At 44.5% G+C, this 71064-nt stretch overlaps 4 protein-coding genes and 1 long non-coding RNA gene across 24 annotated transcripts in view; 2 read left to right on the forward strand and 3 right to left on the reverse strand.

Moving 5' to 3' along the window:
- Positions 1 to 4415: 4415 nt before the first annotated feature.
- Positions 4416 to 4808, reverse strand: LOC139833727 (uncharacterized). Its single transcript, XM_071824074.1, has one exon. It carries the CDS (start codon positions 4806 to 4808, stop codon positions 4416 to 4418), a length of 393 nt encoding a protein of 130 aa, XP_071680175.1.
- A 25900-nt stretch (positions 4809 to 30708) lies between these two features.
- LOC127318592 (uncharacterized) lies at positions 30709 to 35578 on the reverse strand. Of its 12 annotated transcripts, none has more exons than XR_007862004.2 (13): positions 34955 to 35578; positions 34676 to 34774; positions 34406 to 34528; positions 34102 to 34206; positions 33928 to 33961; positions 33758 to 33811; positions 33476 to 33576; positions 32859 to 32947; positions 32396 to 32721; positions 32064 to 32105; positions 31499 to 31565; positions 31308 to 31416; positions 30709 to 31203 (listed from the first exon to the last, which is right to left on the reverse strand). XR_007862004.2 is itself a non-coding variant. In XM_071823253.1 (12 exons), exons 4-8 carry the CDS (start codon positions 34164 to 34166, stop codon positions 32639 to 32641), a joined length of 372 nt encoding a protein of 123 aa, XP_071679354.1. In that variant the 5' UTR covers positions 34167 to 34206; positions 34406 to 34528; positions 34676 to 34774; positions 34955 to 35578; the 3' UTR covers positions 30709 to 31203; positions 31308 to 31416; positions 31499 to 31565; positions 32035 to 32105; positions 32585 to 32638. The 12 variants fall into 12 exon arrangements, 5 of the variants coding, with proteins under 5 accessions (XP_071679354.1, XP_071679353.1, XP_071679355.1 ...); XR_007862000.2 differs by having other exon boundaries at positions 32035 to 32105; XR_007862011.2 differs by lacking the exon at positions 32396 to 32721 and having other exon boundaries at positions 30709 to 31234; positions 32035 to 32105.
- Positions 35579 to 36937: 1359 nt separating this feature from the next.
- Positions 36938 to 41793, forward strand: LOC127318672 (uncharacterized). Of its 6 annotated transcripts, none has more exons than XR_011749741.1 (4): positions 36938 to 37345; positions 37441 to 37975; positions 38629 to 38863; positions 39712 to 41793. It is a non-coding gene; the product is annotated as an uncharacterized lncRNA (long non-coding RNA). The 6 variants fall into 6 exon arrangements; XR_011749742.1 differs by having other exon boundaries at positions 37447 to 37975; XR_011749739.1 differs by lacking the exon at positions 36938 to 37345 and having other exon boundaries at positions 37352 to 37975.
- A 2132-nt stretch (positions 41794 to 43925) lies between these two features.
- LOC127318724 (pentatricopeptide repeat-containing protein At2g13420, mitochondrial) lies at positions 43926 to 50667 on the reverse strand. Of its 4 annotated transcripts, none has more exons than XR_007862093.1 (3): positions 50019 to 50667; positions 46763 to 47999; positions 43926 to 46610 (listed from the first exon to the last, which is right to left on the reverse strand). XR_007862093.1 is itself a non-coding variant. In XM_051349203.1 (2 exons), exons 1-2 carry the CDS (start codon positions 50616 to 50618, stop codon positions 47034 to 47036), a joined length of 1566 nt encoding a protein of 521 aa, XP_051205163.1. In that variant the 5' UTR covers positions 50619 to 50667; the 3' UTR covers positions 43926 to 47033. The 4 variants fall into 4 exon arrangements, 1 of the variants encoding a protein (XP_051205163.1); XR_007862092.1 differs by having other exon boundaries at positions 43926 to 46649; XR_007862094.1 differs by having other exon boundaries at positions 43926 to 45214; positions 45405 to 47999.
- A 17920-nt stretch (positions 50668 to 68587) lies between these two features.
- Positions 68588 to 71064, forward strand: part of LOC127318695 (protein FAR1-RELATED SEQUENCE 5-like) — a 4627-nt gene continuing 2150 nt past the window's right edge. Inside the window, exons 1-5 of the mRNA XM_071824075.1 lie at positions 68588 to 68685; positions 69099 to 69363; positions 69468 to 70158; positions 70256 to 70732; positions 70830 to 71064. The exon at positions 70830 to 71064 is cut by the window's right edge and continues 94 nt beyond it. Of these exons, the coding sequence (XP_071680176.1) occupies positions 68588 to 68685; positions 69099 to 69363; positions 69468 to 70158; positions 70256 to 70732; positions 70830 to 71064 (1766 nt within the window). The remainder of the gene's footprint in view (positions 68686 to 69098; positions 69364 to 69467; positions 70159 to 70255; positions 70733 to 70829) is intronic.

The following is a 71064-nucleotide window of genomic DNA, read 5'->3' on the forward strand; positions in this document are numbered from 1 at the left end:
TGACTAGGAAATTTGAGATGTCCATGATGGGAGAGTTGAAGTTCTTCCTAGGCTTCCAAGTGAGGCAACTTGCAAAAGGCACCTTCATCTCTCAAGAAAAGTATGTGAAGGACATGCTCAAGAAGTTCAACATGACCAATGCAAGTCCAATGAAGACACCCATGCCCGTAAAGGGGCAACTTGGCTCATGTGACGGTGAGAAGGATGTGGATATAAAGGTATACCACTCCATGATAGGATCCTTGCTCTACCTTTGTGCCTCTAGGCCGGATATCATGCTAAGTGTAGGGATATGTGCTCGTTTTCAATCTGCTCCTAAGGAGAGCCATTTGATGGCGGTCAAACGGATTCTAAGATACCTTGTTCTCACTCCTACTCTCGGGCTATGGTATCCAAAGGGGTCAACCTTTGAACTCATTGGCTACTCGGATTCCGATTGGGCCGGTGATAAGGTTGACCGGAAGTCTACCTCCGGGGCTTGCCAATTTATTGGCCGGTCAATGGTGAGTTGGTCATCCAAGAAACAAAACTCCACCGCTTTATCCACCGCCGAAGCCGAATACATATCCGCGGCATCTTGTTGCGCTCAATTGTTATGGATGAAGCAAACCTTGAAAGACTATGGTGTGTCTCTTGGTACGGTGCCTCTTCTATGTGACAATGAAAGTGCAATAAAGATCGCTAATAACCCGGTTCAACATTGTCGCACCAAACACATTGACATTCGCCATCACTTCCTACGTGACCATGTTGCCAATGGGGACATTGCTCTCACTCATGTGGGGACAACATACCAATTGGCGAATATTTTCACTAAGCCTTTGGATGAAGCCCGGTTTGTAAACTTGAGAGGAGAACTTGGTATTCTTGATCCTAAAAACTTAGATTGAATAACTTCTTGCACTATATTCTTGCATTTATCTAACTATCTAGCTTAGAGGCACATCACATATGGGGATAGTCATCTTACCATGTCTTGGTATGATGCATACCTATGTGTGCAACATAAATAGACCCAATGTCATTATATGGACCCAAGCATGTCTCTTCGAGGTCTCATGACATTTGCGCTTTCACATAGGGGGAGTAATCCCCCGCCCCTCATTAAGCCTCAATTGCAACTTGATTTGACTATATAAGGCTAAATGATCTTATTGCAAAAATCACTTCAAAAATGACTTATGATTCTTGATATATATTTCGAATCATGCCCATTGTTGCTATATACATCTTGTTTGGATTTTCACTCCAATGGGTATGCCTAGAGAACTTTGTGTTTCCAACCCCATGTCTATGCTCATCTCATCATCATCTATCTATCTATATGTACATGTCATCATCTGAGCATTCATACACATTTACACAAAGAATAGGGGCAAAATGAGGCAAAACAAGACAAAACTGGGCAAAATAACCCTGGCCGGTCTCTGGCCCGGTTGGACCGGCCTCTGCGCCGGGCCAGCCGGCGCCAGGCCCGGTCGACCGGGCGGCAAACCGGCCGTGCGGCTGGTTATGTTGGGAGGAGGTTACCCCTTGGGGGTCTTCTTCCTCACTTCCCCCCCTCCACCATACACACCATTGCCGCCGCCTCCACCATCCCCACCTCTTCCTAGGGCCTTCCCACCACTAGAAACCTCTCAAACTTCACCAAATCATAGATCGGGCCCTTTGCATCATCTCCACCAATGGATTTGGTCCCTCTCAAGCTACTTTGGGAGATCTTGGGGATTTGGCTCTCAAGCCCTACCTAGGTGTTCTTCTTGTTCCCTTGAGCAAGGAGGACCATGTCTTCGGGTAAATTGTTCTTCCTTTCCCTCTTCCTCTAAGTTTCCCTCACACATTGCATCTTTCTTGAATTTTTTTTGAGAAACCTAGGGTTAGGGTTAGGGTTTGTAAGTCCTCATGCCATTAGAGTGTCTCACAGCACTATGCACATATTCCACTCTATTGCTATAGTCTATGTTCAAGTTTATGAGTTTTTGCATGATTTTGTGGTAGAAAATCTGGGCAACACCTCACAATTCGACAAACCCGGTCGTAGGCCCGGTCAACCGGCCTCTCAACCGGCTGGTCCGGCGCGTGGCCCGGTCAACCGGATGGGAAACCGGCCAGCCCGATCTCTCGTCCGGTTGGACCGGACCATACGCCGGGTCGCCCAGCTTTCGCACAACTTCGTCAAAACACTTGAATATATACTATGCTTTTTGGCTTCCCTATTTACTGATGACATGTACACTTACCCCACTGCTATCGTCGCTCTATTTGCTCATTCACAGATAGTTGGAGTGGTGAAGAACGTGGCAATCTTGCCAAGAGAGGAAGGCCTACGGTGCCTCCAGCACGCCGTTCTAGCAGCCGCAAGCCTTCTAAAGCACCTCAGACTACTGGCACTGGCAGCTCAGGGCACAAGCAAGACAGTTGGCGCTAAGAGGAAAGATAAACATGCTGACCAAGATGAGGATGAAATAGTGCCAGATTACAATGTGGGCACAACACATATTGGTGATTGGCAAAGTGTGAGGAAGGAAAATCCGTATCGCTTTATGCAACGGACTTACACTGGTGGGGACAGGTTCTTCTGGACCAAGACTCAAGCAAGCCTATGGGAAGATTTCTACAACACTAGAGAGTGTATGAAGAATGGTGCCATTGTGATGCCCAAGGCCATCAACACTGACGAGCTCGCCTTGCATGAAGCCACCAAGTACCGCTTTGTGGTTGATACCTTGAAGGGTTTGGGACTGTATGATATTGTGTGCCTGAAGCCTGATGATGACCAAAGAGAAGGCACCTATTGTCCCCTTCTTGTCCGTCAATTCCATTGCACCGTATTCTTCCATGATGATGAGGATCGCACTGTGACTTGGATGACTGGCAAAGAGAAGTACTCATGCACCTATACTCAGTTCTGTGACGCCATGGGTTTTGGTGGTGTCCTTGCTCAAGGGTTCAAGATTCATTCTCGGCCTAAGCTCGCTAATGGTGACATTTCCTTTTGCTATCACCCGAACCCTACAGCTGGGCCTCCCACTATCTCTGGGATGTATTACTCTTATCTTGTACTTGCCAAGATGTTCCGTGAGAGTCTCATCAGCAAGTCAGGTGACACCAGTGAAGTCAAGAACTACCACATGAATCTGATGTACTATTGCCATCCTGACAACATAAGGAAAAGTGATGGCTGTGATCTCATTCACTGTGAGCTGAAGCGTTCTGTTCTGGGCCGCATGACTCCCAACTATGCTCAGTACGTTCAGCGGCTCATCAACAAGATAGTACTTCCTCCCAACAACACGCTAGATCAAAGGATCACAATGGAACCATTCAAGTTCCCCACTCAGGACACTCGTCCGGAAGTGAGTGAGCTATTCCTTCGTGGGATAGGCTCCGGAGAATAGGGTGAGCCTTCGTGGCGCGGGGAATCCTTCGTGGGACCTCCACTCCTCCAAACGTGACGTAATTCTTGCAAAGGAAGGGAACACGGGAATAAACCCTCGTCTCCGCGTGTTATCGGTTATCTCTAACCGAACTCTTTACTTGTGATTTAACTGCCTGTGAGAGCCTTCGTGCTCGAGTTAGTTGTCTCCTCATATAGGTTGTTTCACCTAGTTTGCATTAGGCTCACCTTTATATTCCGCAAAGCCTAATATTGCAAAGAAAGAATTAAAATCTGTAGAAACCTATTCACCCCCCCTCTAGGTTTACCATCTCTGATCTTTCAAGCAGCAAATTCTTGGGGCACATGCTCTACCTCAGCTAGTGGCCCTTGATAATCAAATGGATGATCATCCTGCACAGGTGCGTCGCGCTCGCTCTCAATGATCATGTTGTGGATGATCACACATGCGTTCATCACCTCCCACATCTGTGCCTCAGACCAGGTGAGAGTAGGTACCTGACATGGCGAAACGCTGGTGAAGCACCCCAAAAGCACGCTGAACATTCTTGCGTGATGCTTCCTGGCATGTTGCAAAATAGGCTTCCATCTCGTTTGATGGAGAGGGAATTGTCTTCACAAATGTAGCATACGTCGGGTAGATACCATCAGCTAGATAGTACCACTTGTTGTATGCGTGATCGTTTACCTCAAAGTTCACGGCAGGAGCTTGTCCCTCAGCTAGCCTGGCAAACACCGGAGAGCGCTGCAGCACGTTGATATCATTGTTTGTTCCTGCCATGCCAAAAAATGCATGCCAAATCCAAAGCTCCTGGTCTACCACCGCCTCAATAATGACACTGCACTCACCAGTATGGCCCTTGTAGATCCCCTGCCAAGCAAAAAGGGCAATGCTTCCAGCCCAATGCATACAGTCAATGCTTCCGAGCATCCCAGGAAACCCTCTTGCTGCATTCTTCTGCAGGATCTGAGCTGTATCATGCTCTTGGTGCTCTCAAATAGTCTTTACCAAACACCGCTATGACGGCTCGGCAAAACTTGTAGAGAGTCTCTGTGCATGTCGACTCAGGTAGTCATTGGTTGTATCTGGAGGAGCTCCGTATGCAAGACAGCGCATTGCAGCAGTGCACTTCTGAATTGAGATGAAGCCCCACAAACCTGTGCAATCTTTCTTGGCCATGAAGTACGTGTCGTACTCCCTGGCACCGTGGACAATCTTCAAGAACAGGTCCTTGTTCATCCTAAACCGGCGCCGAAATTCCTTTGGCGAATGAGTTGCATCGTCGTTGAAGTAGTCGGCGTCAAGCAGCATTGCGCCGGCTTCACGATGTCGGTTGATGTTCCTTCTCTTGCCTGGCTTTGAGCTGTCGCGCCGAGGCACGACGAAGAAAGGCTGCTGAACGTGCAGCATGTTGATACGTCTCCGACGTATCGATAATTTCTTGTGTTCCATGCCACATTATTGATGATATCTACATGTTTTATGCACACTTTATGTCATATTCGTGCATTTTCTGGAACTAACCTATTAACAAGATGCCGAAGTGCCGATTCTTTGTTTTCTGCTGTTTTTGGTTTCAGAAATCCTAGTAAAGAAATATTCTCGGAATTGGACGAAATCAACGCCCAGGGTCCTATTTTGCCACGAAGCTTCCAGAAGACCGAAGAGGAGACGAAGTGGGGCCACGAGGTGGCCACACCATAGGGCGGCGCGGCCTGGCCCTTGGCCGCGCCGACCTGTAGTGTGGGGCCCTCGTGTGGCCCCCTGACCTGCCCTTCCGCCTACTTAAAGCCTCCGTCGCGAAACCCCCGGTCACAGACGAGAGCCACGATACGGAAAACCTTCCAGAGACGCCGCCGCCGCCAATCCCATCTCGGGGGATTCAGGAGATCGCCTCCGGCACCCTGCCGGAGAGGGGAATCATCTCCCGGAGGACTCTACGCCGCCATGGTCGCCTCCGGAGTGATGAGTGAGTAGTCTACCCCTGGACTATGGGTCCATAGCAGTAGCTAGATGGTTGTCTTCTCCCCATTGTGCTTAATTGTCGGGTCTTGTGAGCTGCCGAACATGATCAAGATCATCTATCTGTAATTCTATATGTTGCGTTTGTTGGGATCCAATGAATAGAGAATACTTGTTATGTTGATTATCAAAGTTATGTCTATGTGTTGTTTATGATCTTGCATGCTCTCCGTTACTAGTAGATGCTCTGGCCAAGTAGATGCTTGTAACTCCAAGAGAGAGTATTTATGCTCGATAGTGGGTTCATGTCTCCGTGAATCTGGGGAAGTGACAGAAATCTCTAAGATTATGGATGTGCTGTTGCCACTAGGGATAAAACATTGGTGCTATGTTCGAGGATGTAGTCACTGATTACATTACGCGCAATACTTAATGCAATTGTCTGTTGTTAGCAACTTAATACTGGAGGGGGTTCGGATGATAACCTGAAGGTGGACTTTTTAGGCATAGATGCATGCTGGATAGCGGTCTATGTACTTTGTCGTAATGCCCAATTAAATCTCACTATACTCATCATAATATGTATGTGCATGGTCATGCCCTCTTTATTTGTCAATTGCCCAACTGTAATTTGTTCACCCAACATGATGTTTATCTTATGGGAGAGACACCTCTAGTGAACTGTGGACCCCGGTCCAATTCTCTATACTGAAATACAATCTACTGCAATACTGTTTTACTGTTTTCTGCAAACAATCATCATCCACACTATACTTCTAATCCTTTGTTACAGCAAGCCGGTGAGATTGACAACCTCGCTGTTTCGTTGGGGCAAAGTACTTGGTTTGTGTTGTGCAGGTTCCACGTTGGCGCCGGAATCCCTGGTGTTGCGCCGCACTACATCCCGCCGCCATCAACCTTCAACGTGCTTCTTGACTCCTACTGGTTCGATTAAACCTTGGTTTCTTACTGAGGGAAACTTGCCGCTGTGCGCATCACACCTTCCTCTTGGGGTTCCCAACGGACGTGTCAACCACACGCATCAAGCAAATTTCTGGCGCCGTTGCCGGGGAGATCAAGACACGCTGCAAGGGGAGTCTCCACTTCCCAATCTCTTTACTTTGTTTTTGTTGGGGGGATAACCCCCGGTATGCCAAAGGCATGCCAAACCGGATGGTTTGAGCCATCGAGATACCGGTTTAATGTTCTTACCGGAAGCCTAGTAGGAATCCGGGAGAGCAAAGCTAAGCCGGTATCCCCAAAGGGAGTATCTTAGGAACCCGGTATAGAAGATACCGGAAAGGAGAGCCTGTCGGCAGGACTGGTCAAAGATTCTCTTCAGAGCAAGAAGACAAGGATGAGCTAAGCAAAGTAACTTTATTCAGAGCCCTGGCGCCAAAGAGAGAGGTGACGGAGAAAGAAGCCGGAGGACGTCAGCTTCTATGATAAAAGAAGGCCCCGGTGTCATCTATGATTAAAGTAGCTTTGTACAGTAACTCTGTAAAGTAGTTTGTCCAGTCAAAGATGCCATTAGGGTTTCTTGCTCTGTAAGCCACCCTCTCCCCTATATAAGGAGAGGGGGCAGCCCTCCTTGCGGGGAAGAGACGTTAGATTAGGAGACGCGTGTATGCAGCAAGGCAGAGTCTGTAATTTGTGTGAATCTATGAACATGGTGATCTAGAGGGAGTTCTTCCTTGTGTCTTTCTTCTTCAACCTCTGGCCCTGGCCAAGTTCTTGAGGAAACCATCCGGAATCTCTTCCCACCTGATCGCAAACCCTCCCCCGAATCCTCTTGCGTCCATTCGGCCCCAATCTAAGCCATCCTATGGCATCTGTCTGTTCACCACGACGACAGTTGGCGCCCACCGTGGGGCATGAAGTGGCGCTTGATGGAGTTCACATTCGGGCGGGCGTCCTCGAGATCTCCGGCGAGCGTACGGTGTCCGCGTTGGTGCAGCGCATCTACGCCATGGACTTCATCAACGACAACGCGGGCTGCTTCGCCAACAGCGGCGTCTTCCCCAAGAACGGCCGCATCATCGAGTTCGGCAGCCACCGCGTCTATTTCGGCACCGTCCCCGTGCGCCAGCGCCTCTCGCCGGTGCTGGTGGCACAGGACCCGCCAAGATGGCTCTGTGCTGGCCGCGCCGCCGGCAGCGTCGAGGTAATGATGACCGGTGTCGCTGGTGCAGGAAAGGAGGTTGCGGCTGAAGGTGCCGGTCGCGCGGTTTCGACCCGTGCGGCTAAGCCACCGCTGGAGCGCGGCGCAGGCGCAGCGGGAGCATCATCCGCGCCACCGGAGACACCGCTCCAGGCAGCGATGAACGTCCTCGCCACCCCCATCGCGCAGAACATCGATCCGGCAGCGGCTCAGGCGGAGCTGGAGGCGCAGCGCCAGAAGATGCTGGAGAGCGGCAAGGACATCGTCAGGGCGCAGCGCGAGCTGAACCTAACCGTACGTGAGTATAACGCTGCCCATGGCTTTGCTTCTGTTAGCGCGCATGCTGCTAGGATGCCGGAAAACCGGCTAAAAGCTCGCAACCTAGATCAAGATTTGCGCAAAGAGATTCTTACCGGCAAGAGCGCCTCTGCATCTGTTAGCATCGTGGAAAAGCCTAAGTATAGCAGCCCGGATAAAACTATAAAAGCTGCTAAGGCTGCAGTAGAGCTGTGCGAGTCGCTTTCTGGAGAGGCTTTGCTAAAGCAGCAAGAGCGTGTTAGAGAGCTGCTGGAAACCATAGAGCAGCAAAATGCTGAGCAGCTGGCTAAGCTGAACAAGGCAGCGGCCTCAAAATCCGCGCGTTCAACAAAGAATGCCGGTAGCAAGTCCCATGGGCAGGCTTCGTCCCCCCATCCGGATAGAAGAAGAGAAAAAGATGTGAATGCGCAGCAGATGACTGTGTACGATCCGGTTCTTGCCGGAAAGCAACAAGCCGGGCAACAAGATGCCGGTAGAAAAAGCCAAGGGGCAGAGCGAGGCTACGCCAGAGGCTATGCCGGAAACAATCATGCCGGTAGATATGAGACCGGGCAAAACTATCGAGCTGCAAGGGCAGCGTACGATGAGGAGGAAATGGATCCCCCAAGGTACCGGCAGGCAAGGGCCGCGGTGCCGGAATGTTACGATGAAGCCGATTCTACAAGACCGGTAGCATACCGGAACCCATTGGGAGAACGCCTGGGAGAGAGATACTTACCGGAACGGGATGCGAGGCACCGTCTGGATAGAGTGTACTTATCAGAAATGATCGAGGAGGAAGGTCCTCCAGGTCCAAAGTGCTTTGGCCCAAGGATCATGAAAGAAAAACCACCAGTTCGCAACTTTATGTTGCCCCGTGACACAAAGACGTATGACGGCACCACAAAGCCGGAAGATTGGCTCGCGGATTACGTGACCGCGGTATACGTTGGCAAAGTGCGGTGGAGGAACCGTAGCAGGAGGAGGAAACCGGCGTTGGGCCGTAAGGATCATACCATCGTTTTTGGTTGGACCGGCAAGAATTTGGCTAAACAACTTGCCGGCAGGAAGCATAAATGGCTGGCTGGACTTTGAGGAGGCCTTTGTGAGCAATTTCAGCAGCACCTATCAGAGGCCAAACAGGCCGCAGCAACTTGCTCTGTGCGTGCAGCGTCCGAATGAAACAGACCGGGATTATCTGGCCCGGTGGAACACCACAAGGAACTCCTGTGAAGGGGTAATCGAGGCACAAGCCATTGCTTGGTTTAGCAGTGGATGCAGAAGAGGTTCACCGTTGTGGCAAAAGTTGCAGCGCAACATGCCGACAACGTTGGCAGAGATGATACGTGTGGCGGATAGCTATGCGTTGGGAGACCCAACGCAGCCGGCAAGGCAACCGGGCCGGAACAGCTGCGCCACGAACAACACCGGGACAACCGGAATAACAAAAGAAGAGAAGATTTTCCGGATCGAAGGTACGGTCCGCAGCAAGTTGCTGCCGTGCAGAAAACTTTGAGGCCAGCGACAACGAGAGGCAAAAAACCGGATCGCAGCCATGGGCGGGTCCTAAGAAACAATGGGTGGAAAAGAAACCCTGGGTCCGTAAGAAAACTGGCAAGAACCCGCAAATACACCATGGAAGCTGCCATGGATCAACCTTGCCGGTGGCACACGCCGAATCCGGCACACCCGTCAAACCATCTGACGAAGGATTGTACCTGGACCAAGTACTTGATGCAAAAAGGAACAGCAAAAGATGCGCGGCCACCACAAGACATGCCGCAGCAGCAACAACAGCTACCGCCACCACCACCACTTACCGGGGCAAACGCCTTACCGGTGCAGCCAAACCGGCAGCAGTACCAGCAAGTTAACCGGGTGGAGCAAAATGATAACCAGCCACCTCCACCGGCACCTTTAGGCCGGAATGTTTACGAAGATCCGCAGATCTGTGCTGTGTTGTCTTTGTCACTGAGCCAACAGACCGGCAAAGTGTACACCGGCGCTCCATGGAGGTCAATGCTGTGATGCCGGCAGTTCCCAAGTACATGATGTGGTCCAATCAGGAAATTACCTGGTCATCCAAGGATCACCCTAAGATCATGCCGAATCCGGGTGGATATGCTCTTGTTGTGGACCCAATCATGAAAGGGCCGCAAACTCGAGTGAAGTTCAGCAAGGTGCTGATAGACAATGGCAGTAGCATCAACATCATGTACAAGCACACCATGCATACGCTGGGCATAACAGAAAACATGCTTCAGCCAACGCGCACAACGTTCCACGGGATTGTTCCTGGCTTGTCCTGTGCCCCGATAGGAAAAGTTCGGGTGGACGTGGCATTTGGAGGACGTGACAATTGCCGGGTGGAAAATCTGGAGTTTGAGGTGGTGGATCTAGACAGTCCCTACCATGCATTGCTGGGGAGACCGGCATTGGCAGCCTTCATGGCCACAACTCATACGGCTTACCTCAAGATGAAGATGCCGGCACCTCGTGGACCATTGACTGTGGTGGGAAACTATAAGATCTCACTGGAAACTGCATCTGCCGGATCGAACCTAGCGGAGTCGCTGGTGATCGCGGAGGAAAAGAAAAGAATGCAAACAGCTGTTGCGCTGGCTCAGTCCTCACAAATGAGCTTAGCGGCGATGAGTGAAAACATGGGTTCGCCGGCGTTCAAGCCAACCAATGAAACAAAGGACATTGTGCTGGATCCGGCTTACCCAGAGCGCACCGTCCGTATCGGTGCCGGCCTTGACCAAGCATAGGAAAGCGCGCTCGTCAGCTTCCTCCGTGAGAATCGGAATATCTTTGCCTGGTCAACTGATGATTTGGTAGGTGTTCCGAGGGAGCTGGCTGAGCACTCTCTAAACGTCCGGAAAGATGCCAAGCCGGTGCGGCAACCACTGCGCCGATTCGCTGAAGACAGAAGAAAGATCATAGGAGAAGAGGTAACCAAACTGCTCGTTGCCGGATTCATTGTGGAGGTCACGCACATAGAGTGGCTGGCCAATCCGGTGATGGTTGAAAAGAAGAAAGATGAAAACCTGGAGGCAAAAGCTCCGAAGGTGTGGCGCATGTGCATCGACTACACCAACCTGAACAAGGCTTGCCCAAGAGATCCTTTTCCTTTGCCACGAATCGATCAAGTGATTGATTCAACTGCTGGGTGTGAGTTGTTGTCCTTCCTGGATGCCTATTCCGGTTTCCACCAAATTCCCTTGAAAAAGGAAGATCAAATAAAAACTGCGTTCATTACCCCGCACGGGGCTTATTGCTATGTCACTATGCCTTTTGGTTTGCGCAACGCTGGTGCAACGTACCAGCGCTGTATGCAAAAATGCTTGTTTGATCAAATTGGAAAAAACGTGCAAGTCTATGTGGATGACATCGTGATAAAAACTAAGGTAAAGAACACCTTAATCGATGACATCCGGCAAACATTCGATAACCTAAGACGGTTCCGGATGAAACTCAATCCGGCAAAATGTACCTTCGGTGTACCCGCCGGCAAGCTGCTCGGTTTCCTGGTATCAAGCCGGGGCATAGAGGTTAATCCGGTAAAGATCCGGGCAATAGAAAGAATGGCTATCCCTCGAGAGTTAAAAGATGTGCAAAAGTTTACCGGAAGCTTGGCATCGCTAAGCCGGTTTGTAAGCAGATTGGGAGAAAAAGCTCTGCCACTCTATGCTCTCATGAAAAAATCCGACACGTTCGTCTGGACCCCTCAGGCAGACGCAGCGTTTAAGGAGCTAAAAACAATGCTAGCCACAGCACCCATACTGGCTTCACCTCTAGAAAGGGAGCCTATGTTGTTATACATAGCAGCAACAAACCGGGTTGTGAGTGTAGTGGTTGTGGTTGAAAGAGAAGAGGAAGAGAAAACCGTCCAGAGGCCGGTATACTACCTGAGCGAGGTGCTCTCCCTATCAAAACAAAACTACCCTCACTTCCAAAAAATGACTTATGGCGTGTACATGGCCGCCACAAAACTCAAGCACTATTTTGAGGAACACCCCATGAAGATGGTGAGTGAAGCACCAATTTCCGACATTATGAGCAACAAAGATGCCAGCGGCCGGATTGCAAAATGGGCGATCCAGATATCACCATACGTGCCGGTGTATGAAAGAAGAGATGCCATAAAATCACAGGCTTTGGCTGATTTCCTTGTGGATTGGGCGGAGATGCAATACAAACCGCCAGATCAGAGGATAGAGTACTGGAAGATGCACTTTGATGGATCTAAGCTCAAGGAAGGTCTAGGTGCCGGTGTGGTGCTTACTTCACCAAAAGGAGACCACCTCCGGTACGTTTTGCAAGTACATTTCAGGGCATCGAACAATGTCGCTGAATATGAAGCTTTGATCCATGGGCTTAAGGTCGCAAAAGAAATCGGTGCACACCGGATCATTTGCTATGGCGATTCAGACCTTGTGGTACAGCAGTGCTCCGGAGATTGGGATGCAAAAGATGCAAACATGGCCTTGTACCGGTTTCACGTGCAAAAGATTGCCGGATTCTTCTAAGGGTGTGAGTTTCACCATGTGCCGCGAGCAGAAAATGAAGCCGCAGATGCTTTGTCCAAGCTGGGCTCATCTAGGCAAGAAATCCCTCCCGGAATAGCTTTGGCTCACCTAAGAGTGCCATCGATCAAACCGAGCCCGGAATCAGAATCAATTTTTGTACCGGAGTCACACGTAGTACCCATGGATATTGATGAAGGGAACCCGGGGACTGCTCCGGCAAGCTCGGGGACTGCTCCGGCAAGCTCGGGGACTGCTGTACCCATACCGGAAGAAATGATGCTGGTGGATAGCATGGAGATAGATGCACCGGTGTTTTTGGTTCGAGAGATACCGTCATGGGTTAAACCTATTAAGGAATTCCTGATCAGCGGCACCTTGCCGGCTGATGAAAATGAATCAAGGAGGATACAAAGAAGGTCCAAAGCTTACACATTCATCAATGGTGAGGTGTACAAGAGAAGCGTTACCGGTGTCCTTCAAAGATGTGTGGAACCGGAGGAAGGAAAAGAAATGCTTGAGGAAATTCACCAAGGAGAATGTGGGCATCATGCTTCATCAAGGGCGCTAGTGGCAAAAGTATTCCGGCATGGGTTTTATTGGCCCACTGCTTTGGAGGACGCTGAGGATTTGGTAAGAAAATGCAACGGCTGCCAGAGGTACGCCAAGCAAAACCATACCCCAGCATCCGGTTTAAAGACAATACCATTAACATGGCCATTCGCCGTTTGGTGCCTTGACATGGTTGGACCATTCAAAACTGCAAGAAGCAGCATGACCCACATCTTGGTCATGGTGGATAAGTTCACCAAATGGCTAGAGGTAAAACCTATCGCAAAGTGTGACGGGCATACAGCTGTGAAATTCTTGAAAGATGTCATTTTGAGGTATGGATACCCGCACAGCATCATCACTGATAACGGAACCAACTTTGCTCAAGGTGAGTTCAAAAGGTTCTGTGAAGAAAAGAACATCCGGTTGGATTTGTGCTCAGTGGCACACCCACAAGGCAATGGCCAAGTGGAAAGAATGAATGCCTTGGTGCTTTCCGGTATCAAGCCTAGACTCATTGATGCGGTGGAAAAGTCACCGGGATGTTGGCTCGATGAGCTACCATCAGTACTGTGGAGTATAAGAACAACCCCAAACCGGTCTACCGGATACACTCCCTTCTTCATGGTTTATGGAGCAGAAGCGGTGATACCAACCGATATCATTCATGATTCACCAAGGGTACAACTCTATACTGAGCAAGAGGTCAAAGAGGCCAGAGAAAACGATGTGGACTTGCTAGAAGAAGCAAGAGAGCTGGCTTTGGCAAGAACAGCCATTTACCAGCAAAACCTAAGACGCTATCATAACCGGAAGGTTAACCCAAGAGTTTTCCGGGAAGGAGATCTTGTACTTCGCCTGGTGCAGCGCACTGAAGGCCGGCATAAGCTCTTGCCACCATGGGAAGGTCCCTTCATTGTAAGCAAGGTGCTTCACAATGATGCATACTACTTGATCGATGCACAGGAGTGGAAGAAAGGAAAGGCGGACAGGTCCGGAGAGGAGAGCAAGCGTCCATGGAACGTAGCTCTGTTGCGTCCTTTCTACTCTTGAAGTGGTGGTGTAAGAAGTTCCTTTTTGTACCTTATATGCTATGAATAAAAGATGCCGTAACCTTGAATGAATCTCGGGGACTACCCCCACTTAAGTTGCATGTAACTTGTTTATTTTTTCAGTTTACCGGTTGCTTATTGAATGTTTTTTCTTTCCGGTTAAGTAGTGTGCTAAATCCTACCGGAGTCTTCGACTCTGCTGCTGTCCGCAAACCGGCTTCATGGCAAGCAAGATAAACCGGTAGGAGATAAGCACATGAACTACGAAAAGAGAGAGCAGGAAAGAACAATCCGGAAAATATAACTAACCCCGGTTAAACCGGTTTTTTGCAAAATTTCAAAGTTATTTCTAAGTTCAAGAAGATGCTTGTTTGGTGAAAGAACCTTGTGCTCATACGCCAAAGAACGCCCAGAGAAGGCAGGCAGAGCCAAGGCAAAAGAACCAAGTATGCATCAAATTGGATGCGGAAGCAATTGAGAAATCTTTGCGGTGCAGGATAAAAGCAGAACCAAAAGCAATTATGCTAAGACAAACTCATAAATACTTAGCTACCGGTATAACTTACCGGCAGGAAATGTTGTAGCACAACCACAGGCAAACTTAAAGTCTTACATCATAGACCCCGGCATTCCGGGGCAGAATTTAACAAACATTGTTTCAAAGATAAGCAGGACCAACAAACAGATAGCAGGCAAACACTTCAAAGAGAATAATCACGCAGCAGGGGCTTCCGGAGGAGCAGCGCCGGCATTAGCATCGTCCAGGACCTCTTCTTCGGCTTCACCCTCCTCCTCGTCGAGATAGTCCGTGACGCCAGGAGGGGGAGGGATGAAGGTGCGCATGTCGGCATACTCCGCGATGCGGTACGCGCGATCCTGCAGCTTAGCGGCGAGGATCGGGTCCAGATCCGTTTCTGCGTCTTCGCGCACGCCGGTAAGGGCGTCCAGATCGAGCTCCGGGTACCAGGAGCAGGCGACGCGGAGGGCAGAGTCCGCTCCAGCGCGGGCAGCAGAGCACTGCCACTCGCGGATCCTCTTGCCGGCACCCTTGAGGCGATCGCTGATGAGGGAGAAGGTGTCCGGCACCTCCTCGCCAGGCCATAAAGTCCTGTATAGCTGGGTAGCTACATCAGGGATGTCCGAAAGATTGCGGTCTATGCAGCGCATATGGGACACCCGCGCGTTAAGCGCGACCAGATGGTCCTTGGGCGTCCATGGCACAGTAAGATCCGCTTGGCCTTTGTCCTTGCGTTGCGCGTCGACCTTCTTGACAGCGTACCTCTGCGAGTCCGGAAAGAGGCCTATGCAAAGAAAGAAAAAGTTTAAGGAAAAGAGTCCGGAAGAAAAAGAGACCGGAAGGAAAAGAGTCCGGAAGAAAAAGAGACCGGAAGGAAAAGAGTCCGGAAGAAAACGAGACCGGAATGAAAGATAACGGAAAGAGAATGGGGTCGAAGGAAAAAAGGCTCGTATGCAGTAGTCAAAGTGTAAAAGAAAAGAACTTACGGAGGGCGAGTGTGTCGGTCTGCAGGATCAGCTGATCGCACTCCTTATGCTCCTCCTCCAGCCGCGCGGCCTTCTCCTCGGCACCCTTCCGGGCCTTGGCCATCTCCTCCAGCTCTGCCCGCAACACCACAGTGGCATTGCAGGCATTCTCCAGAGCCTCGTCCAACTTGGCTGCTGCGGTCACTTCAGCGGCCTTGAGGGCCTTGGCGTGGTCAAGCCCCAGCTGAATCAGCTGAGACTTGAGCTCCTGGTAGCTGGTCTTGAGGGCGTTCAGCTCCTCCTGGTGCTGCCGGCTGAGCTGGTCCTTCTCCCCTGTAACCGGAAAAAAGAGTGTTAACAAGGTTACACTAGTAAAAATGAAAAGAAACCAAGTTCAAAGGAGAAAGGAAAAAATAGTACGTTGGGCCGCGGTGAGCTGCTCCTTCAGAGCATCGATGGAAGCTTCCGGGATCACTGTTGAACAGAAATTGTAAATATCACAAGGAAAAAAGGTTTCCGGTAGCAAAGATGCCGGTGGAACAAAAAACTTACCTTGGCACTTGTCATGTGCCTCAGCGAGCTCCCGGTGCTCCCATAAAAGCTCCTCGAAGAGGGCCTTCCGAGCGTCAGCGGTGACCTGTTCAAGAAAAAGAAGAAATGAGTTAAGTTTTGCGCTAAGAACAAAGTTCTTAACCCGAAACTCGGGAACTGGCAGTGCCGGTTTTGCGCGTTTCTAAGGTAAATTGTGTGTTAAGAAGAAGGTGTCCAACTCGAAACTCGGGGACTGGCAGTGCCGGTTTCACGCTATATTCTTAAGTTAAGTTTTGTGCTAAGAGCTGCGCTCTCACCACAAAACTCGGGGACTGGGAAGATAGACAAGAGCCGGAAACATTGAAACCGGCATGAAACTAAGGAAAAGATAAAACAGAGCCGGAAACGAAGAAACCGGCAAAGATTGAAAGTTAGTAGAACATACCGTCAGATTGTTCGTGGAATCGTACCACGCGCTGTCAAGCTCTTTTACGGCGTTCCGGAGCCGCATGAAGTGCTCCTCAGAACACCGATCCCCGACAGGATCAGGTGCCGGCAGCCGGTCCTTGCCCATTCCGCGGGTCGCCGGAGTGATGTCCGCGGCGTTCCACTTTTGAGCATAGGGCAGGAGGTGCCCCAGGTCCCGGCCTTGGCGCTGGAACTCCGTGATGCGGCCGAGGAGGCCGGTGGCCTTCATACTGGCACTTTTGGCGGCCTTGGAGACGTGCAGCACCAAGGGCTGCTGGCCGCCCGAAGGGGCACTGGAGGCCGTCGCCTTCCCCTTAATGAGCTTGGAAGGCTTGGGCGGCGGCGCGGTAGAGGAGGCCCCGGAGGTCTTGGCCGGCGGCGCGCTAGGAGCGGCCTTGGAGGGCTGGGCGCGAGGAGCCTCTGGCGGAGGCATGAGGATGGTGCGTGGAGAAGGGGGAGCGCTAGGAGCGTCACCCGTGTTGGAGCCTTCCGGCGCGGAAGATTCCGGCGCGGAAGTTGTCTTTTCAAGGACGGGAGGAGCAGAAGGCTCCGCCCGCCCGGCAGCTTCTTCTTCTCCGGCGCCGATGTTGCTGGCGCCGGTGTCTTGGTGTTCCGGGAGGAAGGAAAGATCCTCCTCCGTGCGGTGATCTGACAGTGAAGGGGCCGCACGCCCCGAATTTGTTGTGCCCCCCGAAAGGGAGGCAGAGGTGTTGCCGGCACCAGATGGTACCGGGCTTGAACGAGGAGGAGGGGTTGAGGTCCTTGCGGATCCCTCAGAGCCCGATGGCCTTGGGCCAAGCTTGAGAGCGGGGCTGAGAAAAAGAAAAGACCAATGGTTGAGAAAAAGCAACCGGAAAAAGAACTTAGCAAAAAGGAGGCAAGCCGGAAAATAAAATTACCCGGAAGCGGTTGGCATCGCTTTGCGCCCGTAGCGGCGCACGCCCACTTCCTTCTCCCCCACGGGCTCCGTCCGGAAGCGCTTGGAGGGAGGAGCATGGCTGGAGCCGGCAGTAGATGCCGGCTGCTTGTTCTTTTGGCCCTGGGCCATGAGTTTGTCCACAAACTCAGAGCCGGCCTCGGCACGCAGGGGCGGCACGCGCTCGTGGATCTGTGAGTTGGATATGGCTAAGAAGCAATTCGCAAGAAAGCAATAGTGGCAAAGTATAGGAAGCCGGAAAAGAAAGTACCTCGATCACAACCAGGTCCTCGGGGTTTCCGGTGGGCTCCGGCGGGTCCCGGCCAAGGCGCGCAGCCGGAGTCTTCCCCATCTTCAGATCCTTCCAAAAAATGTAGGGATCCGGGTCGAAGGAGTCAAAGGCGCGCTTCCGGAGAGTTCTTCGCGGCTCTGCCCGGATGAGAGGGAAGCGGTCCCTGGCCTGAAACAAGATAAAAAGGAAGGTTAACAAAAGCAGAAGTTACCGGCAGAAGACAACCCTAAATTGCGCAATCTCTTACTTCTTGAGTCGGAGGGTTAGAGGAACTGAGGGGAAGGAGGCCCCATTCCCACGCAAAAGGCATAGCAGTTTGACAAATCTGCTTAGCCTTGCGAACAACGTCTTTCTTGCTGAGAGCACGGCCTGTGATCTTGGTAGGATCGCCTGGGCCATACATCTCGCTCATCCTATGTGCGCGGCGCTTAAGAGGAAGCACCCGGCGCGATATGAAAGTCCGGATGATATCATCAGAACAGATGTTGGTCTCCTTCTTCAAAGAGGCCAAGAAGCGCACTACCCGGTTGGTTTCGGCGTGTTCCGTCCTCGGGTTGTAGCTCCAGTTGGTTCTGCTGGGGGGCCCCTCTTGGTATGGAGGAAGATTGATGCGATCGGCGCGGCCGGTGTTCTTCACATAGAAGAAAGTTCCTTGCCAGGCGCGGCAAGACTCGAGGCCGGAAAACTTAAGAAAAGTGCTCCCTTGGCGGGAGCCGACGATGCAGGAGCCGCACTGCACGGGCGGCTTGGGCTTAGGGATTTCCTTGCCCTGGACGGAGTTGATCCGCAGGTTGAAGAAACGGGCAAACGTCTCACGAGTGGGACGAATGCCGATGTAAGCCTCCATGAAGGTGGCATAGCAAGAAAGATAGAAAATGGCGTTGCCAGGAAGGTGGTGAGGCTGGAGTTCGTAGAAATCTAGGAACTCCCGGAAAAAAGTAGAGGCAGGAAGGCCGAAGCCACGCTCAAAGTGAGCAAGAAAAACAACATACTCGTCGTCTTCCGGATCCGGTTCGATCTCGTCATCCGGAATCCGGCAGGTAACTCCTTCCGGAATCCTCCGAGACCGGTACAACCAATCGATCTCAAACTCAGTAACGTTGGAGCCCATCCAGGCTCCGCGGGTGGTTGGGGAAGGCTCCTCGCCGGAAGATTGGCTGGAGCTGCTAGAGGCTTGGCCAGAGCTACTGGCTTCTTGGCTACCGGAAGCTTGGCTAAAGCTACCGGATTCTAAGTGGCCGCCGGACTCTTGGAGGCTACCGGATTCCTGCTGATTGCCGGAATCGGTCTCCATTGGATCTGAGGCCGTAGATTCACCGGGAGAAGGTCTACGGCGCTTGAGAGAAAGGGAAGAAGAAGATGCGGAGGAAGATTCCTCGTCAGACATTGCGAAGGTAGGCGGAGAAACAGAAATTCCAAACTTGAACCCCGCGTGAAGATCTACGAGTAAGAAGAAAACCAAAGAAAAAGAGCAAATAAGAACACCAAAGGCTCAAGATCTGGAAGGCAAGCGAACGGCGAGTAAAGTGAAATTGATACCAACCTTGAGCGGCGCGGTCGCTGAGGGGAGTGTTTGCTGGCGGTGAAGCGGCTCTGCGGTCGCTGGTGAGCACCACCGACGGCGAGGCAGAGAAGCTCGCGAGGAAGCGCGAATGCGGCGGGCGCGACGGAGTTGCTGCCGAAAATCTCCGCACAGCGAAGTCCGGCGAAGGCGCGGCGTGAGTTCGCCGGGCGCCGGAGCTTGAACGAGCGACGGCGGACGGAGAACGGCGGTGGCGCAAAGGCGTGGAGCTCTGTGCGCGAAGGAGGAGAATGCGAAGAAGATGAAGAGGAACGGGCAGTTGTGTTTATATAAGAGAGAGAAAGTGGGCAGGGAACCGCTGGGCCGCGGCGGTTCGCCTCGCGGCCCGCGACGGTTCGCGCCTTGGGCCGCCACGTGGCGAACGGATACACGCGAGAAATGGAGGCCACACGGAGGCGCACACGGGATCCCGAAGAGGTAGTGGGATCCGCAGCGGTGCATTAAATGCGCGCGCGGGAGTCGAAGCGATGTGACAACGGGCACTGGCGCGTCAGTTACAGTGCGCATGTCTCTGACAGGCGTGGGGCCCGAAATATTCTCGACTTCGCCGAGGAAGGAGTAAAGACACGTGGTGCCGGAAAAAAGAGATGCCGGAACGAGCCTTGCAAAGAGAAGAAAAGGAACAAGGGTAAAGGTGCCGGAACTAAGCTCAAGACAGGAGTGATTAAACCGGTATCTTAAAAAGATGAAAACCTGGCATGGTCTGTAGGATAGAATCCTCCAGGCTATACCAGCTTCGGGGACTAATGTTGGGGGGATAACCCCCGGTATGCCAAAGGCATGCCAAACCGGATGGTTTGAGCCATCGAGATACCGGTTTAATGTTCTTACCGGAAGCCTAGTAGGAATCCGGGAGAGCAAAGCTAAGCCGGTATCCCCAAAGGGGTATGCCGGAACCCGGTATAGAAGATACCGGAAAGGAGAGCCTGTCGGCAGGACTGGTCAAAGATTCTCTTCAGAGCAAGAAGACAAGGATGAGCTAAGCAAAGTAACTTTATTTAGAGCCCTGGCGCCAAAGAGAGAGGTGACGGAGAAAGAAGCCGGAGGACGTCAGCTTCTATGATAAAAGATGGCCCCGGTGTCATCTATGATTAAAGTAGCTTTGTACAGTAACTCTGTAAAGTAGTTTGTCCAGTCAAAGATGCCATTAGGGTTTCTTGCTCTGTAAGCCACCCTCTCCCCTATATAAGGAGAGGGGGCAGCCCTCCTTGCGGGGAAGAGACGTTAGATTAGGAGACGCGTGTATGCAGCAAGGCAGAGCCTGTAATTTGTGTGAATCTATGAACATGGTGATCTAGAGGGAGTTCTTCCTTGTGTCTTTCTTCTTCAACCTCTGGCCCTGGCCAAGTTCTTGAGGAAACCATCCGGAATCTCTTCCCACCTGATCGCAAACCCTCCCCCGAATCCTCTTGCGTCCATTCGGCCCCAATCTAAGCCATCCTATGGCATCTGTCTGTTCACCACGACGACAGTTTTTGTCTTGCTTAGTTTTATTTACTACTTTGTTTGCTGCACTAAATCAAAATACAAAAAAATTAGTTGCTAGTTTTACTTTATTTGCTATCTCGTTTGCTATATCAAAAACACAAAAAAATTAGTTACTTGCATTTACTTTATCTAGTTTGCTTTATTTACTACTGCTAAAGTGGCCACCCCTGAAAATACTAAGTTGTGTGACTTCACAACCAAAAATAATAATGATTTCTTATGCACACCTATTGCTCCACCTGCTACTACAGCAGAATTCTTTGAAATTAAACCTGCTTTACTGAATCTTGTTATGAGAGAGCAATTTTCTGGTGTTAGTTCTGATGATGCTGCCGCCCATCTTAATAATTTTGTTGAACTATGTGAAATGCAAAAATATAAAGATGTAGATGGTGACATTATAAAATTAAAATTGTTCCCTTTCTCATTAAGAGGAAGAGCTAAAGATTGGTTGCTATCTCTGCCTAAGAATAGTATTGATTCCTGGACTAAATGCAAGGATGCTTTTATTGGTAGATATTATCCCCCTGCTAAAATTATATCTTTGAGGAGTAGCATAATGAATTTTAAACAATTAGATACTGAGCATGTTGCACAAGCATGGGAAAGAATGAAATCTTTGGTTAAAAATTGCCCAACCCATGGACTGACTACTTGGATGATCATCCAAACCTTCTATGCAGGACTAAATTTTTCTTCGCGGAATTTATTGGATTCAGCTGCTGGAGGTACCTTTATGTCCATCACTTTGGGGGCGGCTACAAAGCTTCTTGATGATATGATGATTAATTACTCTGAATGGCACACGGAAAGAGCTCCACAAGGTAAGAAGGTAAATTCTGTCAAAGAAACCTCTTCCTTGAGTGATAAGATTGATGCTATTATGTCTATGCTTGTGAATGATAGGACAAATGTCGATCCTAATAATGTTCCGTTAGCTTCATTGGTTGCACAAGAAGAACATGTTGATGTCAACTTCATTAAAAATAATAATTTCAACAACAATGCTTACCGGAACAATTCTAGTAACAACTATAGGCCATATCCTTATAATAATGGCAACGGCTATGGTAATTCTTATGGGAATTCTTACAACAATAATAGGAACACACCCCCTGGACTTGAAGCCATGCTTAAAGAATTTATTAGTACACAAACTGCTTTTAACAAATCTGTTGAAGAAAAGCTTGGGAAAATTGATATACTTGCTTCTAAAGTCGATAGTCTTGCTGCTGATGTTGATCTTTTGAAATCGAAAGTTATGCCTAATAGGGATATTGAAAATAAAATTGTTACTACAGCAAATGCCATCCAAGTTAGAATTAATGAGAATATAAGATTAATGGCTGAATTGCGTGCTAGGTGGGATAGAGAAGAAAATGAAAAACTAGCTAAAGAGAAAAATGTAGCTAAAGTTTGGACTATTACCACCACAAGCAATGTTGATTCTTCACATGTTGCTGCACCTCCTACTATTAATGGTAAAATAATTGGTGTTAGCAATGTTTCCACTTCTAATGCAAAGCGCGAGAAACTGCCTGAAACTGCTAAAATCATTGAAACTGCTCGTGATAAAACTGCTGAAATTTTTTCCAACATTGGGGATGATGATCCCATTGCTTTAGATTATAATGGTTTGAATTTTGATGATTGCCACATCTCTGAAGTTATAAAGTTCTTACAAAAACTTGCTAAAAGTCTTAATGCTAGTGCTATAAATTTGGCTTTCACGCAACATATTACAAATGCTCTCATAAAAGCTAGAGAAGAGAAACTAGAATGCGAAGCCTCTATTCCTAGAAAGCTAGAGGATGGTTGGGAGCCCATCATTAAGATGAAGGTTAAATATTTTGATTGTAATGCCTTATGTGATCTTGGTGCAAGTATTTCCGTTATGCCTAAGAAAATTTATAATATGCTTGACTTGCCACCGCTGAAAAATTGTTATTTGGATGTTAATCTTGCTGATCATTCTACAAAGAAACCTTTGGGGAAAGTTGATAATGTTCGCATTACCATTAACAATAACCTTGTCCCCGTTGATTTTGTTGTCTTGGATATTGAATGCAATGCATCTTGTCCCATTATATTGGGAAGACCTTTTCTTCGAACTGTTGGTGCTATCATTGATATGAAGGAAGGTAATATTAAATATCAATTTCCTCTCAAGAAAGGTATGGAACACTTCCCTAGAAAGAGAATGAAGTTACCTTTTGATTCTATTATTAGAACAAATTATGATGTTGACACTTCGTCTCTTGATAATACTTGATACACACTTTCTGCGCCTAGCTGAAAGGCGTTAAAGAAAAGCGCTTATGGGAGACAACCCATGTTTTTACCTACAGTACTTTGTTTTTATTTTGTGTCTTGGAAGTTGTTTACTACTGTAGCAACCTCTCCTTATCTTATTTTTGTGTTTTGTTGTGCCAAGTAAAGTCGTTGATAGTAAAGTTCATAATAGATTTGGATTACTGCGCAGAAACAGATTTCTTTGCTGTCACGAATCTGGGCTGTTTTCTCTGTAGGTAACTCAGAAAATTATGCCAATTTACGTGAGTAATCCTCAGATATGTACGCAACGTTCATTCAATTTGAGCATTTTCATTTTAGCAAGTCTGGTGCCTCGATAAAATTCGTCAATATGAACTGTTCTGTTTTGACAGATTCTGCCTTTTATTTCGCATTGCCTCTTTTGCTATGTTGGATGAATTTCTTTGATCCATTAATGTCCAGTAGCTTTATGCAATGTCCAGAAGTGTTAAGAATGATTGTGTCACCTCTTAACATGTTAATTTTTATTGTCCACTAACCCTCTAATGAGTTGTTCTAAGTTTGGTGTGGAGGAAGTTTTCAAGGATCAAGAGAGGAGTATGATGCAACATGATCAAGGAGAGTGAAAGCTCTAAGCTTGGGGATGCCCCGGTGGTTCACCCCTGCATATATCAAGAAGACTCAAGCGTCTAAGCTTGGGGATGCCCAAGGCATCCCCTTCTTCATCGACAACATTATCAGGTTCCTCCCCTGAAACTATATTTTTATTCCATCACATCTTATGTGCTTTTCTTGGAGCGTCGGTTTGTTTTTGTTTTTGTTTTGTTTGAATAAAATGGATCCTAGCATTCACTTTGTGGGAGAGAGACACGCTCCGCTGTTGCATATGGACAAGTATGTCCTTAGGCTTTACTCATAGTATTCCTGGCGAAGTTTCTTCTTCGTTAAATTGTTATATGGTTGGAATTGGAAAATGATACATGTAGTAAATTGCTAAAATGTCTTGGATAATGTGATACTTGGCAATTTTTGTGCTCATGTTTAAGCTCTTGCATCATATACTTTGCACCCATTAATGAAGAAACACCTAGAGCTTGCTAATTTGGTTTGCATATTTGGTCTCTCTAAAGTCTAGATAATTTCTATTATTGAGTTTGAACAACAAGGAAGACGGTGTAGAGTCTTATAATGTTTACAATATGTCTTTTATGTGAGTTTTGCTGCACCGGTTCATCCTTGTGTTTGTTTCAAATAGCCTTGCTAGCCTAAACCTTGTATCGAGAGGGAATACTTCTCATGCATCCAAAATCCTTGAGCCAACCACTATGCCATTTGTGTCCACCATACCTACCTACTACATGGTATTTCTCCGCCATTCCAAAGTAAATTGCTTGAGTGCTACCTTTAAAATTCCACTCTTCACCTTTACAATATATAGCTCATGGGACAAATAGCTTAAAAACTATTGTGGTATTGAATATGTACTTATGCACTTTATCTCTTATTAAGTTGCTTGTTGTGCGATAACCATGTTTCTGGGGACGCCATCAACTATTCTTTGTTGAATATCATGTGAGTTGCTATGCATGTTCGTCTTGTCTGAAGTAAGGGAGATCTACCACCTTATGGTTAAGCATGCATAATGTTAGAGAAGAACATTGGGCCGCTAACTAAAGCCATGATTCATGGTGGAAGTTTCAGTTTTGGACATATATCCTCAATCTCATATGAGAATAATAATTGTTGCCACATGCTTATGCATTAAAGAGGAGTCCATTATCTGTTATCTATGTTGTCCCGGTATGGATGTCTAAGTTGAGAATAATCAATAGCGAGAAATCCAATGCGAGCTTTCTCCTTAGACCTTTGTACAAAGTGCATAGAGGTACCCCTTTGTGACACTTGGTTAAAACATGTGCATTGCGATGATCCCGGTAGTCCAAGCTAATTAGGACAAGGTGCGGGCACTATTAGTATACTATGCATGAGGCTTGCAACTTGTAAGATATAATTTACATGATACATATGCTTTATTACTACCGTTGACAAAATTGTTTCATGTTTTCAAAATCAAAGCTCTAGCACAAATATAGCAATCGATGCTTTTCCTCTATGGAGGACCATTCTTTTTACTTTTATGTTGAGTCAGTTCACCTATTTCTCTCCACCTCAAGAAGCAAACACTTGTGTGAACTGTGCATTGATTCCTACATACTTGCATATTGCACTTATTATATTACTCTATGTTGACAATATCCATGAGATATACATGTTACAAGTTGAAAGCAACCGCTGAAACTTAATCTTCCTTTGTGTTGCTTCAATGCTTTTACTATGAATTATTGCTTTATGAGTTAACTCTTATGCAAGACTTATTGATGCTTGTCTTGAAGTACTATTCATGAAAAGTCTTTGCTATATGATTCACTTGTTTACTCATGTCATATACATTGTTTTGATCGCTGCATTCACTACATATGCTTTACAAATAGTATGATCAAGGTTATGATGGCATGTCACTCCGTAAATTATCTTTGTTATCGTTTTACTCGCTCGGGACGAGCGTAACTAAGCTTGGGGATGCTGATACGTCTCCGACGTATCGATAATTTCTTGTGTTCCATGCCACATTATTGATGATATCTACATGTTTTATGCACACTTTATGTCATATTCGTGCATTTTCCGGAACTAACCTATTAACAAGATGCCGAAGTGCCGATTCTTTGTTTTTACTGCTTTTGGTTTCAGTAAATCCTAGTAAAGAAATATTCTCGGAATTGGACGAAATCAACGCCCAGGGTCCTATTTTGCCACGAAGCTTCCAGAAGACCGAAGAGGAGACGAAGTGGGGCCACGAGGTGGCCACACCATAGGGCGGCGCGGCCTGGCCCTTGGCCGCGCCGACCTGTAGTGTGGGGCCCTTGTGTGGCCCCCTGACCTGCCCTTCCGCCTACTTAAAGCCTCCGTCGCGAAACCCCCGCATCGAGAGCCACGATACGGAAAACCTTCCGGAGACGCCGCCGCCGCCAATCCCATCTCGGGATTCAGAGATCGCCTCCGCACCCTGCCGGAGAGGGGAATCATCTCCCGGAGGACTCTACGCCGCCATGGTCGCCTCCGGAGTGATGAGTGAGTAGTCTACCCCTGGACTATGGGTCCATAGCAGTAGCTAGATGGTTGTCTTCTCCCCATTGTGCTTAATTGTCGGGTCTTGTGAGCTGCCGAGCATGATCAAGATCATCTATCTGTAATTCTATATGTTGCGTTTGTTGGGATCCGATGAATAGAGAATACTTGTTATGTTGATTATCAAAGTTATGTCTATGTGTTGTTTATGATCTTGCATGCTCTCCGTTACTAGTAGATGCTCTGGCCAAGTAGATGCTTGTAACTCCAAGAGGGAGTATTTATGCTCGATAGTGGGTTCATGTCTCCGTGAATCTGGGGAAGTGACAGAAATCTCTAAGATTATGGATGTCTTTGTTGCCACTAGGGATAAAACATTGGTGCTATGTTCGAGGATGTAGTCACTGATTACATTACGCGCAATACTTAATGCAATTGTCTCGTTGTTAGCAACTTAATACCGGAGGGTTCGGATGATAACCTGAAGGTGGACTTTTTAGGCATAGATGCATGCTGGATAGCGGTCTATGTACTTTGTCGTAATGCCCAATTAAATCTCACTATACTCATCATAATATGTATGTGCATGGTCATGCCCTCTTTATTTGTCAATTGCCCAACTGTAATTTGTTCACCCAACATGTTGTTTATCTTATGGGAGAGACACCTCTAGTGAACTGTGGACCCCGGTCCAATTCTCTATACTGAAATACAATCTACTGCAATATTGTTTTACTGTTTTCTGCAAACAATCATCATCCACACTATACATCTAATCCTTTGTTACAGCAAGCCGGTGAGATTGACAACCTCGTTGTTTCGTTGGGGCAAAGTACTTGGTTTGTGTTGTGCAGGTTCCACGTTGGCGCCGGAATCCCTGGTGTTGCGCCGCACTACATCCCACCGCCATCAACCTTCAACGTGCTTCTTGACTCCTACTGGTTCGATTAAACCTTGGTTTCTTACTGAGGGAAACTTGCCGCTGTGCGCATCACACCTTCCTCTTGGGGTTCCCAACGGACATGTCAACCACACGCATCACATGTTCGTCAGAAGCAGCTGCTGCTGTTGCTGCCGAACAGCCTGAGCGTTCTGCTCCTCCGTGAACAGCTGCACCATCATCTCGTCGTCGCTGTCCATCGCGGCAATCGGACGAACACCTTGCGGGCGGGGAGATACTATCGCGGTGGCGGCGAGCTCTGTTCCGGGCGAAACAGCGGCCGCCGGTCGAGGGGGTGATGGCCGTGTCGATGGACGGTGGTTCCTAGACAGTCGGCGGTGTCTATTTCAAGCAGGGTGGACACAGCGGCGACGGCGATGGTGGCGATCTAGAGGGGTGGGAGTTGGCTCGGGCGTGTGTAGGAGGTGGGAAAACGGTGTGTCTGGCTGCCAGGCAGAGCCCACACTCGTTTTCAGACGTGCCGCGAGGTGCCGGCGCGCCCGATTCGCGCCCTTGGCGAAGGGGCCGGCACGGGGTTGCCGGCGATTCTATTGGGATCCAAAATTTGCCGGCGCCGTTTGGGGCGCGTCGGTGCGAGCCCATTTTCGTTGCCGTCCCCCAAAATGCTATCGGGGCCGCTATCGGGGGCACCGGTGGAGCTACTCTAATGTACTGAGTATATTCTACTCCATCCTTTCAAATATGCAATACTCCGTCGAAATTTTAGTTAAATTTCACCATAAAATTGACAAATAAATATGAGTCATATCTTTATTATATATAGATCAAAGGCTAGACAGCATGGCCTTATAGATAAAGCCCTAAAATATGAGTCATACGGGTAACTGTATATGATAAAGCCCTGGAAATTACTATCTCTGGCTGGAAAATTAGTCCTCATAAATTTAGTAGTCACAAATATGGTATTGTATATGATTTTTTTTCTAGTCACCTAAAGGAGTTTTGCAAAGATTGAATTATTTTTGATCTAGATTCTTTTGGCAAGGAGATAGTGAGAAGAAGAAGTACCGGTTGATTAAATGGAGTGTCGTGTGCCACCCAAAAGATCAGGGTGGACTTGGTGTCCACGATATGGGGGTTAAAAACAAAGCCTTGCTAGAAAAATGGTTGGTTAGGTTGTTAACCGAGTATGGCGCATGGCAGAACTTATTGCGAAGAAAGTATGTTGGCTCAAAAGTGATTTCCTAGATCATTTGAAAATCAGGAGATTCACATTTTTGGGCTAACATTATGGCAACTAAGAAACCTTCTTCCCATATGATTCTTTCTCCATTAGGGATGGATCAGAGATAAGATTTTGGGAGAATAAATGGTTGGGAGTAACCACACTTCGAAAACAATATCCGACTTTGTACAATATTGCACTTCATAAAGGTGATACCTTGCAAAAGGTGGTGCAAACATCTCTGCCGTCTATGACGTTCAGGCGGGATCTTATTGCACCACGATTGGCTTCTTGGAATGAGCTGCTACAATGCTTAGCCTAAGTCCAGTTGGTACAGGATCTGATGAATTCTGCTGGGGACTAATCACGAATGGTGTATTCTCGGTAGGGTCCATGTTTAAAGCTTTAATTGAACCCATTCAGCCGGTAATTAATAATAAATTCATTTGAAAGATGAAGATAACATTGAAAACTAAGGTTTTGCATGGTATGGAGTTATCTTTACCAAAGATAACCTTGCAAAACGCGACTAGCATGGATGTATGAATTGTGTTTTCTGTCATGAAGAGGAGACAATAAAACATCTTTTTTCAGTGTCGATTCGCTAGGTCTATATGGTCAATCATCCAGATAGGTTCTACCTTATATCCTCCACGAAGAATTGCAAATATCTTTAGCAATTAGCTAAATCAGGTTGATTATAGGTTTAAGGTTCTTATCAGAGTGTGAGAAAATGTCGTTATATGGTCGCTTTGACTATGTAGGAATGACAAGGTTTTTAACGGTAAAAATTGTTCTCTTATGCAGGTCATCTATCGGTGTACGGCGTTGCTCCGTTATGGTCATCGCTCCAGCGGTTGGAGTACCGCGACCTCTTTATGGAGGTGTCTACACGATTGGAGGAAACGGTTAAAGAGTTTATTATCAAACATGGGTGGCTATATAATTGTAGGATTTTGGTCCCTATGATCTTGTCGGCTACCTAGTTTTTATTTATCTCTTTTGTACCGTTCCAAGTGATTCGTACTATTAGATGGATGTGTGCATCTTAGCTATGCAGGACGGGTGTAATGCTTAAACTTTTTGAGTAATAAAGCAGCCTTTATCGAAAAATGAGTCATATGTAACAAAATTGTACCAATAAATTTCACCAAGTTTCCAATGGTTTATTTTTGGAGACATGACTCATATTGTGTAGTTAGTCAAATTTGATCAAAGCTGGACTCAAACTTTGGGGGAGGCTTACATATTTGAAAGGAGGGTGTAGTATTTATCTCTAGTTTTTTTCTTTATGACAAACTAATTATATACTTTATGTCTTGTCACTATTCTTTATTATATATTTTTGTCAAACTGGCAAGCTAGAACCACATGTTAGGATCACGTGTCATTTCTATGCATATTTCCTTGGGTTACCGACTAATTTCAAGATTTTTCAAATTGTCATCAGAAATCTTTGAAATAGTTTCAAGTTCTATGGAGTGTCGTGTTATATAGCTTCCTATGGAAACAAGGCCAGTTTGAGGAAACAATAATTATGATACACAATGTCAATACTAAGGAGTAAAATATGCTGAAATTTCAAAGTAAAAAAACTAGACTTAAAAGCTGGAATGTAATCCAATTTTTTATTGTTAAATACATTAGCAGTTTTACAAGAATACACACGGTATTTGAAAACATGTTGAGTTGAAATACCATGGCACCTGAAATCTTGGAGCACTGAAATGATGTTTGATTGAACATAAATTCATAATAATGATGAAACATGTAGCAAAGATCGGCTCAAGCTTTTTCAAAAAAAAAAAATCAAACTATAATAGCGAGGGGCTGCGTAGGACATGATGACTAAAAAATAAAAGTATACTAGAAGTACAAATCTTGATATTGGCCGGGGAACAAGGAATTTATTCTTTTGAGAGTGCCCACCGGTGAGACACTCACAAGAGGCCCTCGCATAGTCACAATCACATGCACCGTAAAGAAAAGAGGCACATCCCCTCCCAAAAAAAAGAGGCAAAACCAACAGCTAGTCGTGTCAGTGGGATTTGGTGGCATCATCCGATACTAAAATAATTCAAGGAATAAACGGATTACTCAGTGCTGTACGGCCAGTCAACAGGGGGTATGATTTGGCCAAAGAAAATGAACAGAGTGTATGACTGTACTCGTTGCCAAGGACCTATCTGTATCTCTGCATCGATGTCTGGGTTTTAAACGTGCGAGGACAACTGTTCCTGCCGACTGCCGTCCAGTCCAGCATGCATATGCCCAAACACTAGTGGTTGGGGCGCCCCTTGGGGCGCCTCCTAGCCGGTCTTATGCGGCCCAATCTGTGGCATGAACAATGCCATCCTATCGTGAGTATAGCTAGATTTCATCACATACATAGGAGGTTCTGTTCTCCTTTTTATTATTTTGAACCTAAGCAATCGCTTTATTACTTAACGATTTAGGCAAACTCGCCCATTACAATCCCAACAATAGTTGCTGCTAATTCATACTTTCGTTACATGGTTTCATTCAATTTAAAGTTAGCACTCAAATTCGCCAGGCCATAGGCTAGTACACATTGTTAATAGTGCAGTCACAAAATCACATCTTGCACCGCAACTTCCGGTCTTCAATTACCTGGGCTAACGAAGGCGAATCCATCTGAGGTTCAATGCCTGATGGACAAGCAGCACATCTGTTTCCACCTCCACGCGAATGATTCACGGGTCAAATGCTAGGTTAATTAATTGCTTCCTCGACCGTTCAGAAAAGGCATCCCGGATATGAAAACAGCTCTTGCAGCCATGGTCTCACCCCTGCAATTCCTTGTGATGAGACCCCATCCACCATGAAAATTTCCCTGTGTGTAAGCTCCATCAATATTTGATTTGCTGATCTTCTTCGGTCAGTGAAACCCATGCATCCACAACATGCATTTTTATGTCCCCATTGAGATTGAGTAGTTGTAGCCTGGGGAGGCAACAAATCTGGATGAGAAAATCTACGAAAGGGGATAGGGGAAGTAAGAAAGCAAACTTTCACATCCTAAGACGTAGGACAGGCTGACAACATACCTTTTGATTTGAGGCCGAGTCTCCTGCTTGCACCCCATCCCATCCCATTCGCAGAAGTAAGAAAGCGAAGGCAGAGTGGAACCACATGAAGCACACCGTCCCGCAAGACCTGAATTAGCACGAAACCCACATCAACCTAGCACAACAGCTGACTTACTAACATCAACATTATCCATTAAGTATGCACCAACCTAGCTTCAACACATAGAAGTTCTTCTCACGGCCCAAACCCAAAGGAACTCACAAATTCACAATACTCTGTGGAATAATTTTTGGAAGCATAAAGAAATATCAATAACTGCAAATGCGCACACATATTCAGAGAATACAATGTGCATTGTGAAGGAGGTTTCAGATGAAGCCTCTGAACATCGGTTTCGGTTTCAGAGGAAGCCTCTACACTATAAACTCTACACCATTTTATTGGGAACCCTTTTATCTTCCCCAAATTTGAGTTAAAGAGGACTCAAACCTAAGTGGTGGATGGGGTGTACGCCTACACCTCCAACAAGCTCAGTTTCCTAAAACACACTATAAAGCTCAAGCCAGACTTCAATTAAGAGAAACTCTACCCGAAAAATTGTCCCTATTGCACTACAAGATACATGTGTACTAATAAATCCTTCTCTTGATGCAAAGAACTCCATCAGCCACACATTTACGATAAAAGTAAAAATATAAAATTTTCTTGTCTTATGAGTAACATACACTTAGGAATAAATCACACCTCTTAAAGATTATGAGCCAGCATATTACCAAAGTAAAGGATGAGACCACTTGATACCAGAAGTGCCTCCCCTGGAAATTACATAAGAGTATAAGTATGTAGAAAAAATTCAATGAAGGAGAGATGTACTAATATATTGCACCACTGGACAAGAACCACGGAAAATGGTTAGGATTAGTTACATGCAAAAGAAATCAGACAAAGTGGGGCATCTGTAATCATTCTTATATGCATGTGTGTTCCTACTTCCTAGAATTGCATTTATCTATAAGATATGCAAGAAATGTATAAATGCATGTCAGCATATCCAATCATGTATGAACATAAAAAAGAAAAATAAAGATCTAATTCAGTCACAAACCAAAAGATAAACGTGAAGGGAACTTCTCTAGAATGTGCTTGATCAAGATCACATAAGCCATCCGATGAAAGAACATATACCCATTTTGTGTCATCCCAAACATGCATCATATATTAGTCTGTCAATAATCTCTTGTTATCATTGGACATAAATTTGATTATAAAACATGGTGTCTTTATTGAGTGTTACCTCCATCAGTATTTGGTAGGAAGAACAAGAATGTCATGAGATATAAAACTGCCATCAATGAACCATATCTCTGCTCAGCTTTGCACTGAGACAACTGATCAAGATTGACCAGCATTGCATTTCAAGGTATGCAAATTCTGGTAGTAATATAAACAGAAATATATGATTTACTAAACTGTGTGCGCCACAGAATATAGAAAATAAATGCACTTCGCGGGACAACTGACTTGTAAATTTTTATGAAGACCATTAAGATGATAAAATAGAACTATACCTTCTGGTCCATGATGATATGTCAGTAAGATCCTCGAACGTTGGGCAGAGTAGTTGTGCCAAAAAAAAAAGTCAGACAAAGCGCCTGGCCTGGAGCACATATACATCAGACATTAATCGATACGTATGATATTATTTTCAAGATCACAAAATAAGCACTGAAATTAGGTACCTAATGTAGCTGCAAGAGTAAAAGCTATGAAGCAACAGTGAAAACCAAACTACCAGCTAAATTGATTGCCCCTATATATATCTAAACATGACACTAACACATGCACTGAGAACATATTCAGGATCACCATAGTTACAGTATCTGAAAGCCTGAAATGCGCGAATGGGGAATATGTTGTCACTTCCTAAGTAAATCTTTGTATAAAAGTAACAACCAAGACAAGAAACACTCACAAGAACACAAAGGAACATGTAATGTATATACAAGAAATGAACAGGCCAAAGCTGTGGGAGGATGATGGTACTTCTGCAGGATCTATTGATGCTGGCAGTGTGCCAGCACCTCCCCATCAACAGGTGGAGCTGGCAGAACACCTAAGGCTATCGGTTCAACCTTCGGAATTTGCAAGCATGAACCAGGAATAATTAAAGCAGGCTTAGTACTACCTGAATCCATCAAAATTTACGACCCGTAGCAAGCAAATATGTTCCTTGGACAGCCTCGCCAACATGGTCGCTCCAGCCTTTTCTTGTGAGCCTCCAACATACTATTGCAAAGACAAAAGAGAAGGGTGCTTCAGAATTTTCTAATATTTTCATGCGACAAAGAAATTGCAACCCAGAATTTACCATAGCAACAGAAAATATGGAATTGTAAATTACTGATAGCAAGAAAAGGGTGGCATCTACAATCACTATTATTAGCAAAAACAGGTGCATCATATTTACCACTGTTCTCGTAATTAATCATCACGAGGCAGCAATAGTACATGATAATATAACCTGTTCATTAGCATGATACATGACATGCCATTAGTACAACATAAACTAATAAAAGCAAAAATCCATTATGAATAAAATAAATCAAAAAGAGTAATGCATCAGAGTGGGGCACGCACCTTAATAATCCAAGCTGAGGTGGGCGTGTGCATCCTAAGCCATGAAAACAAGTAAGAGGAAAATTAGTAAAATTACGAATCGCAACATGTATCAATGTCTATCCTAAATTACAATATTGATTTATGATACACTCCAACAGAAGAGAAAAAATGTGTTGGTACGGAACCGTATACCTGGAGATGGTGTGGAAAAGGCAAGGTTGCCAGTTCAGCACCCTACTCTGGCCGGGAAGGCACATTTTCTCCTCACCTGAATCCTTTAGGTCGTCGCAGCAGAAACTGGGCAGGAGGTGAAAAAAACATTATATATGTTGCCATTCCTTCTCCAGGCCACTCAAATAAATGAATTTCATGTCTTCTCGATCATTATGCTCATGTTGTTAGCTTAAGATTTAAAAAAGCATGGCATCCTTCATTTCAGAACCGAAACGAACATCTGGAAGGAAAAATAAATGAAGAGCAAAAATAAATTTCATACCTTGAAGCTGCACATCCATTGTCGTGGCCATTGAGTCAAAGGGCCCGATCGTGTTGCCATGCGACGGCTGGAAGGTGACCCTTCTCCCGTCAGGTATCTCTAAGATCTTCAAGCTCCAATTCTCTGCAATTTATATGTACAGACGGTTGGTATTGAAAACACGTAGGTAACGATGTTTTGTAATGCCACCTAATATTCATTGTTGTACATATCTCCTAGAAAGTGTGATTAGGACTCCAACCCGGAGGTTATAAACTATAAAGTACTTACAGTCTCGCCCATTTAGTACCAAAAGAATCATTTACAGATCTGATACTCGAGGTGCTCCACTGGGTTCATTTTCTCCTGGTGCTGCGCCAGCTGAAAGTGCTAGAGCAAACCCATAAACTATCAACAAAACTAAGACTATACACAAATGATTATACAGTTCGAATATTGTCATTTATGTATATCTATAAATGTTATAGGCCACTGTTATGAAATTTATATGAAAAACAAAAGGGAGAGAGAACATGCTTGCTACAGATTGGCAGGCACTGAAACACATACCTTGGATTACTGAGAAATCATTATGGCAGGTGAAGGGGCGGCCGAAATCTTCTAGTCATGTCTTCTGCTCGCTATGACAGCAAGGGAAAGAAGGAGGTGGGGCCGTAAAAAAATTTCCCAATTTTCTCGTCTTCTCCACGCCCCCTCCACCCTCGCCGCTCTCATCCCAACTCCTCACTATTGCTGCTTCCCTACTCCACAGCCTCCCCGATCCAGCGGCGCCCTCCTTGCATCTCCTCCGACATCCACCACTGCTTGCGCCCATATCAGTCGGTGGCCGCCGCCCACTACACATGTCCACCATGGCCTTCCACCATCTCGATCTCCCAGATCCCTTCTGCTCCGACCTCCACCGCTGTCGATGCCCTCGCATCCGCCTACGAGCAGCACACAACTCCTTCTCCTCCAACCTCCGCCGCCGCCACCTGCTCCCAGCATTTGGGATTTGGGAACGAAGGTTGGGGAAGTGGGAGGGGAAGTGCGGGTAGGTGACCTGATGGAAAGGCGCTTGCCTTTTTTCTCCGCGGGGCGTTTTCCTTTTCTTTCCATGCCCAGCTCGCTCAGGCCACGGCGCTATCGTGGAGCGCTCTCGCATATGGCAAGCATACACGCACTTGCTTGTTCTCAATGCCATCAATGGAATCAGACAAGAGTGAACGCAAACGACGAGCGTTTTTGCCTCATCGCTGCAGCAGCGGCCTGGAGTATCATTTAGTACATCGATAACAACCGTGGCCGATAGAACAGGAGAGCCATTTAAGATTCTTCAAGAAAAGATCTAGATGTATGTCTAGATTGTGAAATATTTCATATAAATATATGGAGAGACGAACTAGGGTGTTTTGACTAGCATAAATTATGTAAAATTATACAATTCAAAAGGCGTATGCAAATAGAAAAGTTTGAAACGAGAAAATTAACGTTCGCTAGATAATTAGGTAGATGTTTAACTGAAACTAGGCAGTTGTGAAATTACAAACAACAAGATACTATCATAAGGATTTCCATTTTCTTGCAATTTAAAGGTTGGTTTGACATTAAGATAGATGGCCACAATTTCGAACAATCAATAGCTTCATGGAAATAGCATCCCACTTCGAGATGGCTCGGGTGGCCTCAAGCAATTGCGCTACTCGCTAGCACCCCTTCTCCCCTTTGCTTGATTTGTGGATTGGTTCACGGTCATATAAGTTGTCGTAGGGTTTGAGGGACACTGTTGTGAGGCGTGTTTTATGTGAATTGACTACATTTTCCCCTTTTTATAATTTGATTTGTTATGCATCAGTGATGGATTTGCTTTCCATGTTTTTATAATAAATACTATATAATTCTCTGCATCAACCAACCGATGCAAATGCCAGGGTCTATCCTCTTTTCAAAAGCAAACAAGATTAATCTTTCCTAGAAAGAAAAGACAGGGTGGACGAGAATGGTGTGGTGCCATTGCCTTGGACCTCCAAGTAGTGCAAAAAAGCTAGTATTTTTGAAACAAGGCAAAATGTGTCATCACAAGTCAAAAACTCTGCCTGAGTAAGGGCATAGGAAGATTCAATCTCGATTATATAGGTGCCCATGTTGTGCTTTTCTCTATTGTTCCATATTAGGACATTTCACGTTTAAAAAAGTTGCTCAGACGTCGTGTCAAACTGGAAAGTGGGAGGCCGTTACAGTTCAGAAAAATAATGCTGCAGATTATGTCAAACTTGGTTGAGAGAACGTTATTTTTTTCGATTAAGTTGCTAAGAGAACATGACTGCATAGACAGTCAGAAGCTTACTAGTAACTAAAGCCTAAAGAAGATGCCCCGCCCTGCTATTTTGGATAATTATGACAGTCATGGCAGGCCTCTTAGGCCGTGTTTGGTTTCATTGGGATTGAACGGGATTGACATGGATTGGAGGGGATTAAATCTCATCTCTATATATATATACTACTTAAAAAGACTAAACTGGTTCCTTATTCTGCCATCACAATACGTTTCGTCGTTCCTTTCCGTCGTCGCGCTTCCTCGTCGTCGTCCACATGGGCCAGGCCCAATGAAACCTGCGGTCCACACTCCCTCCCGCACCCGGCCACCCTCCTCTCTCTCCTCCTACTCACATCTCTCCTCCGCATACGGCGCCCGTCACACCGCCGTCACGTCCTCCTCCTCGATCGCCGCCTCCACCACGCGGATCCGGCCTCAATCGCATCCCCCTCGACTGTCTCTTCCAGCGCACGTCTAGGAGGCATGGAGCCCGGATGGCCTCCCTAGACTGCCATCTAGATCAGCACCACAGATGCGTGGCTCGAGGCATGGGGGCCTAAATCCGGGCATAGGTGTCCGAGATTTGGGCATGGTCGTCCGGATCCGATCTCCTCGCTTGATCTTCCTTTTTTCCTGATTCTAAGGTAATGCAGATGAATTGATCTGTTTTGAGCAATTTTCGATGATCATACTCAGCAAAGATGTTTCTCTGTGATTGCATTTGATAATATCCCCGCAGATCCAGTTGAAGTTGCTTGCTGAAGAAATGCAGGCAATAAACAAATTTACGTTTCTTAACTGAAACCTCGTGGTTCCCTTAGCTATCAGATCTGGAGTTGATCAGATGGATCTTTCTCAAACAAATTTATGTCTGTAGCTTTCAGGTTGGTAGCTGTCTTCAGAAATTTATATTTTTAAGACGTTTCCATGATTTGAGGCTATACCACACAGCCTTTATATAGATTTATTTTTACAAAGTATGGACCTTTTAAGTGAGAACAAAAATATGTTGTTTTCCAGATTATATGGAGCCTGATCGGTAGTCAACACATGTATTTCATTGTTTATTATCAGATATCTCTTTCTACATTCGCCTGCTCCCCTTTGCTTTGATAGCAGAACAATTGCAAGCCCAATAGGTGCTAATACATTGTTCGATATTCAGGTTATCAATTGCTTCAGTGGTCTCTACGTATTTCAATAGTTGGAGGCTTGGGCCACAGTTTTACGATCCTTTTACAACCATTTCTTCTGATTTTGGTTGTTAAACAAATGTAATATTTTTGTATGACATCCATGGCCAAATTTCTCTTCTTTTTTTTCACACGCGCAACAATTGGGAATAAAACAGACCATGAACATGAGTTTGAAATGTAAAAAAAAGGTCTGAAAGACTTATTCTTTTTTTTAAGGAGGATAAGAAAATGTAAAGATTATTTTTTTATGTTATTATGTGTTATTTACTACCTTTGGCTTTGGGAAAACTTTTCTACTTTGGAAGTTCTTGACAAGTCCCAAGTGGAGGAGATTAAGAATCTATGATGCTGCTATCAAGGGCCGCTGCACTGTTTGCACTGAGTCTCTGCTTCAAAAAAATTCTTTTTTTATATTTTTTTTTCTTTTTCCAGGTTGAATTTGGTATATTGGAGTTCAATCAGTCCATTTTCCCATATGTGCCAAAACCACATTAATTTGTAGTAAGAAGTATGATCTTATGTGGGCTACCTAGCTTCACAATTTGCTTCTAAAAATATACTGTACCATTCACCATATCATGATCCCCAGTGTTCCAGACCAAAAGGCACAAAAAGCTTTAAGAATAGCAAATCTCTCGCCCAGGTCTCTCCTTTGTTTAGAGTTTGTGTGTTTGGGTTATTTAGCTGTTGCTTTTGGTTGTTATAATAAGGGTTTATTCCTTTTGATGTAGGTTGCTGGACTATGCTGCTGTTGCCATGAGTGATCGGCGTGCAAATGGTCATCGCAGTGTCACTCCTTCTGCTCCATGATATTTGCCTTCGCTTTGGCGGCGCAATCGAGGGCTTGGTGAATTCGTGTTACGGTGATTCCACACCAGCTGTTGTTGATCCCTTTTTCGTGTCATCTGTTGATCATGTTGGGGTGTCTTCTGCTGTTAATTCTTCTACGGATATTGATGCTCGAAGGTAGGGTTCCCCAGTGATATTACCTACTTAGCTCATTCCAATGAAGTCCATGATTTTTTTTATCTGACCTGCAACATCATAATTACGCACTACTCTTGTGGTGGTGATGTTACTCTTCGAATTTCTCTAAATACGCTCTCAGAAGATGGTTAGAATTGTATTCTCAAATTTCGGTAAGAACTCTCACTCTTTATTTTCGTTTTGGGTGATAGAATTAATAAACTTTCAGATTCGTGCAGTAATGTATTCTTGGGTCTTACTTACATTTTACCTATTATTTCTATTGAAAATACGAGATTGCATGTCAAACATGCTAGGTCAGTTCATTTGCATTAATGTTTTTTAGCTCTCTGGCTCTAATTTCTCATATGTAGCAATAATTTTTTTTTTTGATATATAAGACGAGGCATGCTCTTGCTTTTCAGGTTTTCAATGTATTATCTAACCAACAACAGATACTTTGCGGAGCTCCAAGAGACGGTTCCCGTCCTGCACTACAATTGTTTATCGCATATAGCAAACATAATTTATGGTTGCCAGTGAATCCAGATAACTCTGTTTTGCCATATTACTTTTACACTCCACAATTATTTGGTTATTTGAACTATGGATTTGAAGGGCAAATTTCTGTAGCAACTTCATTTAATTCAAATAAAGGGCTTATCAAATCAAGCAGTTAAATCACACAAGCTTAACCTTAACGCTTGACAGTAGCATCTCTCTTGAGGCGTGTCAAGAAAGGGCTTAAAGATGCTTGCAATAGTTATTTTGGATACGTGGATCTGGTCCTTACGACATTGTATTTTTTAATTTGCACCTCCAATTTATAATACTGTTTTAATTTTCAGATCTTCGCAAACACGATATATACATGTGAGTTTTGTTTTATCCTCAACAGACTAGCAACATCGCTGTTTGGCAACATGCCACTACTTGCTAATTTGAAATATGGCTTCAGAATTTAGACAATTAGAAGCAAAAGGTATGTTACAGTACCGGATATCATGCTCATTCTCTACTGCATTCTGTTATCATGTGCTGGTGTTTTTCATAGCAATAAGGTTTGAGATTATTATCTCTGGAGTACAACTATAGTTTAGATCGCGTTACTGCTATGATATGTATGATTTATGTTACATGCTAATTCTCTGTAGTGGCATATTCAATAGTTTCTTTTCTCTGCTTTGTGTTGGTCTATGTAGAAGCCTATCACTTATCTTATCTATCTACGTAAAACTTCTTATCGTTGTAACAAGCTCACTTAATAACATGCCATGGTCTATCTGTATTTTTTTTTTGCTTTGCCTTTTCAAATTCTAGCTTATTCATATGAGCACACAAAACAAAACTCAGTAACATCACAATTACATTTTTCAACTCAACAAGAAGAATTCAGAGCTGATTGATACAATCAGCTATAACATGCAAAGGAAATTTCGCATTTAGGAACTCAGGAAAGAGAAGCATACTAGCTGGTAGCAGATCAGCTCGATTCCCCATCTCCAGCTCCCCTTCTTCGGGAACTCACTACTTGGCAGCAAACCATTTCACCGGAGATGACCAGCTTCTCCTACTGTTGTATACTCCTCCACCACCATCGCTACCACTGCCACTCCCACTTCTGCCGCTGCCTTTGCCTTGCGGATGGCGCCATGGAGTACCTCCTCCTGTCAACCTTGAACTATACCGCCGCTCGCTTTCCGGGATCGCTCCTCCGCCGTCCCGTCCCTAATCAGCTCGTCGAGTCTCGCCAAGAAAAAGATCGATTACGGCAGTACAGACGGGACTATGGCTAGCTCCCGTAGCCAGTCCCCCGAGACCACATCCGGCTCGAGTTGGCCGACGTCAAAGTGACAGAAAGTGGCGGAGAACAAGGCGGCGACATGATTCCAGGCCGGTGCCAGCGGACGACAGTAATCTGATCCTCCCAATCCGGTGCAGGTAGTTATATAGTCCTCCTGAGTTGGTGCCAATCAAAGCGGCGAGAGGAGAAGAGACCGCCACGTCACACTTCAGGGCAGGGCAAAAAAAATCATTTTCCTGCGCTTGCTACTCGAGTTTCACTGTGCGCGAGAGCACATGAATTACCTGTGGCCACATGTCACCCGCTTGACGTTGCCACCATCGCCGAGCTCGGCTCTGGCATGAGTGGGGCGACGCATCGACAACCATACACGTGGAACTTGCAATAGGTCTCGATGCCGCCCCTATCGCCGCAGGCCCGGAACCGTGAAGGCACTGTTCAAGTAGATCTCGCCGCAGAGCCGGCCGCTGGACCTGATTTTTTGGGTCTATTTTTTCAACTGTGGAAGAACTGCGCACGACCGCTGAAGTAGCTACCTCAAATTCAATTATGGCATCCGCTGTAGCAGCTACCTGTAATTCAACTATTGAATTTGTTCTGCTAATGAATATTGTGTTGTTCATAGTTCTCCTCCAGCAGGTAGTGAAAGGTGAAGTTGGCCAGCCACCGTGGGAGCCTCCCGGTTAGCCTGTTGGAGTAGAGGTTGAGGATGGAAAACCAGTCGCCCACATTGTCTGATGTGTCGGCGGGATCTCTCCAGAGTGGTCATTGTTGCCGAGGTGCTGTAGCGGGATGCAGCGTGGAGATTTTGGCGGAGACTTCTGTTTGCAGCGTGCGACGGAAAAAGAAAAGAAGAGGAATAGACACATCGAGCCTTGCCTGTGGGCATCCTCTACCTAGATGAAGCTGGTGTAAATTGAACAGATTGCTTATGCGATGCCTGATATGGAAAAGATATGTGGTGGAGAAAAAGAAGAGTGCTTGTACTTCTTCTTGATCTTTTTTCCCTTCCGGTGAAATAACCATGACATGCTTCTACGTGATTTTCACTGAAATATTTGAAACGCAGTGCTCAGCAATGCATCTCTGGTTGTTTGATATTAGAATTCAGGTGTTTGACAAATTATTTCTTTCCGCATCTAGAGTGATGTTGTATAGCTTGCTGTAGGGGTACTTACTTGGCAGGTTTACTTAGATTTCCTAATTAGCAATCAATATAGCAAGCTCGCTGCTTTGTATAAGCTGGTTCTATTTAAATACTAATATTTTAATGTGGTGGAATTAAAATGCACTCAACATTGCTATTTAAATATTTGTTATAAATTTGAACTATGTGAATATTTAACAATTTGAACTATTTTTGATTTAACTCGCACGTTCAAATTCATATTGTTGATAAGTAGTTGTTGAAAATTGGACATTGACTGAAAACTGGATCCGGACCATTTGGGAGGTTGACAAATAGGATGTGTCCTTAGGTGTATTATATTCACCATCCAAAAAATCATGTTGTTTATCAGTCTTTCAGGCAAGTCAAATTTGTGTACCTCTTTATTTTATTGAAGTCTCTATTCAAATCTTGTTCGCAAATTTATATGAGCATCTTAGCAATTTGATTCTAGAAGCATTTGTATATGCTTGGCTCAAGATAAAGTATACTATATGTGGCTTCACAAGCTTGTAACCATTTCCTTGCCCTACTCGCTTTCTTAACATATAGGTTAGGGGATCAGCTGGAGTACCAAAATTATGGGAGAAATATTGTTGGAAGATGCTCAGATAGTGTATATTTCAATTGTTCAATTCTATTCTTTATTTTACATTATATTTTATTGACTATCATAATGTTATGGTTTAGTTTAATTTATCTATCTTACATTCTTACTATTATGGTAGCCTAAATAATTGATGTATAATTAATTTGATGCACGAGTTCAAGAAATATCAAAGCTACTTTGCTTCATAACATGCATGCATGCACGTGGATCTTTCCTACACATGTATGGAAATGATGAAATGTTTTAGTTCAATAAAGTGATGAACTATTTCATTTTTTTATGTCCCGTGGCAACGCACGGGCAAATGTCCTAGTCTAAGTTAAAATTCTTCCTAATCCCCTTCAATACACTCCAATCCACTTGCTAAACGGATTAACCGAACAAGGCATTATTAGGGCATGAGCAATGGTGGCATACACAACTAGCTGCTCCATGTAAAAAAGTTGTAAGAAGCAACATGTTAAATTTTATCTCTCCAATGAAAGCTACAACTGTAGTTAGGAAAAAAAGAGAAGGGACCCCACAAATATGACACTATGTATCTCTTTCTCTCTCCAAAAAGCATGCTTTTAGGACTGAAGATCCCACCGCCTCCTCATCCGAACCTACTTTGGACCACCAGAACCTAGCTAAAAGTATGAAGCAGCACCTCTAAGGCAGTGCATTGGGCATGCCCTTATATCTTCTCCACGGAAGAAGAAAAAGGCTACTGATCAAGAGAAAGGCAAGAAGTATGCAAAACAAGAGGATAAAGATTTTTTGTTTCCTCTTGCACGAAAGAAAGCAAACCTTCTATGGGAAAAGCATGAAAGCAGACGAGGCCCAGAGAGCAAAGATTTCATCCTTGGAAGCCCAAGTTCACGGAGGAGATGAAAATCTATACGAGGATAAGTCCAAAGTTGGAAGGCTTGCACCAAGGCCTTTTCACTCTCAACTACTACCTCCGTTTCAAATTAATTGACTCAGATTTGGCTAGATACGGGAGTACTTATTTAGGTAAATTCGAGATCCCAAGGTGGAGACACCACTAACATAACGACAAACTCAATTAAGTTATTGAATTACCTTGACTACAAGAGGAAATTCAACAGAATCAAGGAGGCAATCTATGAGCAACATAAGAGTTGCATTTTATTTCCTCAAGCCAAGCAATCCACAAAGCCAAATATTAAGTTTCCTAAAGGCTATGTGAGAACTGAATATGTTGGCGCTTCTTGTAAAAGCCAATCCCAAGCGCCATGGTGAAAAGCTTGACCTCATTCTTGCAAATCAAATGGTCATAAATGAGAGGATGGATTCCTTCCAACCAGCTCTCCAAGAAATGCAAAGTTGCTACGATTCCCTGGAGGCCTGGAAGATGGCACCTCTCGGTACAACTTGCTAAAGGAGGAACAGATAAAGCTCAAGGAAGATACATTAGCTTGGTACTTACAGTTCTAAAGTAGTACATCCTGAACATATTTCAGTCAAGGCAGAAGCAGTACACCGTCGAACAACATCAGATTAGAAATATCAGTTATACATTAAAAAAAAAGTAAACTTTTAGCACAACCATGTTGTTAGCTTGTAAAACACTCATGCTGACATGATGAGACCTGACAAACAATACGCGGATGAACATACAATAGCATTTGTCCCACCTACAGCCTGAAAATGAGCAACACTAGTTTCTCTTGCTACAATCTCCAGTGACCTTACTCTACGGCTACAAGTTACCTACCATTAGCCTACATCATTACATCGCATCACTGTCCAGTCCAGAAGAACAGTGCTTCAAGGTAAGCGCTATGTGCCCCTGGACACTGTCATTACCAGAAGTCCGCATTCTATCATCTGGGTCATCTCGAGTCCTTTCACCACCTCCTGCAGGCCCGGCCTCTTCCACAGCTCCTCGGGGTGCAGTCCAGGGGAATGGTGATCACAACGCACCATCAGCTCCCCCACACGCCTGATACTGGCATGCAAGGATCAAACAGCTTGTCCCCCTTGCCGCATGATCATCCATCATACCCAGCTGACAATGTTTCCACCCCCTTCCACATCTTCTTTCCCTGCAAGTGGCCGTCCTGCGAGAAGCTCCAGCATGACCACACCGAAGCTTTACACGTTGCCTTTTGTGTTGGACTTCATTCTCATGTTGTACTCTGAGGGATGCTGTGTAGTACCGGCATGGGCCTTGCATGCACTCATTATCCTTGTGAGGCCAAAGTCAGAGATCCTCGGCTTGAAATTCTCATCCAACAGAATCTTGGTTGATTTCATGTCCCGGTGGATGATATGGGGCACAAATCCTTCATGGAGGAAAGCAAGCCACGCGCAGAACAGAAGCAGATATTGAGATCGTCTGGTCATCCAAGATCCAAGTGCTTCAACTGCATCTGCTCGGTTCCTCAGCCATATCTCAAGACTCAGAGGTTCCCATGAGGACGTGACTTCCTTCCTAGGATTCATCGCATGAGGTTGGCTCAATGGTAGCAAAAACCAATGATCTGCTCCTCAATGGTTTCTATCTCAGATAAACTACCAGAAGAACTAACACGATGATGACAACAAGTGAAAAGGCACAAATGATCGCCAATCTTCGAGATCGATGAGATGGATGAGCCACCTTAGTGGAGCAAACATCTCCAGCTGCACAATCTGCCTGAGTTGTACGTGCTGGGGTGCTTACCAGAGAAGTTGGCAAATGTGAGGTCATATATATTGCAGATACCACAAGGGATGTAACCATAGAAATCAATGCTTGAGAGGTCAAGATAGTTCAAAAGGCTGCAATCAGAGAGTAAGCTTCCAGTGAGGCTATTGTTGTTGACATCAAGAAAAGACAGTTGTGTACGTGCAGTTCGAGATACAATCATCTTGGGTCACTGAGAAATGGTTACACATCAGTTAGCTCGAGGATTCTCCGTCCTTGGGACAAGAGAACAGAATTTTTTCCAGAGAGATTGTTGTTACTTACATCCAGACGGTTCAGCTATTTGTTGCACAGCAAAAGGCTGGGTTAGATTTCCAGCAAGTTCATTAGCAGGCAAGTCTGTCATTGAAATGCTGGGAAGAATTTGGCCTATCTCAGCAGGAATGGTGCCATCTAGGTGGTTATTTGATAGCATAAGGCCTTGGAGTTGTACCAATGGCGACGCATCGGTCGGATTAATAATCCATTAAAAGACAGACTAATGGTTGTAAGATTTGTCAACTGACCGAACAAATGCTGCCATTCAGTAAACTGCCTTTGCAGATATAGCACCATCAGCAAAGAACATTTTTTTTTTTTTTTTGCTATCAAAATTTGACCAGTCAAGTGGTTGTATGACAGATCAAGAAGGCCTTTATGCTGAACAAACTCCGAGTCAGGGTGATCCTCATTCTCAAATCCCACACAGATCTCAGCAGGAATAGCACCAGATAACTGGTTATAAGACAAAATCAGGCTATTGAGCATTGTCAAGTTAGATATGGCCCTCGGCACAGACAGATTATTAGAGCTCAGGTCCAGCATGGCAAGGTTTCAGCAGTTGAAGAGCTCTATAGGTATGTTTCCAGATAACCCATTGCCATGCAGCAAAGACAGAATTGTCAGATTCCGTAGAGGGCCGACAGACCAGGGGATGGGTCTTTCCAAATAGTTATTGCCTAACTGCAATCTCTCCAAGCTAGACAGCCTACCAATGCTAGGGGAGGTTATAAAGAGCTGATAACTCCCACCACGATTCAGACAGCATTCCCATGAAGTTGCTTAGGGACAATTCCAGAGTAACTAAAGGTAGCTCAGCCAGGAACCCTGGTATCTAACCAGGGAAGATGGTTACCTGGTAAATCCTGTAAATTCTTCAGGGATAGAGCCAGTTTCCTAACCTCCCAACTCCTTGTAACTTTTGCACTTTTTATTTTTCTTAACATACTGAAACTAGTCTGGCTGTCTTTCGTGAATAATAAGGTATACAGCTTGTTCAAAAAAGGCTACAATCTTCTCACGTGGATAACTTTTAGCCTTCTGAGATACTCACAGCAGATGGCATTGCTGTCTGCTAAAACAAACACAGCCCCATTTGGCTTTAGGCCAAACGTAATACTACAAAATAATCGGGATATCTGCATGTCCTGCAAGCAGCACCATCAAACTGGCCAAATTGCTCGCAAGAAAATGAGCAGTGCTATTTTCCACCTAGGCAATAATTGTATCAGGTGTTAGGACAGCACCTTTCTGTAATACACAGACCGACAAAATGGTCCACAGTTGACTTAAGTCCAACAAAGCTGTTCTGTACAGATCCAAATTAAGGATGAACATCTGAAATCAGTAAGAAGGAAGTTTACCTTCCAGTTTACCCAAACACCAAAGAATCATAATACCAGATTCGCTGAATAGACAGCGCATGCATGAGAAACCGCGATTTCATTCAAATCTGTGTACTGTGACATGTGTTCCCTCAAGTGCTTCTTAGCTCAGAAAGTTCACCTCAGAATGACAGCAGTAGCAGGATACATATTCCAACCGTGCTCCAATCGAGCAAAGTATGACAGTATGATTACAACTGCTGGAACCAACCAAATGAAGAAACATAATCATCTATTTTATGGCAACTAATCACCTCTTGTAAGGCTTGATGTGATACAATTTGTATTCGTCACCAAATTTTGCTGCTTCTTCATCAACTCTTTTCTTCAACCTTCTCCAGGTCCTTAACATGTCAGCTTGTATAAGACCGCGATACAGTGTCTCAAAGGTAATCTTTTGGGGAAGAAAACCTTTCTCTATCATTTCCATGAAGAACTGGCATGCCTCTCTCCATTTCTCCTTGTCACATAAACCATGGATCAGTAATGTATATGAATCAAGATCTGGACCAACCGTGCTTTCACACATATCATTCCAAAGTTCCATAACAGTTCCATGTCGGTTCAACTTGATGAACATTCCAAGCAATATATTGTAGCTGTGAATATCTGGTGTAGTTGGTGAACCAGGAGCCTTCATCTTATTGTACAATTCTAGGGCACCAGTGATGTCTTTCCTCCCTCGGTACTCCTTGAAAAAACAATTGTAGGTCGCTGGGGAGGGGCATACACCCTCACTAGCCATCTCATGGAGTAACCTCTCAGCATCTTCCAGTCGCCCACACGAAGCAAGGCACTTAATCACAGAAGTGTAGGTCGCCACCGTGGGGCAAATGCCTCTATCCTTCATCGAGCGGAACATACACAAGCATAGCTCAGCCTTATGTGCACGACTGTAAACATGCAGGATGATTGAGTAGCTTGTTACATCTGGTTCAATTCCCCTGTCATGCATCTCCTTCAAGAGATTCTCAGCTGCATGAACTGTTCTATCAAACCGGTTATCAGGGTGCAAACTTGCATGCCTACAGATACCATTTAAGAGAATATTGTATGTAACTATGTTTGGCTCTATCCCATGATCAATCATATCTTTTAGGAACTTCTGAGACATGTCATTTCGGTTTACTTTGCACCAGCCATAAATTAGAATAGTGTACATCTTTTCATTTGGTTCATATTTGTATTTTCTTTTATTAAATACCTCCGCAGCAACCTGCAAAAGCATAAAATTGCCAGTGGATACGTTAGTATTATCAGTGCCTCCAAACAAGGTACATCAAGTAGACTAGAATTGTGACATCTGATTATTGAAGTTCAAACACGTCCTAAGATAGAGACGCTATTTGCACAACAGGTATTTCTATTTCATCTGAAACATACCTCTACAACTTTCTAGCACACAAGGTTTGTCTAACAAATTGAAAGTAAGAACTTCAAGGCAAACCAAAAGCATTAGAGAGCATCACTTAATAAAGCTGATATATTCTGGCATCATATTTTGTAACAGGCAGTTCCCAAATCGTAGTGTAAGATTGCATAACACCATAAATATTCGCATGGAAGACAACCATATGAGACTAAAGCCCAAAAAGGTAACTCCAAATTCAGCAAAATCCCAGAAGTCAAGCAATAAAAACAAATCCAGATGGAAAGGTCCAAAACCAAGTCTCAGCATATAGTCTTTGAACATGCAGAAATGTCCATGATAAAAGAAACTGGAATAGAAAAACCCATTATTTAATAACACTCTTTAATCTTTAATACTCCATCCGTTCCATAGTTCTTGTCGCAAATTTGGATGTATCTAGACATATTTTATGAATATATACATCCGAATCTGCGACAAGAATTATGGTACTGAGGGGAGTAAAAAACCAAAGCTACATAATTGACCAAAGAAACAATTTAAGCACTTGTTAATCGTTTCTGTCATCTTGCAAGTCATGGTCTAGGTGTCATCTAAGGGCCAAGACTTTCATTAACCTGATGTGATAATTCTTCTACTGAAGCCATGATCCACAAGCTTGCCTCTACATACGAATTTCCTCAAATATAGCATCTTTACCATTATTATTTTCCCCTCCAGAATAATGAAGTGGTATTAGTGTTGCTTCTTAATGATTGCCAACAGACAATAAAGAAAAACAGGTTTCAGCTTCTTGTGGATATTATTATTATTATTATTATTATATGGGTAACATAGATCTCCTTTGATTCATAGGATTTGTGACGGAATTGTGTAGAATTTGGATCCTATGGGAAATTTTCCTATACGAGTTGTCATAGGAACACATCCTATAGGAATCTTGTAGTGTAAACCCTATAGGAAAAAAGCATTAGTTCATACCTCATTAAAAAATTCCTTTGCTACAATCAAACACACTTCATCTTCCTATAGGATTCAAATGGGCATAACATCCCAACCCTATGCTCTTCCTATTCCTATGTTTTTCCTATCCTATGAATCAAAGGAGCTGTAAGAAGCTGAAACTGAAGCTTATGCCATATACTAACTAGGCAAATTGCAGAGTACAAACTGCAGAAAAATAAGAAGCAAATCCATGAACAACCAACTGAATACATAATACTCCCTCCGTCCATAAAAGATTTTCTTAGATTATTCTAAATTTGGATGTATCTATACACTAAACAGTGTCTATATACATACAAATATAGACAAATCTAAGACATCATTTTATGGACAGAGGTAGTAGTAAAGCAAAACACAAAGATTTCCAGATATAACCAGCCTAATTTCAGCTGCCAGCAATTCATTACTGTTAAAGATCTCATCAAACTAAAAGCAATATTTACTTTAACCTCCCAAACAGCAGGCCAGAAAAACCAAACCACAATGTGAGGCCAAGAATTTCATGGTATGCTACAGACAGCTAAATGGCACTCATATGGTTAAAAAGAAATTAGAAATCCAAACATTTCAATTTATTCGCATTCTCATACTAAACTCGGACAGTTGTATCTTGCAACAAATCAATGAAATTCACCCGTCATGAAAACTGACATTAGAATCTAGAGCAAGAAGACGCAAGCTAGAACAGGCATAGCAGCAAAACAAGAAATGCAGTGTTAAGAGACCTTTACACTAAGCTCACCCAGCTCAAGAACCAGGAGGTAAATATATAAGCTTGGCAACAAATTCATTCCTAGTTTCAGATAAGTCTCAACATGCGCAATCAATCAAGTCAGGAAGGTAAATTAGGAGATGACCAACCTTGGGGTACTTGTATTTGCAGAGCGTGTCAAGAAGAGTGGTGAACTCCCCGGCGTCGGGCTCTCTCCCTACGAAGGCCTCCATGTCATCGAATGCGCGCACCGCCTGCCTGGTCATCCCGGCGGCGACGTACCTCCTCGCAAGCACCGCGAAGGTGCGGGGCGTGGCGGCGCCGTCGGCGGCGGCCTCGACGACGAGCCGCCACGCGGCGTCGAACTGGTGCGCCCGGCCGAGAGCGTCGACGACGGCGTCATAGGCGTCGGCGTTCGGCGGGGACGAGACGGACGGGTGGAGGCGGGCGGCGTTGAGGAGCGAGAGCGCGAGCTTGGATGCCCCGCGGAGGCGGAGGAGGATCTGCACGAGGAGGTCCTGGGAGAGGGACACGCCCCCGCCGGAGAGGAGCTGGAGCGGCGACTCGGATGGGTGGAAGGGGTTGTGGTGGGCGAGGAGCAGGCGCGCGAGCTCGTCGGCGGTGGGTGAGGGCGCGACGGGCGGCAGAGCGAGGAGGTGGGCTGGGGAGGGGGTCGCGTCGGCGATTGTGGTGCATAGGAGGCGGCGGGTGGCGGCCACGGCGGCGGCGGCTGGGAGCGACCGTGGCATAGCCGGCGGCGGCGGGGATGCGCGGCGTTCTCTGTGAAGAACGGGAAACCAGCACTAGACACTGTTTGGGGTCTATGACTCATCAGGTCCTTCCGTTCTCCTATGTTTGCTTCAAGATTGGTGAGTTTACATTTTGCGAAAAGCGTCCCCAACTAGGTCGATTTCTGGAATATATACACCTCTAGTCTTCGATCCAAATGAAACCAGCGGCCAACAGGAATCACCACCTCCTCCAGTAGCACCAATGCGATCTGAAAGAAAAAAATTGAGGATGCAAAGCTCACATCGAACCCCTTGGAAATCACGGAAATGGAGCTGTTCGATGCATTTGACTAGAACTGGATGCATTATATGGTACCAGATGTGACATAATTTCACATTCAGCTTTGCCAGCAGATTGATCACTTTTTTCAAACTGAAAATTCAATCAAGTAAGATGCGCATGCAATTAATCCGCTATTGATAGCAATTAGTAATATGTAATGCTAGTACATGATGGTGTAAATGAATGTGAAAACCCCATCCGAGGCTTCACCATGATGTGGAGTATCTCAGCATTCGGAAAAGCATATGAGAACACTGGGACTCAGGGTTCTCCAGCGGCGCGACACATTTTATTGTCCGTGAGCGTCCGTTTGCGTCGCGCCGCGGACACTAAAATGATCGTTTTTGTCCGCGCGTCCGTTTGCGTCTGGGTTGGCTTCAGCGAAGCGACGCATTTTTTTACTTGTTTTTTTCCACTTCTCCATTTAAACATAGTTCCAAATATTACATATCGGAACATGATTTTACACAAACTAATACATAGTTAGGAACATGGTTTACACAAACTAATACATAGTTTGAATCATGGTTGACACAAATAAAAACATATAAAAAAACAGTTGTGTTGATTTCCGTATGTTCGCTGCCAAGAAAGAACATTCGAGAGCACACCCACTCACCCAAACTGGAAAATTCAGCTGGTAACGGTGCCCCTGTTAGTTCTTCCGAGAAAGAACAACCAGAAACCTTCACTACTGGCTTTAACTGGCCCTTAGCCATATTCGCTGCAAAGAAAAAACACTCTAAGTTCTAACTATCGGTGTCCGAGCCGGATTTGCCGGTGTGGTAGTGCCTGCGGCACGCTGTGTCGTCGAACACCTTGACTATCATTTCGTCGTCCCCCTCATAGAAGGTGAGCTGGCAGCCGGGCTCGAGCGCGAGGTCGCGGGCGAACTTGTCTCACCCCGTGTGCAGGTACATCTTGCTCTGCCCGTCGAACAAGACCTCGACAGTCCACCGGCAGAAGTTGCAGTTAGCCTCCCGTAGCTGCAAGTGCGCCGGCTCGACGCCATCGACGAACTCGGCGAAATTGTCCGGGAGCCGCTTGATGTCGAGTGGGTCATCGTCGATGCGGAGGAGGAACTCGAAGCAGCGGTCCTCCTGCGAAGACGAGGAGGGCGCAGGCGACGGCGAGCGTGGGGCCGTAGCTGCTCCACCACGGCGGCCCCTGCCCCGGCCCTGGGGCGCCCAGGCCTGCGGCCTCGACCGCCTCACCGGCCACCAGGACCCGCCATGGATTTCCTCGCGGGCCGGCTGCGTCGCAGGAAAAGCTAGGCGACGCTACGGTGGAGCTTGTGGCGGCTAGGGTTTGTTTGGAGGAGTGGATGAGGAAGAAGAACGGGCGCCCTCTTTATATAGGCCGGAGGTAGGCGACGGCTGCGGGACGTGTGACGTCGCCATTATTGTGTTGGTGGAGGTGGGCGGCGGCCGCTCGCCAGCCGAGGCATCGCCATTAACGTGGCGCAGACTGCCGAAGCGACGCAGCGGCGCCAGTCGCTGGCGCGCCTGAGAAGACGCATCGACGCAGGGTCGCTGTCAGGCAGGTCTGACAAAACGTCCGCCAGACGCGAGCGGACACTTTACGCGTCCGCGCACCGTCCGCAGAGACGCATCTGAGACGCATATTTAGGCCAGGTTTGCGTCGCCGCGGACGGCCTGATCACTTTGTGTCGTCCCGCTGGAGATGGTACCAGACGTATTTTCGGCCTGGCGGACTGATGCGTGTAGTTGACACGTCCGTTGGGAACCCCAAGAGGAAGGTGTGATGCGCACAGTAGCAAGTTTCCCTCAGTAAGAAACCAAGATTTAATCGAACCAGTAGGAGTCAAGAAGCACGTTGAAGGTTGATGGTGGTGGAATGTAGTGCGGCGCAACACCAGGGATTCCGGCGCCAACGTGGAACCTGCACAACACAACCAAAGTACTTTGCCCCAACATAACAGCGAGGTTGTCAATCTCACCGGATTGCTGTGAACAAAGGATTAACCGTATTGTGTGGAAGATGATTGTTTGCGAAGAACAGTAAAGAACAAGTATTGTAGTAGATTGTATTTCAGATGTAAAGAATAGACCGGGATCCACAGTTCACTAGCGGTGTCTCTCCCATAAGATAAATAGCATGTTGGGTGAACGAATTACAGTTGGGCAATTGACAAATAAAGAAGGCATAACAATGCACATACATATATCATGATGAGTACTATGAGATTTAATCAGGGCATTACGACAAAGTACATAGACCGCCATCCAGCATGCATCTATGCCTAAAAAGTCCACTTTCAGGTTATCATCCGAACCCCTTCCGGTATTAAGTTGCAAGCAACAGACAATTGCATTAAGTATGGTGCGTAATGTAATCAACACAAATATCCTTAGACAAAGCATCGATGTTTTATCCCTAGTGGCAACAGCACATCCACAACCTTAGAACTTTCTGTCACTGTCCCAGATTTAATGGAGGCATGAACCCACTATCGAGCATAAATACTCCCTCTTGGAGTCACAAGTATCAACTTGGCCAGAGCCTCTACTAGCAACGGAGAGCATGCAAGAACATAAACAACTCATATATGTTAGATTGATAATCAACTTGACATAGTATTCAATATCCATCGGATCCCAACAAACACAACATGTAGGATTACAAAGAAACGATCTTGATCATGATAGGCAGCTCACAAGATCGAGCATGATAGCACAATTAGGAGAAGACGACCATCTAGCTACTGCTATGGACCCATGGTCCAGGGGTGAACTACTCACACATCAATCCGGAGGCGATCATGGCGATGAAGAGTCCTCCGGGAGATGATTCCCCTCTCCGGCAGGGTGCCGGAGGCGATCTCCTGAATCCCCCGAGATGGGATTGGCGGCAGCTGCGTCTCTGGAAGGTTTTCCGTATCGTGGCTCTCGGTACTGGGGGTTTCGCGACGGAGGCTTTAAGTAGGCGGAAGGGCGGAGTCGGGAGAGTCACAGGGGCCCCACACGCTAGGGCCGCGCGGGTCCCCTCCAGGCCGCGCCGCCCTAGTGTGGCGGCGCCCCGTGGCCCCACTTCGTCTCCCCTCCGGTCTTCTGGAAGCTTCGTGCAAAAATAGGACCCTGGGCGTTGATTTCGTCCAATTCCGAGAATATTCCCTTACTAGGATTTCTGAAACCAAAAACAGCAGAAAACAGCAACTGGCTCTTCGGCATCTCGTCAATAGGTTAGTGCCGGAAAATGCGTAATAAAGACATATAATGTATATAAAACATGTGAGTATCATCATAAAAGTAGCATGGAACATAAGAAATTATAGATACGTTTGGGACGTATCAAGCATCCCCAAGCTTAGTTCCTACTCGCCCTCGAGTAGGTAAACGATAACAAAGATAATTTCTGAAGTGACATGCTATCATAATTTTGATCATACTATTGTAAAGCACATGAGATGAATGCAGCGATTCGAAGCAATGATGAAGATAATGACTAAACAAATGAATCATATAGCAAAGACTTTTCATGAATAATACTTTCAAGACAAGCATCAATAAGACTTGCATAACAGTTAACTCAGAAGCAATAAATTCTTAGTAGAAAGCTTTGAAACAACACAAAGGAAGATATAAGTTTCAGCGGTTGCTTTCAACTTCAACATGTATATCTCATGGATAATTGTCAACACAAAGTAATATAACAAGTGCAATAGGTAAACATGTAAGAATCAATGCACACAGTTGATACAAGTGTTTGCTTCTAAGATAGAAAGAATGGGTAAACTGACTCAACAATAAAGTAGAAGAAAGGCCCTTCGCAGAGGGAAGCATGGATTACTATATTTGTGCTAGAGCTTTCATTTTGAAAACAAGAAACAATTTTGTCAACGGTAGTAATAAATCATATGAGTTATGTATAAGATATCTTATAAGTTGCAAGCCTCATGCATAGTATACTAATAGTGCCCCCACCTTGTCCTAATTAGCTTGGATTAACACGGATTATCATTGCATAACATATGTTTCAACCAAGTGTCACAAAGGGGTACCTCTATGCCGCCTGTACAAGGGTCTAAGGAGAAGATTCGCATTGGATTTCTTGCTTTTGATTATTCTCAACTTAGACACCCATACCGGGACAACATAGACAACAGATAATGGACTCCTCTTTTAATGCTTAAGCATTCAACAACAGTTAATATTTCTCATAAGAGATTGAGGTTTTATGTCCAAACTGAAACTTCCACCATGATTCATGGCTTTAGTTAGCGGCCCAATGTTCTTCTCTAACAATATGCATACTCAAACCATTTGATCATGAAAATCTCCCTTACTTCAGACAAGACGAACATGCATAGCAACTCACATGATATTCAACAAAGGTAAAAGTTGATGGCGTCCCCAGAAAACATGGTTACCGCTCAACAAGCAACTTACTAAGAAATAAGACACATAAGTACATATTCTTCACCACGATAGTTTTTAAGCTATTTTGTCCCATGAGCTATATATTGTAAAGGTAAAGAATAGAAATTTTAAAGGTAGCACTCAAGTAATGTACTTTGGAATGGCGGATAAATACCATGTGGTAGGTAGGTATGGTGGACACAAATGGCATAGTTTTGGCTCAAGGATTTGGATGCACGAGAAGAATCCCTCTCAATACAAGGCTAGGCTAGCAAGGTTGTTTGAAGCAAACTCAAGTATAAATGGTGCAGCAAGACTCACATATAAACATATTGTAAGCATTATAAGACTTTACATTGTCTCCTTATTGTTCAAACACCTTAACCAGAAAATATCTAGACTTAGAGAGAACAATCATGCAAACCAAATTTTAACATGCTCTATGTAGTTATTCATTAATGGGTACAAGGTACATGATGCAAGAGCTTAAACAAGATCTATATGAGCACAACAATTGCCAAGTATCACATTATTCAAGACATTATACCATTTACCACATGCGGCATTTTCCGTTTCCAACCATATATCAATGAATGAGGTAGTTCAACTTTCGCAATGAACATTAAAGATAAAGCTAAGAACACATGTGTTCATACGAAACAGCGGAGCGTAATATCTGCAATATAAAGAATGCTAGGATCTGACTTTATTCAAACAAAACAAAAACTAAAGCAAACAGACGCTCCAAGCAAAGCACATAAGATATGACTGAATAAAAATATAGTTTCATTAGAGGAACCTGATAATGTTGTCGATGAAGAAGGGGATGCCTTGGGCATCCCCAAGCTTAGACGCTTGGGTCTTCTTAAAATATGCAGGGATGAACCACGGGGGCATCCCCAAGCTTTGACTTTTCACTCTTCTTGATCATATTGTATCATCCTCCTCTCTTGATCCTTGAAAACTTCCTCCACACCAAACTCGAAACAAACTCATTAGAGGGTCAGTGCATAATTCATATATTCAGAGGTGACATAATCATTCTTAACACTTCTGAACATTGCACAAAGCTACTGAAAGTTAATGGAACAAAGAAATCCATCAAACATAGCAAAACAGGCAATGCGAAATAAAAGGCAGAATCTATCAAAACAGAACAGTCCGTAAAGACGAATTTTAAAATGGCACCAGACTTGCTCAGATGAAAATGCCCAAATTGAATGAAAGTTGCGTACATATCTGAGGATCACGCACGTAAATTGGCAGATTTTTCTGAGTTACCTACAGAGAATTCTGCCCAGATTCGTGACAGCAAGAAATCTGTTCCTGCGCAGTAATCCAAATCTAGTATTGACTTTACTATCAAAGACTTTACTTGGCACAACAATGCAATAAAATAAAGATAAGGAGAGGTTGCTATAGTAGTAACAACTTCCAAGACTCAAATATAAAACAAAGTACTGTAGTAAAAACATGGGTTGTCTCCCATAAGCGCTTTTCTTTAACGCCTTTCAGCTAGGCGCAGAAAGTGTGAATCAAGTGTTATCAAGAGATGAAGCATCGACATCATAATTTGTTCTAATAATAGAATCATAAGGTAACTTCATTCTCTTTCTAGGGAAGTGTGATACGTTTTAAACGTATCTATAATTTCTTATGTTCCATGCTTGTTTTATGACAATACCTACATGTTTTATACACACTTTATATCGTTTTGATGCATTTTCCGGAACTAACCTATTAACGAGATGCCGAAGTGCCAGTTCCTTTTTTCTGTTGTTTTTGGTTTCAGAAATCCTAGTGAGGAAATATTCTCGGAATCGGACGAAATCAATGCCCAGCATCCTATTTTTCCACGAAGCTTCCAGAACACCCGAGAGCAACCAGAGGGGGGCCACAGGGCCACCAGACGCCAGGGCGGCGCGGCCCAAGGGGGCGCACCCCCCTATTGTGTCACCACCCCGTGGCCCCTCCGACTCCGCCTCTTCGCCTATTTAGTCGTCCCTTACCTAAATCCTCGACACGGATTGACGAAACCAGAGAAAACCTTCCAGAGCCGCCGCCATCGCGAAACTCCAATTCGGAGGACAGAAGTCTCTGTTCCGGCACCCTGCCGGGACGGGGAAGTGCCCCCGGAACGCATCTCCACCGCCATCTTCACCGCCATCGCTGTCTCCATGATGAGGAGGGAGTAATTCTCCCCCGAGGCTGAGGGCTCCGCTGTAGCTATGTGGTTCATCTCTCTCTTTATGTGATCTAGTTGAATATCATCTATGTGCTACTCTAGTGATGTTATTAAAGTACTCTATTCCTCCTCCACGGTGTAATGGTGACAGTGTGTGCATCGTGTAGTACTTGGCGTAGGTTATGATTGTAATCTCTTGTAGATTATGAAGTTAACTATTGCTATGATAGTATTGATGTGATCTATTCCTCCTTCATAGTGTGATGGTGACAGTGTGCATGCTATGGTAGTACTTGGTTTAGTTGTGTTGATCTATCGTGCACTCTAAGGTTATTTAAACATGAATATCGAATATTGTGGAGCTTGTTAACTCCGGCATTGAGGGTTCGTGTAATCCTACACAATTAGTGGTGTTCATCATCCAACAAAGGAGTGTAGAGTGGCTTTATTATGTGATCAAAGTTGAGAGTGTCCACTAGTGAAAGCAGGATCCCTAGGCCTTGCTTCCAAGCATCGAATCTCCGTTTGTTTACTGTTTGGTTGCATGTTTACTCGCTGCCATATTTTATTCAGATTGCTATTACCACTCATATACATCCATACTACTTGTATTTCACTATCTCTTCACCGAACTAGTGCACCTATACATCTGACAAGTGTATTTGGTGTGTTGGGGACACAAGAGACTTCTTGCTTTGTGATTGCAGGGTTGCTTGAGAGGGATATCTTTGACCTCTTCCTCCCTGAGTTCGATAAACCTTGGGTGATCCACTTAAGGGAAACTTGCTGCTGTTCTACAAACCTCTGCTCTTGGAGGCCCAACACTGTCTACAAGAATAGAAGCACACGTAGACATCAAGCACTTTTCTGGCGCCGTTGCCGGGGAGGTAAGGTAAAAGGTATTCACATCCTCTGACTACTAAGCTATTTCCTAGCACTGTTGCCGGTGTGTGAGTGCTCGAAGCTATTTCCTTTAGATCCTGCAATTGCATCTTTTTGTTTCTTGTTTTACACTAGTAAGGCATAATAGAAAATAACAATGAGCTTCTTAATCTTTTTCCTGAGTTAGAATTGTTTGATGCGAAAATTAAAAAACCTATGGAACCTTATTTGCATGCTAGTAGCGATGTTATTAGTATGAATGCAATTACTGCTAATGCTATGGAGAAGTCTAAGCTTGGGGAAGCTAGTTTTTGTGATCTTTTTAGCTTCCCATCTTTAGGGGAGAAAATTTGCTCTGATAATACTTTATCTCCCATATGCGATAACTCTAATGATGCTTGTGATATTTTTAATGCACCTACTGAAAGTATTCCATATAAAATCCCTATGAAAATTATTGAACGTGTTGTGGATAACCGCTATGAAGGGGATGGAACTGTCCATCCTGGAGATCATTTACTCTTTTTGCATGAATTATGCGGGTTATTCAAGTGTGCAGGTATCTCTATGGATGAAGTGAAGAAGAAATTATTCTCTATGTCGTTGTCTGGTAAAGCGGCGCATTGGTATAAACTACTGAAGGATGAGCATTCTCTTGATTGGAAGGATATTGTGCCTCTATTTTATTCTAAATTCTATCCTCCAAGTGAAATTCACAAAGACCGAAACCGAATATATAATTTCTGGCCTCATGATGGAGAGAGTATTGCCCAAGCATGGGAGAGATTAAAGTCTTTAATGCTCAAATGCCCCAATCATGAGCTTCCTGGTAATATCATCATTGATAATTTCTATGCAAGACTTTCTTTCCAAGATAAAACCTTGCTGGATACTGCTTGTTCTGGATCATTCACGCGCAATAAAGAAGTGTTTAAATGGGACCTTCTTAATCGGATTCAGGAGAACGCTGAAGATTGGGAGAACGACAAAGGTAAAGAGTCAGTATAAATTACGATTATGAATGCATTGAAGCTTTTATGGATACTGATAAATTCCGAAATATGAGTGCTACTTATGGTCTTGACTCTCAAGTTGCTGAAAATCTTTATAAAGCTTTTGCCTCTCATTTTGAATTGCCTAAGAAGAATTTCGATAAGTATCATGAACCTTTTAAAGAGGCTTGCATGAAGAATGAAATTGTTGTTAATGATTGCAATAAGCATGCTCAAACTCCTAAGAATGCTATTTCCTATAAGCATGTTAATTTTTGTGGAATGCATAGACCTTGTGGAATTAATCAGATCAAAGATGAATATTGCATCCATCATATTAATGAAAAAACTAGAAAGTGGTTTAGGGCTCTAGATGATCTTGGTAAAAAAGTTTGTGCCCTCTATCCTTTTATTTGTGAACTTTGCCATGGAGTGGGACATTTTAATTTTCAATGCTCCTCCAATGATAATTTGAACCCCATGAGTCTTTACAAATTTGTATTGTGATGATGAAATTACTCCTAATCAGCATGATGAACTTGCTTTATTTTTGTGGTGTGAAGAGTTATCAAGGAAAATCTCTTTGTTACATATGAGTGATCTTGATATTGATGATGTCCTGCATGGGTGTTTTTCTTATTGCATTGATAATAGCCATACAAATACTTACATACAAAATATTTTAGAAGATGACACTTTGCCAAAATATGATAGGACCGCTGTGTGCTTTGAACTTATTAATGAAAAGGAGGAATCCTCCCAAGTTTCTTCTATTGTTTCTGGAAATAAAACAGGTTATGAGGAGAAGCCTCTCATCAAGCCTCTCCCCCCCTAAAGAAAGGAACGAGGAGAATGAGAAGAAGAAGAAGGGAACGAAGAAGAAGAAGAAGAAGAAGAAGAAGAAGGGGAATAAAAAGAAAGAGGTAACAGCATATCCCCGCGTGTATGAGATAACGATAGGTAACCGTAAGTATGTTGCTCCTGATGATTATATGATAATGAATCTAAATACAATGATCTTCCTATTCCCTTTACATACATTAGTGATCATGATTTGAAAGAGCACACTACTTTTGATATTGCAAATCTCTGGGAAACTAATTCTGAAAATGATGATGTTAATAATTACCATAGTATCAGTACTATCCATGCTTCCTCCCATAATGATATAGAAAGCTCTAAGCTTGGGGAAGAGGTGTTTGAAAATCCTTTTGCTACTGATCATTATGTGTTTGATACATCTCCTTCTAATAACAATGATGGTATGGTCACAGATAAACCGACTGTGAAAGATAACTATTCTATTTCTTATGATGACACTGTGCCTCCAACCTTTAATGATTATTATAAAGAATGCTATGATATAGTTTATAACTATCCTTATGAAACTTGTCATAGTTATGATTGGATTGCCAAAAACAATTCCCTTAATATGCAACTTGTTTAGCATGTTCAAATTCTTGATAATAATCTTGCTCCAATTACTATTAATGAGAAGAACTCTTCTTATGCCAAAATTAATGATACTTCTATGCATATGAACCATGATAAGAATGTTTTAAGTGATGGGTATATTGTGGATTTCATCAATGATGCTACTGAAAGTTATTATGAGAGAGGGAAACATGGTTATATGCATCTTAATAATATTAAGTTTCCCCTCTTTATGTTGAGAATCTTGAAGTTACTCGTGTTTTATCCTCTTATGCTTGTCACTTTGTTCTTCATGAATTCATTTGTGTACAAGATTCCTTTTCATAGGAAGCATGTTAGGCTTAAATTTGTTTTGAATTCGCCTCTTGATGCTCTCTTTTGCTTCAAATACTATTTCTTGCGAGTGCATCATTAAAACTGCTGAGCCCATCTTAATGGCTATAAAGAAAGAACTTCTTGGGAGATAACCCATGTGTTTATTTTGCTACAGTAGCTTTGTTTTATATTTGTGTCTTGGAAGTTGTTACTACTGTAGCAACCTCTCTTATCTTAGTTTTGTTGCATTGTTGTGCCAAGTAAAGTCTTTGATAGAAAGGTTGATACTAGATTTGGATTACTGCGCAGAAACAGATTTCTGTCTGTCACGAATTTGGGCAGAATTCTCTGTAGGTAACTCAGCAAAATCTGCCAATTTTTGTGTGTGATCCTCAGATATGTATGCAACTTTCATTCAATTTGAGCATTTTCATTTGAGCAAGTCTGGTGCCTCTTTAAAATTTGTCTTTACGGACTGTTCTGTTTTGACAGATTCTGCCTTTTATTTCGCATTGCCTCTTTTGCTATGTGGGATGGATTTCTTTGTTCCATTAACTTCCAGTAGCTTTGGGCAATGTCCAGAAGTGTTAATAATGATTGTGTCACCTCTGAACATGTGAGTTTTTGATTATGCACTAACCCTCTAATGAGTTGTTTTGAGTTTGGTGTGGGGGAAGTTTTCAAGGGTCAAGAGAGGAGGATGATATACTACGATCAAGAAGAGTGAAAAGTCTAAGCTTGGGGATGCCCCGGTGGCTCATCTCTGCATATTTCAAGAAGACTCAAGCGTCTAAGCTTGGGGATGCCCAAGGCATCCCCTTCTTCATCGACAAAATTATCAGGTTCCTTCTCTTGAAACTATATTTTTATTCGGTCACATCTTCTGTACTTTACTTGGAGCGTCTGTTTGTTTTTGTTTCTGTTTTTGTTTGAATAAATGCTTGTGTGGGAGAGAGACACGCTCCGCTGGTTCATATGAACACATGTGTTCTTAGCTTTTAAATTTCATGGCGAAGGTTGAAACTGCTTCGTTAATTGTTATATGGTTGGAAACGGGAAATGCTACATGTAGTAATTGGTATGATGTCTTGAATAACTTGATACTTGGCAATTGTTGTGTTCATGATTAAGCTCTTGCATCATATACTTTGCACCTATTAGTGAAAAAATACATAGAGCTTGTTAAAATTTGGTTTGCATGAGTGGTCTCTCTAGAGTCTAGATATTTTCTGGTTAAGGTGTTTGAACAACAAGGAGACGATGTAAAGTCTTATAATGCTTACAATATGTTCATATGTGAGTCTTGCTGCACCGTTTTATACTTGAGTTTGCTTCAAACAACCTTGCTAGCCTAGCCTTGTACTGAGAGGGAATTCTTCTTGTGCATCCAAATCCTTGAGCCAAAATCCATGCCATTTGTGTCCACCATACCTACCTACCACATGGTATTTCTCTGCCATTCCAAAGTACATTACTTGAGTGCTACCTTTAAACTTCCATTCTTTGCCTTTACAATACATAGCTCATGGGAAAATAGCCTTAAAAACTATTGTGGTGAAGAATATGTACTTATGTATCTTATTTCTTAATAAGTTGCTTGTTGAGCGGTAACCATGTTTCTGGGGATGCCATCAACTTTTACCTTTGTTGAATATTATGTGAGTTGCTATGCATGTTCGTCTTGTCTGAAGTAAGGGCGATTTTCATGATCGAATGGTTTGAGTATGCATATTGTTAGAGAAGAACATTGGGCCGCTAACTAAAGCCATGAATCATGGTGGAAGTTTCAGTTTGGACACAAAACCTCAATCTCTTATGAGAATATTACCTGTTGTTGAATGCTTAAGCATTAAAAGAGGAGTCCATTATCTATTGTCTATGTTGTCCCGGTATGGGAGTCTAAGTTGAGAATGATCAAAAGCGAGAAATCCAATGCGAACCTTCTCCTTAGACCCTTGTACAAGCGGCATAGAGGTACCCCTTTGTGACACTTGGTTGAAACATATGTTATACAATGTTAATCCGTGTTAATCCAAGCTAATTAGGACAAGGTGCGGGCACTATTAGTATACTATGCATGAGGCTTGCAACTTATAGGATGTCTTGTACATAACACATATGATTTATTACTACCGTTGACAAAATTGTTTCTATGTTTTCAAAATGAAAAGCTCTAGCACAAAAATAGTAATCCATGCTTCCCTCTGCGAAGGGCCTATCTTCAACTTTATGTTGAGTCAGTTTACCTACCTTCTTTCCATCTTAGAAGCAAACACTTGTGTAAACTGTGTGCATTGATTCTTACATGTTTACCTATTGCACTTGTTATATTGCTTTATGTTGACAACTATCCATGAGATATACATGTTACAAGTTGAAAGCAATTGCTGAAACTTAATCATCCTTTGTGTTGCCTCAATGCCTTCTACTTTGAATCTATTGCTTTATGAGCTAACTCTTATGCAAGTCTTATTGATGCTTGTCTTGAAAGTACTATTCATGAAAAGTCTTTGCTATATGATTCAGTTGTTTAGTCACACGTTCGTTGGGAACCCCAAGAGGAAGGTATGATGCGCACAGCAGCAAGTTTTCCCTCAGAAAGAAACCAAGGTTTATCGAACCAGGAGGAGCCAAGAAGCACGTTGAAGGTTGATGGCGGTGGGATGTAGTGCGGCGCAACACCAGGGATTCCGGCGCCAACGTGGAACCTGCACAACACAACCAAAGTACTTTGCCCCAACGAAACAGTGAGGTTGTCAATCTCACCGGCTTGCTGTAACAAAGGATTAACCGTATTGTGTGGAAGATGATTGTTTGCAGAAAACTGTAGAACAAGTATTGCAGTAGATTGTATGCGATGTAAAGAATAGGACCGGGGTCCACAGTTCACTAGAGGTGTCTCTCCCATAAGATAAATAGCATGTTGGGTGAACAAATTACAGTCAGGCAATTTACAAATAGAGAGGGCATAACAATGCACATACATGATATGATGAGTATTGTGAGATTTAATTGGGCATTACGACAAAGTACATAGACCGCTATCCAGCATGCATCTATGCCTAAAAAGTCCACCTTCAGGTTATCATCCGAACCCCTTCCAGTATTAAGTTGCAAAACAACAGACAATTGCATTAAGTATGGTGCGTAATGTAATCAATAATTAAATCCTCGGACATAGCATCAATGTTTTATCCCTAGTGGCAACAGCACATCCACAACCTTAGAACTTTACATCCTTTGTCCCAGATTTAATGGAGGCATGAACCCACTATCGAGCATAAATACTCCCTCTTGGAGTTAAGAGTAAAAACTTGGCCAGAGCCTCTACTAATAACGGAGAGCATGCAAGATCATAAACAACACATAGGTAATAGATTGATAATCAACATAACATAGTATTCTCTATCCATCGGATCCCGACAAACACAACATATAGAATTACAGATAGATGATCTTGATCATGTTAGGCAGCTCACAAGATCCAACAATGAAGCACATAAGGAGAAGACGACCATCTAGCTACTGCTATGGACCCATAGTCCAGGGGTGAACTACTCACTCATCACTCCGGAGGCGACCATGGCGGTGAAGAGTCATCCGGGAGGTGATTCCCCTCTCCGGCAGGGTGCCGAAGGTGATCTCCAGAATCCCCCGAGATGGGATTGGTGGCGGCGGCGTCTCAGTAAGGTTTTCTGTATCGTGGCTCTCGGTACTGGGGGTTTCGCGACGAAGGCTTTAAGTAGGCGGAAGGGCAACGCGGGGGGCCACACGAGGGCCCCACACGCCAGGGCCGCGCGGCCTAGGGCTGGGCCGCGCCGCCCTGTTGTGGCGGCGTCTCGTGGCCCCACTTCCTTTCCCCCTCGGTCTTCTGGAAGCTTCGTGCAAAAATAGGACCCTGGGCGTTGATTTCGTCCAATTCCGAGAATATTTCCTTTGTAGGATTTCTGAAACCAAAAACAGTAGAAAACAGCAACTGGCTCTTCGGCATCTTGTTAATAGGTTAGTGCCGGAAAATGCATAAATACGACATATAATGTGTATAAAACATGTAGATATCATCAATAATGTGGCATGGAACATAAGAAATTATCGATACGTCGGAGACGTATCAGCATCCCCAAGCTTAGTTCCTGCTCGTCCCGAGCAGGTAAACGATAAAAAAGATAATTTCTGGAGTGACATGCCATCATAACCTTGATCATACTATTGTAAGCATATGTAATGAATGCAGCGATCAAAACAATGGTAATGACATGAGAAAACAAATGAATCATAAAGCAAAGACTTTTCATGAATAGTACTTCAAGACAAGCATCAATAAGTCTTGTATAAGAGTTAACTCATAAAGCAATAAATGAAAGTAAAGGTATTGAAGCAACACAAAGGAAGATTAAGTTTCAGCGGTTGCTTTCAACTTATAACATGTATATCTCATGGATATTGTCAATGTAAAGTAATATAACAAGTGCAATATGCAAGTATGTAGGAATCAATGCACAGTTCACACAAGTGTTTGCTTCTTGAGGTGGAGAGAGATAGGTGAACTGACTCAACATAAAAGTAAAAGAAAGGTCCTTCAAAGAGGAAAGCATCGATTGCTATATTTGTGCTAGAGCTTTTATTTTGAAAACACGAAACAATTTTGTCAACGGTAGTAATAAAACATATGTATTATGTAAGTTATATCTTACAAGTTGCAAGCCTCATGCATAGTATACTAATAGTGCCCGCACCTTGTCCTAATTAGCTTGGACTACCGGGATCATCGCAATACACATGTTTTAACCAAGTGTCACAAAGGGGTACCTCCATGCCGCCTGTACAAAGGTCTAAGGAGAAAGCTCGCATTTTGGATTTCTCGCTTTTGATTATTCTCAACTTAGACATCCATACCGGGACAACATGGACAACAGATAATAGACTCCTCTTTAATGCATAAGCATGTAGCAACAATTAGTGTTCTCATATGAGATTGAGGATATATGTCCAAAACTGAAACTTCCACCATGATTCATGGCTTTAGTTAGCGGCCCAATGTTCTTCTCTAACAATATGCATGCTCTAACCATTAAGTGGTAGATCTCTCTTACTTCAGACAAGACGGACATGCATAGCAACTCACATGATATTCAACAAAGAGTAGTTGGTGGCGTCCCCAGAAGCATGGTTATCGCACAACAAGCAACTTAATAAGAGATAAAGTGCATAAGTACATATTCAATACCACAATAGTTTTTAAGGCTATTTTGTCCCATGAGCTATATATTGCAAAGGCGAATGATGGAAATTTAAAGGTAGCACTCAAGCAATTTACTTTGGAATGGCGGAGAAATACCATGTAGTAGGTAGGTATGGTGGACACAAAATGCATAGTGGTTGGCTCAAGGATTTTGGATGCATGAGAAGTATTCCCTCTCGATACAAGGTTTAGGCTAGCAAGGTTATTTGAAACAAACACAAGGATGAACCGGTGCAGCAAAACTCACATAAAAGACATATTGTAAACATTATAAGACTTTACACCGTCTTCCTTGTTGTTCAAAACTCAATACTAGAAATTATCTAGACTTTAGAGAGACCAAATATGCAAACCAAATTTAGCAAGCTCTAGGTGTTTCTTCATTAATGGGTGCAAAGTATATGATGCAAGAGCTTAAACATGAGCACAACAATTGCCAAGTATCAAATTATTCAAGACATTTTAGAATTACTACATGTAGCATTTCCCGATTCCAACCATATAACAATTTAACGAAGAAGATTCAACCTTCGCCATGAATACTATGAGTAAAGCATAAGGACATATTTGTCCATATGCAACAGCGGAGCGTGTCTCTCTTCGACACAATGAATGCTAGGATCCATTTTATTCAAACAAAACAAAAACAAAAACAAACCGACGCTCCAAGCAAAGCACATAAGATGTGACTGAATAAAAATATAGTTTCAGGGGAGGAACCTGATGATGTTGTCGATGAAGATGGGGATGCCTTGGGCATCCCCAAGCTTAGACGCTTGAGTCTTCTTAGAATATGCAGGGGTGAACCACCGGGGCATCCCCAAGCTTAGAGCTTTCACTCTCCTTGATCATATTGCATCATTTCCCTCTCTTGATCCTTGAAAACTTCCTCCACACCAAACTCGAAACAACTCATTAGAGGGTTAGTGCACAATAAAAATTAACATGTTCAGAGGTGACATAATCATTCTTAACACTTCTGGACATTGCATAAAGCTACTGGACATTAATGGATCAAAGAAATTCATCCAACATAGCAAAAGAGGCAATGCGAAATAAAAGGCAGAATCTGTCAAAACAGAACAGTTCGTAAAGACGAATTTTAAAATGGCACCAGACTTGCTCAAATGAAAATTCCCAAATTGAATGAAAATTGCGTACATATCTGAGGATCACACACGTAAATTGGCATATTTTCTGAGCTACCTACAGAGAGGCAGGTCGAAATTCGTGACAGCAAAGAAATCAGAATCGCAGATAATCCAAATCTAGTATGAACCTTACTATCAAAGACTTTACTTGGCACAACAAAACACAAAACTAAGATAAGGAGAGGTTGCTACAGTAGTAAACAACTTCCAAGACTCAAATATAAAACAGAAATACTGTAGTAAAAACATGGGTTGTCTCCCATAAGCGGAGGCGGCGTTTTGGCTCGTACGCCCAGATGATCATACTATCTGGTCCGTCCGTTCGTGCCTCGCGATTTGTGCTGTGGGGAAATTTGACTGGTAGGAAATGGTGAATACGCGGGTCGTGCGCGTACTGTTCCGGTGTACGCAACGGCATTTATTGGTGGTCCAGCTAGTGTCCGTCGGCAAGATGACGGCGAAATTCTTGAGCCGCCCGACCTGGAAAGTTGATGAAATCTTGGGCTGCCGGTCCAAGATTTTTTCTCCATCGCAACAGATATGATTAGCACCAGGTTGACCATCTAGCGACGATCCGGGCTGGCAACCAACTGGAGACGACGGCGCACCTAGTGAGATCTGGGCGGCCTAGGAGGCGGCGCCGCTGGCGAAGAAACTCCGGCGAAATCTGCAGTCGCGCGCAGACATGGAGTTCCCTGTAGGACAGGTCGACAGGTAAGGGCGTCGATTCTCCCTTGGCCCTAGTCCGCTTGTTCTGTGCTTTCTGGATCTGGCGGTTTCTGTAAATCTGTCTGAACCGCCGGGGTCTTGTGTCTCTGTGCAGGTTGTTTTTCGGCGACTCGTCGGAGCTTGCTGGCATCATGGGGCCGGCGTACCGCGTGCGCATTGAGGAAGAAGGGGCAGTCAGCGTGGTGGCGGAGGCGCATGATACCGGCGGAGACGACGAAGCAGACAGCGTTGCAGCAGTGAGGCAAATACGTGTACAGGGGCCGCAGCCTGAAGAGAGCACCGGTGAAGTCGGGGAAGAAACTAGAGCGGCAGCGTCAATGCATTCAGGGGGCGCCATGCATGGGAAGAGGAAGATTGTTGGTGGTGTTGGGCCATCAGAATCAGAGCAGTCTACTCTGAAGGTGAATCCAGAAGCGCCGGGTTGGATCAAAAGGTGAGGGCACTAGTCTGTTTCCTCCTTAACTCATCTTTTCGGCACTGACAGGATATGATTCCCAAGCGTGATAATTTCGTGCCAAATTGAGGTGTGTCTCAACGATATATGTAGATTCTTAGCTTTTTTCAGAACCTAAGAACCCCTTGGCATCAGCAATATAGACCTTTCTCTTAATTTATTTTTACTGCTGGCAACTTTAATTTGGTGTGCTTTTCGTATGTCGCTGATTAGGCCTGTTTGTTAAGAATAGGCACCTAAAATTCAAAGTCATTTAAAATGTATAAGATGGTATGCGAATCAAAAACCTATGGAGTTGTGAGTGCATCATTTTATTTTTAATTGCTAGCGAGTACTGAGAATCGGTTTCGAATTGTAGATTTTCTAACAAACCTTGGGGGCATGGCGTGTAGGGTGCGAGTTGGAGGACATGCAACTGAACGAATTCCTTGCCCAAACCGGGTTGGTACGTTAGAGAAGATGATCAGAAGTTACCCTGAGAGACGAGGAGATTATGTCCTTGAGCCATCACTGGGCATGACATTTGATTCGCTCGGCGAGGCATATGACTTCTACAACCTATATTCGTGGGAACACGGTTTTGGCGTTAGATATGGGAAGAGCCGGCTGAACCCACAGCGGACGAAGACAATGCAAGAAATAGTCTGCGGCTGTTCTGTAAGCAAGTATAGCAATTTTTTTCTTCCAGTCAGTAAAGAGAACGCTCGATTGGAGCTCTAAAATTATGCAGTACACGCTCAAAAAAATTCCTTTCTTTCCAGGGGAAGCCTGCAGGTGAGAACACACGATCCTGCCGCTGTGAGTGCCCAGCGCTCATACGCTTGCTTCGGACAGAAGATAAAGGCTGGTACATAACCGAGCAGCGAGCGACTCACAACCACTCTCTTTCCAAAACTTGCGCAGAAAAAGTTTACTGGCCATCGCATAAGCACATAGATGTGTACACAAAGGATTTGGTGAAGCAGCTAAGGGAGAACAACGTAAACATAGGCAAAGTGTACAGCATAATAGGGAGTTTCTTTGGGGGTGTTGGCAATGTGCCGTTCACCAAGAGGACATTGAAGAATCTGTGTGGACGGATAAGCAAGGAGCAAGCAGATGACGATGTGAGGAAGACAATGGAGGTTTTTGCAGAGATAGGATCAAAGGATCCTGAGTTCACATACAGAGTGCTAGCTGATTCGGACAGCCGGATTAAGAATTTGATGTGGGCAAACGGATCAAGCCGTATGCAATACAAATATTTCGGCGATGTAATTACATTTGACACAACATACAGGACAAATTTATATGATATGCCGTTTGGGTTATTTGTTGGGGTGAACAACCACTTCCAAAGTATCATTCTGGGGGGAGTGTTGCTGCGGGATGAGCAGACAGAAAGCTTTGAATGGGTGTTCGAGGAATTTGTCCGGATGATGGGTGGTGTGGCACCAAAGACAATCCTGACAGGTATGAGTTCCGATTGTTCGTGCTTTTGCTTAAAAATAAACCGGTGTTATGTGCGACGGTCTAATGACAATCTTTTTGTGTGGAAAAAATATTGCAGACCAGTGCAGAGCAATGGAGGTGGCCATAAGCAAAGTGCTGCCAGGAACAGTTCACAGGTGGTGCAAATGGCACGTGCTGAAGAAGGCGAAGGAATGCTTGGGTCCTCTATACAGTAAGAAGAGCGAGTTCAGGTCAGAGTTCCACAAAGTTGTGAACCATATGCTGACAGAAGAAGAGTTTGAAACAGCTTGGGCAATGCTGCTAGAGAAATACAGTCTGAAGACACACCCGTTCCTGACGCAGATTTATGAGGTCAGGCACAAGTGGGCGAAGCCATATTTTCGAGGTGTTTTTTGTGCAAAGATGACTAGCACACAGCGGAGCGAGAGCGCAAACATGATGTTGAAGAGCTACGTGCCGCCTGGATGTGCAATGAATTTGTTTGTGAGGCACTACATGCGTCTCCAGCATGACCGCGAGAAGGACGAGGGTTATCAGGAGAAGCGAACAAAAGTGGTGAGTCGGACGTGCTCTGGTTACTATTGTCTTGCATAACTTCAAAAAAAAATACCATTTGCACGGATAGAGAAAATCTCAGGACAAAAACTTGTTTTTTGCATTGCTGATTGGAGGCTTTGATCTGAAAAACTGTTTGTTGTGTTGTTCATGCCAGGCAAGTGCTGTGCTTCATGCTAACTTGTCAATAGAGGAACATGCTAGCAAGGTGTACACTAGAGCAATGTTCGAGCAGTTCGGGCATAACCTATACATGGCTGGGGCTTATCGTATTGAGGAGGTTGAGAAATACAAATTGTACTTGGCGAAGCACACGAAGGCCCACAAGAGAGAGAAATGGAGCCGGGTCGA

This window comes from Lolium perenne, chromosome 7 (genome assembly GCF_019359855.2).
Source record: "Lolium perenne isolate Kyuss_39 chromosome 7, Kyuss_2.0, whole genome shotgun sequence".
Classification (NCBI taxonomy): Eukaryota; Viridiplantae; Streptophyta; class Magnoliopsida; order Poales; family Poaceae; genus Lolium; species Lolium perenne.

Coding starts and splice junctions, on each gene's coding strand:
- LOC139833727 (XM_071824074.1), bottom strand. CDS start 4,808: ATGCTGCACGTTCAGCAGCCTTTCTTCGTCGTGCCTCGGCGCGACAGC.
- LOC127318592 (XM_071823252.1), bottom strand. CDS start 34,166: ATGTGCCTTCCCGGCCAGAGTAGGGTGCTGAACTGGCAACCTTGCCTT. Junction 33,577..33,927: donor CCTCAGCTTGGATTATTAAG/GTGCGTGCCCCA, acceptor TCTTTGCAATAG/TATGTTGGAGGCTCACAAGA. Junction 32,948..33,475: donor GTAAATTTTGATGGATTCAG/GTAGTACTAAGC, acceptor TATGTGCTCCAG/GCCAGGCGCTTTGTCTGACT.
- LOC127318724 (XM_051349203.1), bottom strand. CDS start 50,618: ATGCCACGGTCGCTCCCAGCCGCCGCCGCCGTGGCCGCCACCCGCCGC. Junction 48,000..50,018: donor GCAAATACAAGTACCCCAAG/GTTGGTCATCTC, acceptor ATGCTTTTGCAG/GTTGCTGCGGAGGTATTTAA.